The sequence below is a fragment of the Alosa sapidissima genome, chromosome 21 (genome assembly GCF_018492685.1).
Source record: "Alosa sapidissima isolate fAloSap1 chromosome 21, fAloSap1.pri, whole genome shotgun sequence".
NCBI lineage: Eukaryota > Metazoa > Chordata > Actinopteri > Clupeiformes > Clupeidae > Alosa > Alosa sapidissima.
Window position 1 is genome coordinate 28091748 of NC_055977.1, and position 72089 is coordinate 28163836.

Here is a 72089-nt window from a genome sequence, read left to right on the forward strand (position 1 = left end):
AGACAACAAAAGATTAGCATTACTCGCAAATATACAACTGAGTTCAAAGAGCCCCGCACTGGCAGACGGGCTTTCCTCCGTTTTCGTGTGCTCAAAGCAGATTTGGGAGAGGATTGACTTTTCACTCAGAAATGGACGGACCAAATATTTGTGGAAACTGTTTTCACTTAAGCCCAAAGTAAACTCAGCTTCACATAAATCAATTTTAATATAATCATTGAAAGTGTTATAGTCTAGTTAAGACTTCTCCTTAGGCCTATATGGCCTAATGTAAGCCCTATAATTTTAAAATGGTCTCTATTTCCTTGGTATTTTGTCTGGCGTTATCAAACAATTGGGAAAAATAATGGCCATAGATTTCCTCCGCTATATTAGAAGATGAATATGTATATAGTATTATTTAGTAGCACCAAGCTTCCTGTTTGAGGGACCCTTACAAATATGATGATCTTATATACATTTTAAGTGGTGAATATACCCTATTATATTCTCTGAAAGGAAATCCACCACCAAAGTGGCCTAAATAGTCGATACAATGCATCAGTATAAAATTTCCTCTTTGAAGAAACAATATTACGCACTGCTAGGCCGGCATGGGCGTGTCCAGTGTGGTTACCACGCCCACTCACAGCATGTGGTCTTTTGGTGGGCTTTTAAAACCGCGGGGCACCGGCTCTATAGTTAAAAAACCTGGTTGTCTGACAAACATCAAATTGCAAAGGACCGTGGTAGCCTGGTTTGCGATCGGACTTGTGACAGATTATCTTCAGGAACTATGACTTCTTCCAATTCTGACCAGCGTCTTGATCATCTTCTCAGCGCCGTAGAGAGCGAGTTTCAGAAAGGCAGCGAGAAGGGCGACGCTTCCGAGCGGGATATTAAACTGGAGCTAGAAGATGCAGATCTGTGGGGAAAGTTCAAAGAACTAACCAACGAGATGATCGTAACCAAGACTGGAAGGTATGTTGTTGTTTTTTTCCTATAGGACATTAGCACTATGTCCTGCTTGGCTACTTCTTTCTTGGAGATCACATTTTAGGCCTAAATGTCCATAACCCGTTGTCACATCTGTTATCATACTTTTTACAATGTTTTAACCTTCTACCACTAAAGAGGTTTATTTTCCAGATGAAACCTTGTCATTTATTTAGAATAGGTTTGTTGAACAACTTCTGCCACAATTTAGGCCTGAGAGTGATAGAAGTGGTTTGCGCACTAGCCATGAGCAACGGCCTGACACAAGGCTAAACTGAAATTAGCACAAACGCAGTATAATTCAGTTGTTTTTCAAATAAACTAACCTTTTGTTTTGTTATTCAGGCGGATGTTTCCCGTTCTGCGAGCTAACATCGCGGGCCTAGACCCCAACGCCATGTACTCCGTTCTGTTAGACTTCGTCGCTGCGGACAACAACCGTTGGAAGTACGTAAATGGCGAGTGGGTTCCCGGTGGCAAACCCGAGCCGCAAAGCCCTAGCTGCGTCTACATTCACCCAGACTCGCCGAATTTCGGTGCGCACTGGATGAAAGCGCCCGTCTCCTTCAGCAAAGTCAAACTGTCTAACAAACTAAATGGTGGTGGCCAGGTAAAATATTTTTAGTAGCCTACATTTATAAAGATCATTGAGTTTGTCAGCTCTCTTAGGCTCTTTTATTGTTAATCTTTATTTCAGAAGAACAATTTGTAACAATTTGTAACAATTTGTGAAAAACTGTAAAATGAGTATACTTACCAATTTCTGCTTTTGGCACAGGCTAAATTGTTTTCTATAGGCCTGTATTATATGACACTTCTACTGGCCTATTGTTGGTCTAGTATTCAATTTAATAGCTATTTTATTAATCACTGCTTTGTTTTTGTTTTCTAGATTATGCTGAACTCCTTGCACAAGTATGAGCCCAGGATACACATAGTAAAAGTTGGTGGCATTCAGAAAATGATCAGCAGCCAATCCTTCCCTGAAACACAATTCATTGCTGTCACGGCCTATCAGAATGAGGAGGTGAGTGTCTATTCCCCTCACACTGCACAGCAGATCTTGCCTAACTATGTCCCCAAGGAACAAGTGAGGTCTAATGGTTTGCCATTGTTTCTTCTCTCTGTAGATCACAGCTCTGAAGATCAAACACAACCCCTTTGCCAAGGCCTTCCTGGATGCAAAGGAGAGGTAAACAACAAAGCAGTTACTTTGTGTCTTTCACAAAAACAAACACTTTCTGGATGGAATACATCATAGATGCGTAGTGTTCCTTAGACCGTTCAATACCATATGACTACAGTTAATAATTATGCAATATTGTTATTCTGCAAGCAAACCAGATGTTTTAACAGTCTGTCTGTTTTTCTTTTTGAAAAGTAGAAGTGAGCATAAGGATATGCCCGACCACAGCACAGACAACCAACAGGCTGGCTATTCACAGCGTGAGTCTCCATCCTTATTCACCATGATCAGCAGCTATTCAGTGTACTGTCCAACATGGCTGCCACCAGAGGAATGGTTTAAAAGTCTAATAACAATCTCTCTCTCTCTCTCTCTCTCTCTCTCTCTCTCTCTCTCTCTCTCTCTCTCTCTCCCTCCCTTCCCTATGTAGTTGGTGGTTGGTTCTTGCCCAGCAACGGCCCCATTTGCCCCAGCAGCAGCCCTCCCCAGTTCCCCGTTACCCAGGCCCACTCGTCGGGGTCGTACTGCGAGCGCTACTCCAGCCTGAGGAGCCACCGGGCAGCCCCCTACCCCAGCCACTACCCCCACAGAGGCACCACCACAAGTAAGGCCTGAGACTCAGTGCTACAGTTCTGTAGGACAGAGGCCTTATGTTTTTACAGAGGTCTCATACTTACAGCAGGACTTATGTAGTTACACTCAAAATAAACAACTTTTCTGTAGATTGCTTTTGTAAATGTTCCAAAATAAAAAAAATAAAAAAATGAGAAATAATATAACACGCAAACATTTGTCTCGCAATTAGTTCAGAGACATGTAGTTTTTTTTACTAGATAAATTCTGATCAAAATGTTATTTAGCTTTTTCTATGAAAACTAATTCAGTTTCTTTTGTAGACAACTACATGGATAACTCATCGGGAAGCCTTGGCACCCATGACAGCTGGTCGGCCCTGCAGATCCCCAACTCCAGTGGAATGGGCACCTTGGCCCACACCACCAACACCACCTCCAACACCAGGTATGAAGACATCAATATAATCATTCTCAAACTTGACAAATTTAAACGTTTATTTATAGGAATTTTTTTTTTTATAATATACCATAATTTTCTTCAGACTTTTCTTCACCATTTCTTAATGGGGATTTTTTCCCCTAAAGCTCACAAAGTATTCCGTCACCAGGTTTTGTTTAAAGCTCACTTCATGCATAAACAACTTCCTAACTGACTCTTCCTGTTGTCTCCATCTACAGCCAGTATCCCAGCCTGTGGTCGGTTGCTGGGACGACCATCGCTCCATCGGGTTCCACGTCCGGTTCTATCCCAAGCGGCTTGACCTCCCAGTTTCTGCGTGGTTCTTCCGTGTCCTACTCGGGTCTGCCCGTCTCATCCCCGTCCTCCATGTATGACCCGGGCCTGAGTGATGCCAGCGTGGGGGACGCCCAGTTCGAGAGCTCCATCGCCCGTCTCACAGCCTCCTGGGCTCCAGTGGCACAGAGTTACTGAGAGTGACCAACCAACCAACCAACAAACAAACAAACAAACAATGACCCAAACCTTCAGTTGCTTCTGAAGCAGACCGAACCAGAAATACCCATTTCGACCAAACTCAACCAAACTCTTGCTTCCATGAAGATGGGACTCCGAAAAGGGCTTGTGTTTGAACGTGCTGCATCTTGTCTGGCCCTTCTTTGTCACAAAGGTCTGGGAGGTCAACAGGAAGCCGTGAAAACCAGCCAGGCATTAACGTGAAGCCACCTTCTCTTCTAGGCAGATGTTGTTATTTTATTCAGTCAGTGTTCCCGACGGGTGGCGCACTGACAGTCGTGCTCTGGTGAGACAATCAATCGAGACGGAGAAACGGAGACTTGGGGGTCAATAAAGACGCACTCAGAGCAGAGCAGGGGCCCAAGGATGGAATTTAAACTGTCTACTGTTACATCTTTGTTCAATTCAAAAACATTATTATTATTGTTATTAATACTATAATTATTATAACTGAAGATTGATGACATAAGGATCTGTTTGTGTATATGTGTAAATAAATAATTATTATTTCTGTATTCTCTGGTGGTCAAGTGAAGGACTCTTTGAAGGAAATGACTGTCTTTGTCATGGCAATGGGAAGTGTCTTGTATTTTTGAAGCAAGAAGAAAGCACACTGCTTCATGTGTTCTCCCAGAATTTGTTTCTTTTGATTGTGAAAAGATGAAAATGAACAAAAACAAACACATGTACAGACCTATCTATTTGAATTTGTTGTACTCAACATGACTTATTTATATCATTTTTAATAATAAATTAAGAAAACCTTTACCGGAGACTTCTTGATTGTCATTGGCCGTCTAGTTTAATTTGAAAATGAGAAGAAGGGGGTAAGGGCTCACTTGGAAAAGAGACCTCTTTCTCAATGTGACTACCCTGGTTAAACAAAGGATAAACACAAAATAAAATGTAAAAAAAATCCTCAGCACTTTGATAAAAATGTAAATAATGAAGGGAAAGAGATATTTAGTGTGCAGCAGGATGAACACACACTTGGGGAATATCAGAATATGAACACACACATGGGGAATATCAGAATATGAACACACACATGGGGAATATCAGAATAGTACATCTACTGTCATAGTCTCATTCTCGGCATACTGACAGCAGAATAGAGGTGAATTACATGTGCTGTGATGAGACATTATTGTTTTTATGTTTTTGTGATTGGTATTTTATTGGATTTTACATCAGAACATATTCACAATCATAAGTCAGAGTATAAACATTAAGCACACAAAAGCTACAGTAAATGTATGCACATTCATAAGCATTTAAGACATCAAATTAAAATGACAAGATTACAAATGAAAAGAACATGAATTTAAAGGAAAAAACAATGAAACAAAAAAAGGAAAAGGAGTGATGAGACTGTCTCATGATCACTCCCCTTTTTTGTGTTTGTTTGTTTTAAAGACATTATAATGAGGTCAAATGTGATCTATTATCAAAAGTGATGAATGAATAAATAAGACAGACAGAGTTATTCTGGTGGAAGTTTCCTAGAAGCTTTTAGAGCACAGAAATGCTTTTTTGAAACACATTGCAGAGCGATCTGTGTTGTTTGCCCATTAAGATTTTAGTCACAGAGCCGGCAGTCTATTACAAGATAAAATAACTGACAGTCAACTACAGTTTGTTCTTGCACAAAGTGGCACATATAACAAGGTAAAATATAAATCAAAGTTGTCTTTGCTCAGACAAGACTTATTTAGAAACAACAGAAGTCTTCAACAAATTCACTTGAAGGTGAAAGAACATATTTCGACAGAAATGTGCTTTTTAAACACAAAAAGAAACAGTATTTCATTTATCTTTACAATAACAAATGTCTGGACAATGAGACAAAGAGGCAATCATTCAGGCAACCGCCAATCTGCTTTCTTGCTAACAGAAAACAATGAAGAAAAAAGTAATTTGTTTGCAATTGATGTAAATCAATCAAATAGCTGCTTTATCATGGACTGAGTCATTCTTTTTAAAAAACACTAAATCCTTAGACATTTCTTAAGGTTATGAAGAATGAGCAACTGATCAGGGGGAATAATAACAGGCTGTATTGTGGAGTGGATATGAAAATTGAATTCCACCAGCTCACAGAAATAGTTGAAGTCAAACAGGGCACTTTTATTCTGCAGAACACGTATTCTGATAAAGCAACCTACTTTATTACTGAAAAAAGAATGACAAAATGAATGCCTTTGATGTCCTCAGATAATCACCACCTAAAAGCAGCCAAATCAATTTCAGGCATCATTCTTGATACAAAAAGCCAACAGAAATCTTTATATTATTGGAGATCTTTGCCCCTCAGGCATCAAGTCAGTCGCAATTAGTTTTAGTCAGTTTTAAAAGCCCTTGAACTGAACCCTGTGGACTGACTCTTGTCCGTGCGGAGTGCAAGGCCAGTGCGAATCGGTGGCAGCATTGTGTAGCCGATATGAGAAGTGAGCCGTCAGGTAAGCGCATGTGAGGCGTCTCTACCTCTCGCGGCGCTTCGTTAAAATCTGCAGGCCGGTGTGACACAAGGCCAACACGTTTCCAATTCTGTGTCATCCAAAAAAAGGCCAAAGAGGAGACCCAGTATTAAACAGCAGCCGCCGAGGGCAGCATCACACCTGGGAGAGAATTAAAAAGCAGAGGGCCTCATAAAGCGCTCCCGGGCTGAGTACATCACTTACTCCTCTCAGCTCATTTCACACTTAGCATTTCACTCTGTCCCTTCTTGGAGTCCCCTGTCTCTGTTTCAGGACATGCTACTTGTTGCTTCGTATATGGAGAAAAACAATTTCACTTTGATGATTGTGCAACGACAGCCTTTTTTTGGCAAGAGAATGTATACATATTTTTCATTCATGCACTATAATAAATGAATAATCACAAAATGTTGATTCAGCTTCGCTCATTTATTCTTTTATATGTAAATTTTGTTTTACTATTTTCAGTACACGTCTATTGATTCACACACAGAGGGCATAAAATCTCTCTGTGTGCCTCTCCTCTCTGGTATAACCACTTTCCACATTCACCCTCAGTAAAGTGAAATGCCCACACACACACACACACACACACACAAGCTCAAATGTACATATGCTCACCTACTCATCCATACCCACCCACATCCACATCCACACACACACACACACACATCCTGACGTCAGGCTGACAGCGCTGGCAGGCCGTGGTCTCTGGTGTGTGATTGAAGACTCATCACCTGGGCGCAAATGAAGAGTGTGGGGTCGCGGGGGCCGCTGGCAAACAGCAATGAAGGAGCAATGTGACAGCCAGCTGGCAGGGCCAGTGACAGCAGAGCGCCCTCTGTCTGTGTGTGTGTGTGTGTGTGTGTGGCCATGTGCATACAAAATATGTGTGTATGTGTATAAGTATGTGTGTGTGTGTGTGTGTGTGTGTGTGTGTGTGTGTGTGTGTGTGTGTATGTGTGTGGCCATGTGCATACAAAATATGTGTGTGTGTATAAGTATGTGTGTGTGTGTGATTGCGTGTGCTGAACTATGGAGCAAACCCGCAGCATACTCCCCCATTCCCAGCCCCTAAAAATACCTCTAACATACCTCTCCATCTCCACCTTGCTCTGCTCTGCCTGAAACGGAAAGACAGGCCATCTACAGGACATAGACACGCCATAAATGGGGGTCTTGATTTTGGAGTCTAGTAGAGTGGTTTAAAGTATATTCGCACACCGGAGTAGCTCCTGAACTTTTGATTAAAAACAGGCAAATGGCCTGAAGAAGACCCTGTCGGGTCAAACCATTGCTGTTTTCCATTAAAGTTTGGGAGGTTCTCCGGTGTGTGGACATTCTCTTTTCTTTTGTCTCGTCTTTGTCTTTTGACCTGAGCAAAGTCCTCAACGGCTACAAAGCAGGTTGGTGGAGCGCTGTTGAGGCACAAATGTGCTGATCAACCATACGGCAAACAGTGATGATTCAGCATAACCAAATCAACTATACGGCAAACAGTGATGATTCAGCATAACCAAATCAACCATACGGCAAACAGAGATGATTCAGCGTGAATTTGCTTTTACAAGCCCTTGTGAGATGAGTTGGCATCCCAGAAAGACTTGAGGCTTGAAATCTATCCCTGATGGATGAATGTATTATTTATTTGATTCATCGATTAACTGTTACTCTCTTGTTCTATGTGTTACTCTCTTGTTCTATGTCATTAATGGCCTAAATGGCCTCTATCAATTTTCAGAAGTGTAGGTAAATAATTGAAGTTCAGATGCAAAAGCCTCTAAATGCCACCTACGTCAAAAATGAGATAAAGATGGAGAGTGGATGCTCTCCACACATAGTATACGTTAATCAAATAATTTTACTTCAAACCCCACTAAATACCACTATCTTCATGGTATGAAATATCGATTTATAGGCAAAAACCTATAGGAGCCAGATTTTAAATGCTCATTTAAAAGAAAAGTGGTCAGACGGATTTGGAGGGTTTTGCATCTGAACTCTTCAATTGAACAGTGACTGGTCAGTAAAAGTTGTTTTTATCACGAGTTCTTTTGATATCTGCAAAAGACAATATTGTGGACATTTTGAGGATGCTAAATAGGTAATAATAATAATAATAATAATAAAGCTTTATTTGTATAGCACCTTTCATACACAGAATGCAGCTCAAAGTGCTTTACATTTGAAGCATGTAACACAATAATAGTCAGTCAGTCATTATCAATCACTTTTCTTTGCTGTTTATGATATACTCAGCAACATATCAAAAATATAGAAAATGACGTCATAAGACTGGCAGCCTTAACCCTCTTACCCCCCACAAGCACGCCATATGGCAACTGTGGCAAGGAAAAACTCCCATATTCCAGGAAGAAACCTTGAGCAGAACCTGACTTAATAGGGGGAGCCCATCTGCTTCTGGCTGGCTGCGCCCTCCAATAGTAGCAGATGTAGAATAATCTGAAAATGTAGTCTACAGGATAAGATGAGTTAACTAAAAGCTTTCCTGTACAGGTATGTTTTCAGATCTTTTTAAAAAATATTTACTGAACTCGCCTGCTTGATGTACAGAGGCAGGGTGTTCCATAGTTTGGGGGCATAATGGATAAACGCAGCTTCTCCACTTTGTTTGTGGAGCACTTTGGGTACGATTAAAAGATTAGAATTGGATGATCTAAGTTTCCTTTGTGGTTGATAAGATATTAAAAGCTCAGAGATATATGAAGGTGCTATGCCATTCAGAGCTTTGTAAGTAATTAACATAACCTTAAAATCAATTCTATAGGAAATAGGGAGCCAGTGCAGTTCAGCCAACACAGGGGTGATGTGTTCTCTCTTCTTAGTCTTAGTTAAAAGTCTAGCCGCAGAGTTCTGTATGAGTGCCAATTTCTTTAGATGTTTTTTGGGAAGACCAGTGAAAAGTGCATTGCAGTAGTCTAACCTGCTAGTGATAAAGGCGTGAATTAGTTTTTCTGCATCTTGTTGAGTTAAAAAGGGCCGCACTTTGGCAATGTTTCTCAAGTGGAAATAGGCTGTCTGAGTAACTTTACTGATATGGGGCTTAAAACTTAACTCTGCATCTAAGATGACACCGAGGCTTGTTACTTTTGGTTTGACCTGGTGTGCCAAGTTCCCCAGATTACTAAGAATAATATCTCGCTTTAGTTTTTAGGTGTTGTTAATCAAACGAATAGTACACTTTGAGAAAGAGAAAGAGAGAGTGTCTTTATCACTTTGCATTGGTTTGTACGTCTTCGTGGTCTTTATGGACAAAACAAGGATGTTTACCTAAAGGCCTCCTTGGACACTTCTTAAGATCTCTGTTCCTCCTTCTGAAGCAGGCAAACAGCGCCTGCCGAGATGAGAGAGTCTTTGTGCAGTTATGGCCGCTCACTGACTGAAGTCTTTGTCTTAGAGAGCGTTTGTGCACAGAGAAAGAGAGAGAGAGAGAGAGAGAGAGAGTGAGATAGATGTAGACTTTAGAAAAACCCTTTCATTTGTGTTTGATTGTAAATGTCCCATATTAGTGATATACCAACCAAAACCACTGAAAACCAAAGACCCCCAGGTAGAATTACAGTGATGGGGGTGGGAGACAGAGTTTGTACACACCGGGAGGGTAAGAAAGAGAGAGAGAGACTTCATAAAAAAGACTTTGATGGTGACTTTGATTTGAACTGTTTCAATCAGTGATACACCAACCAAAGCAAAACAAAACAAAACAAAATCATTTGACCCCCTAAAGAAAAAGAGAGACAGAGAGAGAGATGGGGAGGCAGAGAGAGAGAGAGAGAGAGGGAAGAGGCATGAGGGCATGAAGGTATGAGGGGCTGTTCCTCCTCCATCAGGCTGTTCAAACAGGTGAGGGGTTGATAGTTTTCTCTCCACACTGTGGTCTGATGTCTGTGTTGGTCCTCGTTAAAGAGATTAGACCCACAGGCCGGCCTCTTTACCGCCCACACAAGTGTGTGTGTGTGTGTGTGTGTGAGAGAGAGAGAGAGAGAGTGAGTGTTTGTGTGTGTGTATGTGATACAAATACGCCCAGGAGAGTGTGCCTGCCATGGTGGTGCCAGGTGTGGAGAGGAAGGCACACACACGCCACACACACACGCCACACACACACACCTCAAAGTAAAGTAAATTATGTTTAATCAGTCCCTGATTGTGCTGGTGTCTGGTGTGCAGATGCCATTGCGTAGAGAGGGTCCAAGTCCTTACAGGAACACTTTCCGTTTTAATTTCAGTCACAATCCCATTCACTCTATAAGCACATGCTGTTACCCACAGCATCTAATTGTGCCAGATTACAGCTTTTCTCAGTTGCTTTGGCCCATTTCTCAAATCATCATTAACATTTGTACATCATCATTAACAGTTAGTGCATTTCTCAAAAACAATTGGTGCAAACTGCACCAAACAGTGGATTACCTGCAAAAGTATGTATCTTACTCAAAATGCTTGGTTTATGTCTCAAAAGCAAGTATTTACACCAATTCAACTGTCAGAGCAATCAAAATAGTCCTTACACTATTGTTTATGTCAAGATAGTCAAACTGCTTTGTCTTGGTGTCAATATGGGGCAGCCGTGGCCTACTGGTTAGCACTTCGGACCTTGCCGGTTTGTGTGTATCCGGAGGCTTGCCGGTTTGAACCCCGACCAGTAGGCATGGCTGAAGTGCCCTTGAGCAAGGCACCAAACCCCTCACTGCTCCCTGAGCGCTGCTGTTGATGCAGGCAGCTCACTGCGCCGGGATTAGTGTGTGCCTAACCTCACTGTGAGTACACTGTGTGCTGTGTGTGTTTCACTAATTCACGGATTGGGATAAATGCAGAGACCAAATTTCCCTCACAGGATCAAAAGAGTATACTTATACTATACTTATATGACTCTGTAAGTATTTTCTAATGAACAATGCACAAGGCAGCACTATTTTCTATGTGGCATATTTAGCTATTTCAAAACTACATTGTGACAGCATAAAGAAAACAAAGGCTTTTACAGCAATGTGCAAATGAAAATTGGCCACTATACAGTAAAACACACCTTGGTCAGAGCTGTGCACCACTGTACATCTTTCTATACACTACCGGTCAAAAGATTGGGGTCACTTAGAAATGTCCATTCCACTCATTTTTCAGATTACATTATGTGCTTACAAAAAACATTGGAGAACCCTTTTGCAATTATGTAAGCACATCATGTAATCTGAGGACTGCTGCCCTGCTTATTAAACAATACAACTGAAGATCTCAGCTGGTATTCTGTCTATAATGGAGTGGAATAGAAATCTCTAAGTGACCCCAAACTTTTGACTGGTAGTGTATCTTTCTATATTTGTTCAATCAGTACACCCAAAAACTCATCTGAAAACGATGACAGTTCAGTGTGTCTAGAAAAGCAAGTATTTGGTTTTCCCTCCTGAGACTAATGGCTGTAGTCTCTCCCACAGGTTCAAACTTTTCCAGGTATCGCTCTTCCCTACCCCTCTCTCTCTCTCTCTCTCTCCCTCTATCTCTCTCTGGCCAGGGTCCTGGAGGGGGGAAGCAGCCGCCCAGGCAAACACAAAACCAAAATTATGACGAGCGAACAGCAAGGGATTGTGGGTGATTTATGAGGAAGAACCCTGCTGCTTCCAAAAAACAAGTCGTCAAGTCTGGACTGGTCCTGTCATCGGGGCAGTGGGAGTGGGGTGGTGGGGTTGGAGTGGGGGCTGTGTTTGCTGACCCCCTCCACCCTCCTCCTCCTCCACCCACCCCCAGCCCGTCTTCTGATGTCTGTTTGTCTTCGTTAATGAACAAATTCTGGTACCTGGGTGAGACATTGCTCTCAGCTGAGTGGACACAGGCTCTTGCCCCTGTCCATCCTCGCCCCAACAGCCAGCTCCAAACACTCGTCTCTCATCCAGACCTCTCTCTTGCACTGCCAGGCACACACACATACACACACACGCACGCACAAAAACACATATGAAGAAACACAAAACCATCTAAGTTCACACATCACAAGTCTATCATAGCATAAACACAAACATAAACAGCAAAAAACATACGTAACTTTATATATAATATGATGACGCACATTTACACATACAGACACAGATACACACACACACACACAGAAACCAAAGTTCTCATCACAAACACATCAAACCATATACACACATACACAAACTATTACATGACTACACACACACACACGCACGCACACACACATAGCGAAACCAAAATTCTCATCACAAACACATCAAACCATATACACACATATACACCACAAAAAATATTACACGACTACACACATAGTTCATAATTGTACAATTATCATTATTGTGTTATTTGTGTGTTTCCCCCTCCTCCCCTCCCCATTTGATGTATTTGACCCAAATGCTTTGGCAATACTGTACAACGTTATGGTCATGCAAAAACAGCAAAGCCTATAATATGAAATATATCTGAACCAAAGACTGTTTAAGGTGGGGTGTTTGAGGGTACATATTTATTGTCTCAACATAATGGTCACATCACTTGCCTTTTCATAGTTCTTACTGCCCAAGGACTTCTACTCTGAAAAACAAATCTAATCATTCACAAGACTGAGTTCTTTCAGTTCTTGCTTTTCATAGCTATTTAGAGAAAAGGACTCTCGGGTCTCTCTCTCGGCCTTCTCTTTTCTCAACATCACACTGAGTGTCTTGGTGTTGCTAAGCCAGTTAAAGATACATACAGGCCATTTCACACATCCAGAAAGCCTTGCTAGCTGCCATAAGCTAATGTCCGTCATAAACATCAGTGAGATGGGAACCCGCTCTCTCACTCTCCTGACAGGGCCCAGCAAGCGAGCTGCAGAAAGTTGCAAGATGTTGAAAAGCACTGTAAACAAACTCGCCGCTCTGCTCCAAACCGTTGTTGCGATGTTGCAAAATGCTGCATACAGCCTCAGTGAAGACTCACACAACAACTAGACATCTTGCAGGCCACTCAGAAGCAAGGCAATCAGCGGACTCCCCAGGAAGCATCACAAGCACAACTGATGTTGAACTGGACCGCGTGCAGCATTTGCTGTCTTTTTGTTTCATGGACATGATGGGAGGCCTTCGAATGCAATTAAACATTCATAATAGCTATCTGAAACACTGTCCTTTAAGATATGAAAGCATTATTATTATTATTATTGTGACAACTTTATTGCCAGAGGCTGATCTGTATTAGAAAAGTGAAAATAAAATGAAAGACCCCTGTTCACTAAGGTGGCCGCCTAAATTCATGGTTAGATAAACCCAACAGCGCCCTCATGTGGGCAACAATACACAGTACAACAAGCAAGCTTTTAAAACAAAGCATGTGCCTTACAAGAGAGGTCTGGCTGGGGGGACGTCTGGGTTATGCAGATGACTGTTGGTATTTGCAACAGTAAAATAGGTTTTAATTAAAAGCTTACTGGATTACCTTGAACTGCCTGAATGCTTCTATATTTGTGTCTGGATTTACCCACATCTCTCTATGGCTGCACAGGACTATGGGTACAAATACAGTAACCTGAACCTTGATTGCACTGACCTACTGTACTGCCGACATGATAAGCAGCTTCATTTAACCTCAGAGCTACTTGTATAGTCTTTCTCAATACCTTCAGACTTTTTGTTCGCTTGTGTAGCATTTGCATGTTTCATCATAATGCTTATATTACCGCTGATGTCTCTACATAATTATATGGAAGAATCATTCCGTACAGGTAAAAACATCCATAATCACAACAGTCCTCGCTCTCTGTATCCAACTCATCTTATTCACTACTCTGACACAACACTAAAAGAAACATCCCATGATTGCACAAAAGCACTCTGTATTCCCTCATTGATGTAATGACTGAATGAATCCTGCATTACCTGACCTTTAAACTTTCATCCCAAGTTAGCGATATGTGAACAGACGAGGCGCAGCGATGAAAACACATTACGTAAACACCTGGCCCGTGTTCACAGGTCATTCATAAACGGTGTCAGCAGCCTTTGGGCTCTGTGTCCATCCAAAAACAACAGCAGAGAGCAATGACCTAGAGAACTACCCCAAGCCAAGTCCATTCACTGGCCTTCACCTCAGTCCAACCGCTGTAAAGTACCAATGCCACAGCTAGTAAAAAACAGGATATATGGGCAAATAAAACACCTGTGTATTTAAAGCTAGTTTCATTGGTGGCACAGGAGCCCGTCTCGTACACTAGATGATATGTTGAAATATTTATAATGTGAAAATAGCCTGTCGCTTCCTCTCTCGATTTTCCCCTTTGATATGGACAGACCCATTCCAACATGTAGGCAAGGTTTGACTTATTTATTTTAAAAAAGGAACAAACACAACAAAAATGCACAGATCCAAACAGGATGTTTTAAATATTCCAGACACATTTCTCCATGCAACAGACCATGAGATGTTTTGGTTAGTAGTTTTTTTTTTTCTTTGCTGTTGTGACCGTTAACAAGATGAACCGAACAAAAACAGAACATCAGTCCAACGAGTCCGTTGTAGACACCAAGACTGATACAAAGAGAGATAGATAGATAGATGGTGAGAGGGAAAGAAGGAAAGAGATACGAGTGTGAGAAAGAAAAGGAGAGGGAGAAATCAAGAGAGAGTGGGAGTGAGAGAAAGAGAGAGGGTGTAGTAAACAGGCCAGGTCTGTGTGTGTCATCGTGAAGCAGCCTAAGTTGCAGCTGAAGTGGGTAGTGACTGACTGACTTGAGGCACAGCAGGCGGTCGGTCAGCCGGTCAGTCAGAGACCACCAGGCACCAGCCATGAGCCTCCGCTGCTCTTAACTGAACTTGGCTTTAGAGAAGTCCATCTCCGGGTGCTGCTCCATAAACCTGAGGAGGGAGGGGGAGAGAGAGAGAAGAGAGAGAAGAGAGAGAAGAGAGAGAGAGAGAGAGAGAGAGAGAGAGAGAGAGAGAGAGAGAGAGAGAGAGAGAGAGAAAGAAAGAAAGAAAGAAAGAAAGAAAGAAAGAAAGAAAGAAAGAAAGGAGAGAGAGAGAGAGAGAGGTTAAGGAAACAAATTGGTAACAGTACAGGTGCATCTCATCAAATTTCAATATTGTGGAAAAGGAAACTTTCATATATTCTAGATTCATTACACATAAGAAGTAAAATATTGAGCCTTTTTCAGTTTAATCTTGACAATTACAGCTTCCAGATCCAGTATCTCAAAGAGGCGATGAGGTAAATATGAAATAAGAAGTGTAAAAAAGGCCTCATCCTCATAATCACAAGAGCCATTTTCACCTTCACTTCACGTCATAGTAAACTGGAGAATGGGCCTATAAAAATAAAAATAATAATAAAAAAAAAAACCGATGCTTTAATCGCAGGCCAAATTAATATTTTGGGGCTAGTTTAGTAAAGAACCTCGCCTATGACTTGTAGTGCTCCATCTGAATCCTAAAAAGGAAAGGAAACGAACAATCCCAAAAAAGGGCAAAGCATCATCTGACAGCAGCCACCAGGATGACATCAGTCTCAGTGCAGCTCACAGCGGAGACCCTTCTGTGTCCCTGGCTTACGTGAGAGGGGAGTCTGCATAGGTTTGAGTCGGACACAGGAGAGGGGTCAATGACTCGCTATGCTGATAACCCCATGTGTGATGGCCTCCAATAACGACCCAATTCCATCCCTCCTCAACACCCCACACACACCCACACACAATGTGAGACCTCCGCGACCTGAATATGACTAACTAATAAATAACCTGCTGTCACATAAATTAGCCACCATTCTGAGCTAATACACACTTTCCCATCCCCCAGCTATAACCTATGGCCCACTGGTCACTTCCTCCTGACTGCCTAACACACATTAACATTACGCACAGGCTGAGGCGCTGCATCTATCAGCAGGAGTAGTGATATGACTCATGCGAGAGAGAGAGAGAGAGAGAGAGAGAGAGAGAGAGAGAGAGAGAGAGAGAGAGAGAGAGAGAGAGAGAGAGAGAGAGAGAGGGTATTGGAGGAGGAGAGAAAGGGAGGTAGATGAGGGGAAAAAGAATAGAATGGAGAAGGAGGAAGAGGAGGAGAGCGAAAGAAGGTATATTGGAGGTGGAGAGGAGAAAGGGAGGATGGAGGAGATGTGGTAGAGGTGTAGAAGGAGTCGAGGTATGGGAGGTGGGAGAGGAGAGGAGAAAGGGAGGAGGGGGAGGAGAGGAGTTTGAGGAGTTCAGGGAGAGAGGGTATAGCAGCTGGAGGGGAGAAAGGGAGAATGGAGGAGACGTGATAGAGGAGTAGAAAGAGTGGGAGTATAGGAGCGTTGAGAGGAAGAGTGGATATAGGAGGGTAGAGGGTAGAGCGGGGCAGGAGGAGGAGGAGAGGTGGAGGAGGAGGAGGTGGTGGAGGTGGAAGAGGAGGGTGAAGGGGACAGTGACCGTGGCAGTTCAAGCGGGCAGGCAAGGTCACTCCCGCAGCCAAGGTGAGCTGACACAGACGTCTCTGGGCGGCTTTATGGCTCCTATTAAAAAGCCTGGCCTGGCCTTGACAGGCGCACAGTAGGAACCAGCCGGCGGACCGACCGCACATTTCACTTTCAGCCTCTTACCACTGTTTTTATGAGCACTTCCACCCCTGCTATAAACCCAACACTGTGAGAATCAACCTATCAGGAAGCACTATGATGCAAGATGGGGAGCTAGATAGCAGGTTTGAAGATGGCTTGAGGGGAGCATCCTTGTCAGAGCACTTAAGGACTCGGTTAAACGCCAAGGGGAAATGTACAGTTGTTAACTATGGTTCTGTATGTTTGCAGGTCCACAAAGCTAACTGAATAAACATAAAATTCTGCCAGAAATGTAATGACATAATTTGCAGACATTAACCTTTTTCTGTACTAATATTCAGGTCTGACTGGAGAATGTGAGAACTCCTAATATGCCAGACTCTGCTTTGCCTTACCAGCATTCCTCAAACTTTTACAGACCAAGGACCACAACATTTTACCACATCTGCCTGCAGACTACTAAGGATAGCTTTAAAACAATGAGGAACAATGTACTACACCAATAAAAAAAAAAAAACCCAGCCTGATCTGCCAGTGATTTCTTTTTCGCCCTGCAGCTCAGGCTGGAAACCTGTGCATCTAGGCCAATCACACGAGAGGCCAATCACATGGACACTTAAACGTCCCACATACTCGACGCACCCGACCAGTAGCGCGACAATGTGACGTCACAGAAGCGCCGTAACCATTTATACTCGCGCGTGGTGGTCGCAACACTAGTTGCAATATTCTCCTGAACAGAGGTGTCGCTGTTGTGAAAAGACTAACATTAACTACTTACACAGCAGAAGAAACTGCAGTAAGAAACACCAGTAGCTAGCCTCTGTGATGGTACTTCAGACTTTGGTTGCTACTATTCACAACTACCATCATCATTATCATGTAGTTTCCAAGGTGTGTGCACAGGTAGATAGATAGATGGATATATAGATAGGTACTTTAGTCATCCCGAGGGAAATTTTAATAATTTAAACAGTTTAGTTAGCTAGCTAGCTAGCTAGCAGCTGGCTGAGTTTGTGTAATTTCCTGAAGTGGAAAGAGATTTTGTTCAGGCCTTAATAGATATCCTTTGTTTGAAAATAAATCATTTCTATTCTTTCCTCTTAATTCCATGTGTTGCAACTCTCACTGGTAACTTTGTTAACTTATCCAGCAAACTATTAAAAATTCACGACTGTAACAAAACACTGCAACTCGCTTGCCCTCGAACTAGTCCATCTTCCTGTTTCCGCCTTGTCGCGCTCGTCTGAAAAAAAATGAGTGGTGCGCTACCTCGCGCTACACGGCCAAAACCCTGGCGCGCCAGAGAGATCTACGTCATTTTGACGTCACATTGTCGCGCTACCGGTTGGGTGCGTCAGGTATGTAGAAGCCTTTAGCTCTCTTACTTTTTCAGGATATCCTGCTTCTTCTGCTCCTCTGAGGTGGGCAGACCCATGGACTTCTGTCTCTGGTCGTACATCATCTTCTCCACCATGCTACGCGTCTCCCCGTCCAGATCAGACAGCTGGTCAAGTCAGGAAGAAACAAAAATCAAAATGTTATCAAACGTTATTCTTCAGTCCTGCAGTAGAAGGTGCTCAACAGGAGAGCAGAAGTAGAGATGTAATCATATCCAAAAGAGAAGGGTGGGAGAAATTGACACAAAAAAAAACATGTTGATAGTTACAGTGAAGGTTTTCTTTAATAACAAAAAAAAAAACCCATTACAGAGACATTTATCTAAAATTAGAAAGCTGATGAGTTAACAACCTACAGACGTGGCCTTGAAACCACCACAATAGCACCAGCTGGCACTAATAAAATGAAGTCAACTTGCAAACCGATTTATGTGAGCGATGTACTTGTCCACTCCATACTGTAAAAACTGTTTTGCAGGTTTATTGACCCCGACCAAAAGAAACCCCTATGTGCTGTAGTGAAGAGCCTGGGTTACTAGAGGGAATGGCAGACGCCATGTTCATATCTCTTTTACAAGATCATATAGCAACAAAACGAACATAAGGGTGTAATAAAAACTACAACTAGTGCAGCAGCTACTGATGAAAAGCTGCATAAAGGCGCTTCTACCAAAGTCCTTACAGGCAGCTCTCCCTACTCGGTGGCCAGCTTGCAACACACTCTTTTTGCCATCAAGTGAATGTGGAGGCATAGAGGAAGGAGCGGGATGTGTATAGAGACTACTGCCATATTAGTGCTACAAACTAAGCCCATGCATTTCTATGGAGGATTCTTTGAGTGCTGGGTCTCCTCATTAGAAAGTCTCTGCTTATACGGGCTGTCTGTGAATATGCCAGGTGGACTAATACTCATTACCTTGGAGTTTTCGGGGCAGATTTTCTTTGTGTTCATCTCTGGGTCTGTGGTCACCAACTTATTCCACCACTCCATTTTATTGATCTGTTGCAGGAAATGAAAATAAGCATTTAAATCAGATGAATCAGACAGCAACAGGGAACAGTGAGCTAAATTACATGCTGACAGACACTACAGACATTTAGATTTAATAATTTAGCAGACAATTATATTACAAGGGTCATTCTCCCCAGAGCAACTTGGTTAAGTGCCTTGCTCAAGGGCACAATGGTGGAAGCCGGGAATTGAACCTACAACTTTTCAGGCTACTGCATGCTAACTAGCTCCTTAGCCACTACCAGACAGCATACGGCCTGAGCCTAAAGGCTGTTTTATGGTTCTGCATTGAGTCCACACAGTGACTACACCGTTGCCTCAATGCCGACGCGATCCTTTTAAAGTTATGCATCTCCTGTCTACGTCACTCACCTAAACAAATGGTGCAATGAAATATTTACGTTAGACCTATTTGTTTGGCCTTTTCTGGCTTAGATTTTGTAAAAGTTAATGAGAAATAGACACAGTTCATTCAAATAACCTAGTTGCTGTAACCAGAAAATAAGTCCGAGGTTATTTGCGAGGTGTCTGCATGCCAGTTTATGTTATTTTAGCAAGCAAACTTTCAACAACTACCCACAATGTACCGCCAATCGCATAACCTTGTTATTGTAACCAAAATATGTCTGAGTTTATTAGCAAAGCTTATGTCAGCGAACTAGCATGTTCCTACTCTCCACAGTAGGCTGCTTGAAGCACACACAGGGCGAGTTGACCAATCACAGTTCTTGTTTGGTCTGCGTTGCCTTGACGCAAGATTACAGTTTTTTGGAGGTGCATGTCAGGCAGAAGGCTTGGGGGGGGGTGCACGGTGACGCTGAGGGCTCTGCAGAGCTACGCTGTTGATTTGACGCAGAAGCATAAAACAGCCTTAAGAAAACACAAGTGATTTCCACATATCTTGGTTTGATAGCATAAGTACAAGAGATAAGTCATTTTTGGTGAATCGTTTAAAGACTAAAGTTGCAGGAAAGTGATTCAGAAAGTGTTCACAGAATGAGGAGAGGTTGAGGGGGTGACACAGAGGGAAAGAGAGACAGAAAGAGAGAGAGAAGAACAGAAGCAGAAAGATGTGTATGTAGTTGGTCACCATCATGTAATCTTCTCTATGTGGATGGTGTGGTGACCATGACGTCTAATGATTCACACCTATTCTTAGTGAATGATAACAACCATGTCACACCATAGTCAAGTGTCAAGTGACCACCTTGTCTAATTATCCATACCCTCTGCAAGTGAATGGTGACCACCTAATTTAATTATCCATACCTTCTCTAAGTGGATGGTGACCACTTTGCCGTCGTCAATAAGCCAGGAGCTCTCTTCCACCTTGACCTCGTTGCAGAGTTGTGCGTCGATGACGGGCGGGTGACCCTTCAGCCCCACCTTAAGAGTACGTCTCTGCATGTCCACAACCACGTCCCTTCCCTTTATGCGAAACTTTACATCAAAAGGCACCACGATCTGGAAGGAAGAATTAAAGCGCAACACACATTTAGAGAATGCAATTGAGCATACATGCATACAACATTTGAAGATGAAACATTTTTATAACTCCCTTTAAAACTATATTTATAACCGAATACAGTGATAAAATGGATAAACACATCAACGACTATGAAGCACTCATCCTTAATATGACTCAAAGCCAGTGTTTAGCAACTCACGTCTACTTCCGATAATGACTGCGTCCACCTGTAGTTGGGCAAGTCTGCACCATTACCAGCGTTTGGCTTCATCTTTCCTTTGTCCTTCTCATCTTCCTCTTCCTCAGAGTCCGCCTAAAGGAGGACAAAACATTTTCAAGATCAGGTTTACACAGGTTTGCAGTAGCCCAAGTTGCTCCAAGGACAATGGCCCTTGTAATATAATTGACATATGTAAGTCACTTTGGATAAAAGCATCTGCTAAATGAATACATGTAAATGTACAAAATCTCAGCTTATGCCATCCTTACACCAGAAGACTTTGACAAGATTTGGGAAAGATTCTTGAAAGATTGTAGTCTGTTGAGTAAAGCTTGAATGGGGGGCATTAGTTAAAACACTACAATCTTTCAAGAATCTTTCCCAAATCTTGTCAAAGTCTTCTGGTGTAAGGATGGCTTTAAAGAAAAGCAGCAGCGTCTCACCCCTTTATCGGCTTTCTCCTCTGGTTTTCCAGATTTGTCCGTTGGAGGTTTTGGGGCTTCCTTCTCCTTATTGTCACCATTCTTTTTCTGAAGACAAATAACGTCTTAGTAAGTAAATCAAATCTGTTACACAAGGTGTCTATAAAAGTCTTGGATAAAAGTGCCTGTTCTGTATTTTTGCCTGTTATTATATTTTTGCCATTTTTGTCGGTTGGATTTCTTCATTGTGTAAGGGCTTTTAACAGTCATTGAGCGATTCTGATTGAAACTACTGCTCAAAATATGTGTGACAGGTTTGACAGTTCACCAAGGGTGCACTGAGGTGTGGGCTGTCCTAGTCCATTTCATGTGGGTTACCTTAGCTCAAAGACTTTTGTGTACGTTCTCAAGCCTGGTCTATTTTGTGCAAGTGGTAGTACAAGGTCTATTTTGTGACCTGTCCTACCATCTCTATTTTCTTGCTACTCTGCCTCATCTGCATTCTGTGATGGTGTAACGCGTAGCATGACGGCATAGCAAAGTAATCATAGTTGTGTAGGGGTGTCAATTCTGCAAAGCCTCGATTTGATTTAATTTTCGATTTTAAAAGTGATGATTCAATTAGATTTTCGATCTTTTTTAAAATATTACTATTAATGCATTTCTTATTTGTTATTTGCTTTTTTTGGCCTTTTCCTATTCTGTTTCGGGGGGCTTTTATTTTGAAACCGTTCCAACCGCGAGGATGTAAACAGAACAAACATTAAACAGAGACGTGAACATAGTGAAATGAAACAACACAGAATGATAATTTCATTGTTTCAGCACACTCCGACGAGACCCAGGGTTAATGTTCATGGAATATGTACTTATCAATGTGCATTTTAAGCCTTAAAGTAATTTTGGACTGTAACTAGATCATCTTTTCACTTGCTAAGTTGAGTCGCCTAAGTTAGTGTTAATTGACGTGAATGAAGGACAAAATACTTCCACACCGGTGATTTCAGGGTAAGAAAGAGGGGCTTCAATTTCGGTCGGTTGATGTGTATTTTTTTAACTGGCAGCAGCCTAAAATTAGAGGAGTGTTGACGCCGCAGTTCAGCAGGTGTGTGTGTTTGCATCTTGGCATACATGCTGAACGTGACATTGGGGGTGTGGTTACATCGTCGATTCTACCTTTGAGTTTGAAGTTCGAGATTGAGATGTAATTTTGATCGATTTCGAAATCGTGACACTTCTAGTTGTCTGTGTTCTCAGGTTTGCTTCCCACACAAAGCATTTACATAGCTTATCACCTTAATGACATTACTCTTTAATGAAAGACATGTCCTACTATTGATAAAGTATAAGTATATAGTTCTTATATAATAAGTATATAGATATATCCTCTTTTCAATCTACTCCCCTTAATTTTACGACATATATCCTTTTTTCAATCTACTGTTTTGGTCTACTTTTCTACCTCCTGCACGAGCAAACATGAAGCTGACCTGAGCCTAACTTCAGTTAATGGAACGGCTTCACCCTGTAACGGGTTGTCCTGCTTGGTCTAGTTTGTAACGGGTTGTCCTACCTGGTCTATTCTGTAATGCATTGTCCTACCTGGTCTATGTTGTAACAGGTTGTCCTACCTGGTCTATGTTGTGATGCATTGTCCTACCTGCCTGGTCTGTTTTGTAAAGGACTGCCCTACCTGGTCTATGTTGTAACGGGTTGTCCTACCTGGTCTATGTTGTAACGAGTTGTCCTACCTGGTCTATTTCATTCTGCAGCCTCTCGGCCTCCTCGTCCGTCAGCTCTTTGATCCTGGGCTCGTCGGCGGCGACCACCTTCCTCTTCTTAGCCTCCTCCTCGGCAAGTTTTGCCGCCCGCTCCGCCTTCGCCTTCTTCTCCTTCTCCTCCTTGGACTGTTTGTCTTTGTGGGCCTTGAGGGCCAACCGACTGTGATGAGCGAAAGAGTCTTTTACCAACTACAGGAGAGAAGTGAGACATGGAGTGAGGGTGAGAACAAGGAGTTATACATGCAAATAGATATGATAATTAAGTGAATTAACTAATAATCATGGTGACAGGCATTTCAAATGTATCTTTCAGTCAGCAGACTTAACCATAAAAATAATGGTAGTCTATAGAATACACAGTGATTTTTTTTAATTTTGCAAGTGCCAATTTTCTCCTTTTTTGACGCAACCTTTTCTGCTGAGGTGGACAACAGATGATGCAAGTGCAACCAGTCTGAATTATAAAGGTAGCGCAACAGAGAAGGGATTTGGCAGTGATGTGTCAAACTGTTCTGCTCACCTGCTCTGGTGCCCCAGCGTCTCCTCCTGTGAAGAAATCGGTTTTTCGTCGCAAAAAGCTGAAAAATGTGTTCACCAACTGGGGAGAGATAATTTTGTAAGTTGAATAACATTCGGGGGAAGCACAAAGCATTGATCGGCTGTCTATCTATGTTCCTCTACAAAGTAACCGATGTTGCTCTGTAATTAAACACCCGTCAGCCATCTTCTCCGCCCTTATTCACTGCTGATGTAGCTAAGTAACAGTAACCTAACGATACACAAACGGTGTTTGGACAAGGAATGGCCAAGCTCGTTGCTGGCTAGATGCTACCTGACGTTAACTGACGTAGCACATAGCATTGGTTTACGCTAAAGCTAACTATGTGATCATCTAGAAATCGAATTTCGATAACGTTAACCTTGCAACTAGAAGCTAAGTCAATACCACAATGGTATATGACAAATATGGAGACGACTGATCTCCTGTACAGAAAAGATACCTTGTCATCATGTCAAGCTAGCGATAGTTGGCTATCCATAGAGCTAAAGATTCACACTAACATTACCTACTTCAACTGCCCGGCTAACGTTAGCTTCCGGAGGATGCTTGGCCAAACAACAAGATGTTATAGTTACCTCTTGTACTCCTCCTTCATGCTGTTGCGCCATTACCAACAGCATCCCGTCGTACTTCTCCTCATCATCCCCCATATTCAGCTTCCAACCCAATTTAACAAGAAGTAAAATATGAATCTACTGTTCCTCCGGTTAACAAGTCACGTTCTTCAGATGCAGCTAAGGAGCAAGACTTCCTGGAAACAATACCAACCCTGAAGTACAAACATCCAATTGGGATCGTAATTTAAAATAGACAGATTCAACGACCAATGGACAGAAGCGGATAGAGAGGGAGCCTGAGCGGATATCTCATGGGTGCGTTGACGAACTCCGGTGGGAAACCTGTGCCCTACAGGAACAGAATATTCTAGAAAGTTAATTGTGAAATAAAAACACTTCGGCGACCAGTTAACGTGTGTGGTCGAAGTATGCCTCCGATTTTGCACAGAAATATCAAACAAATCAAAGGTTCTGAATATTAACATAAAAATGGAAGAGTTTATGATGAAACAACTTATGACTAGGTTAGGCTACACTGTGACTTTTGTCTTACAAACATACAAATATATTATTTCATTCAGAATGTACTACTTTTGTACAGAAGCACAGGTGATTAGGCCTATATTTGAATATGTATTCTTATAATGACTTACATGACTAGCCTAATCACTATTTATTATTTCATTAATCAAACAAATAATAGGCCTGTTTTTTTCAATGGATTATATTTGGGGGCCAAGCAGCGAAGCTGCGAAGGCACCCATTGTGTTTCTATTTGTTCTTATTATTATTGGGGGCCAAGCAGCGAAGCTGCGAGGCAACCCATAGTGATTCTATGTTTTCTTCCCTATTATTGGGGGCCAAGCAGCGAAGCTGCGAAGGCACCCATTGTGTTTCTATCTTTTCTTATTATTATTATACCTTCTTCTGCCATGGGAGTCTATGGCAGCCCATAGAACCGTCTGGTAAAAAGTTGTGAAATTTGGCACACTGATTGGGGACAGGCCAATAATTAATTGCACCAAGTTTCATGCCGGCACCTCCAGCGCTCTAGCGCCACCAACAGGCCAAAGTTGGACGTGCGTTCACGCACGTAACTTTTGACCCGTTTGTCCGATTGTCAAAAATGAGGTATCGTTGGAATCTTTGGACCAAGCCGAGTTCAACGCACCCTATGACGTCATTTTCCGCCATGATGGATTTTCCGCCATATTGGATTTTATCGAAAGTGAAACTAAAGTTTCACGCCTCACATAGTTTGTCCGATTTTAACGAAACTTAATACATATGATCTTCAGACCAATCCGCACAAAAGTTATCAATTTTTGTCTTCGGAACTAAAACCGTTCGCCCGTAACAACCAATCGAAATATGCGGCGAAGCCGCCAAACAGGAAGTGAGCTCATATCTCAGCAACCCTTTCATCTATCATAACCAAACTAAGTACATGGACTCAGGACCCAATCAGAGGGATGCTCAATAAATTTGGTGACCTTTGACCTCTAGGGGGCGCTGTAATTAAGAAACATGGCTTTTGACCTGTAGCAGCAGTTGTGCTTAGAATTAAAACACACTAGTGGTGCCTGGTACTACTGTTGAAGGTCCTTAGGTCAACATAAGCCAACTTGTGATGTCATCGTAATTGATTCGGCCGCCATATTGAATTTAATCAAAAACACGTACAAGTTTTCGCAGGTCACAAATTTCATCTGTTCTTCACCAAAATTGGTACAGACCATCTTCAGACCATGCCTGATGAGTGCATTGCTTTCTGGAACAATTGACTGAAGCATTGACCTGTACCAGCCAATCGAAATTTGCGGCGAAGCCGCCAAACAGGAAGTGATTTCATATCTCAGCAACGCTTTCATGTATCAAAACCAAATTTAGTACATGTACCTCAGACCCCATCGGGAGGACGCTCAAGAAATTTGGTGACATTTGACCTCTAGGGGGCACCGTAATTGACAAAAATGCATTTTGGCCAGTAGTTGCTGATGCGCATTATTTTGCAATGGAAGTCAATGGCAGCCCATAGAACCGTCTGGTAAAAAGTTATACAATTTTGCACACTAATTGGGGACAGTCCAATAATTCATTTCACCAAGTTTCATGCCGGCACCTCAAGCGCTCTAGCGCCACCAACAGGCCAAAGTTGGACTTGTGTTTACGGACGTAACTTTTGACCTGTTGACCCGAATGGCAAAATGAGGTATCATTGGAATCCTTGGGCCAAGCCGAGTTCAACACACCCTATGACGTCAATTGTTGACCTCTATGTTTAAATCACAGCAAGTGTGATCATATCTCAGTCAATCTTTTATTTTTGAAGTGAAACTGATGACAGCGAGTTCCATCCAGTTAATTCTAATGCGTGCGTGCAAGGGTGGGGCGGGGTGGGACGGGACGGGCAGGGGCGGTTGCGGCGGTGGGCTGGCTGGGTGAGGGGGCGGCGACACTCAGCCCTGGTTCAGCCACACAAAATCAGTTATGTTTTGATGTGAAACTTGACCTTGTAACTCAGCCAATCTTGGGTTGTTTGACATGGAACTTGTTGTGACTGCTTAATGCTATATGCCTGATGCCACGGCATTGAGTTGCATGGCAAATCTGGACTTCTGGACTGCTGAACTGCCTGCTTGGCCCCCTCATTGCTGCTTGCAGCTATATTTATTATTACGCTTCCGCCATGGGAGTCTATGGCAGCCCATAGAACCGTATGGTAAAAAGTTGTGAAATTTGGCACACCGATTGTGGACAGGCCCATGATTAATTTCACCAAGTTTCATGTCGGCTCCTCGAGGGCTCTAGCGCCACCAACAGGCCAAAGTTGGACGTGCGTTCACGCACGTAACTTTTGACCTGTTTATCCGATTTTGAAAAATGAGGTACCGTTGGAATCCTTGGACCAAGCAGAGTTCAACGCACCCTATGACGTCATTTTCCGCCATGATGGATTTTCCGCCATTTTGAATTTCATCAAAATCACTTAAAACGTATCAGAGGTCACACATTTTGTCCGATCGACACCAAACTTCATAGATATCATCTACAGACCATGCCTCATTAATGCATTGCTTTTTGTCTTCGGAACTAAAACCGTTCGCGCGTAACAGCCAATCGAAATTTGCGGCGAAGCCGCCAAACAGGAAGTGAGCTCATATCTCAGCAACCCATTGATCTATCATAACCAAACTTATTCCATGGACTCAAGACCCAATCAGGGGGACGCTCAAGAAATTTGGTGACCTTTGACCTCTAGGGGGCGCTGTAATTAAGAAACATGCCTTTTGGCCTGTAGCAGCAGTTGTGCTTAGAATTAAAACCCACTAGTGGTGTCTGGTACTACTGTTGAAGGTCCTTAGGCCGACCCAAGCCAACTTGTGATGTCATCCTAATTGATTCGGCCGCCATATTGGATTAAATCAAAAACACAAAAAAGTTTTGGCAGGTCACAAATTTCATCTGTTCCTCACCAAAATTGGCAGAGACCATCTTCAGACCATGCCTGATGAGTGCATTGCTTTCTGGAACAATTGACAGAAGCTTTGGCCTGTACCAGCCAATCAAAATTTGCGGCGAAGCCGCCAAACAGGAAGTGATTTCATATCTCCGCAACGCTTTCATGTATCAAAACCAAACTTAGTACATGTACCTCAGACCACATCGGGAGGACGCTCAAGAAATTTGGTGACATTTGACCTCTAGGGGGCTCCGTAATTGACAAAAATGCATTTTGGCCAGTAGTTGCTGATGCGCATTATTTTGCAATAGAAGTCAATGGCAGCCCATAGAACCGTCTGGTAAAAAGTTATACAATTTGGCACACTAATTAGGGACAGTCCAATAATTCATTTCACCAAGTTTCATGCCGGCACCTCCAGCGCTCTAGCGCCACCAACAGGCCAAAGTTGGACGTGCGTTCACACACGTAACTTTTGACCTGTTGATCCGATTTTGAAAAATGAGGTACCGTTGGAATCCTTGGACCAAGCCGAGTTCAACGCACCCTATGACGTCATTTTCCGCCATGATGTATTTTCCGCCATTTTGGATTTCATCAAAATCACTTAAAACGTATCAGAGGTCACACATTTTGTCCGATCGACACCAAACTTCATAGATATCATCTACAGACCATGCCTCATTAATGCATTGCTTTTTGTCTTCGGAACTAAAACCGTTCGTGCGTAACAGCCAATCGAAATTTGCGGCGAAGCCGCCAAACAGGAAGTGAGCTCATATCTCAGCAACCCTGCCATGTATCATAACCAAACTTACTACATGGATTCATCACCCCAATAGGAGGACACTCAAAAACTTTGGTGATCTATGATTTGTAGGGGGTGCTGCAATTAGCAATATTGCATTTTGATCTATAGTTGCTGATGTGTTTTATCGATCTTTTATTTTTTGATGTGAAACTGATGACAACATGTTCCATCCAGTTCATTCTAATGCGTGCGTGCAAGGGCGGGGCGTGCCAGGACGGGGTGGGACGGGCAGGGATGATTAGGTGGGGGGCTGGCTGGCGGAGGCAGTGACAATACTCAGCCCTGTTTCAGCCCTACAAAATCAAGTATGTTTTCATATTAAACTTGTTGAAAGTGTTGATGGCGGGTATCTGCTGAATTCAATCTTGTCACCGTGGCTACTCCGGCCTATACTGCTTGGCCCCCTCATTGCTGCTTGCAGCTATATTTGGGGGCCAAGCAGCGAAGCTGCGAAGGCACCCATTGTGTTTGTTAGTTTTCTTATTATTATTGGGGGCCAAGCAGCGAAGCTGCGAAGCCCCATTGTTTTTCTATGATTTCTTATTATTATTATTATTTAACATCTTTCTTCCGCCATGGGAGTCTATGGCAGCCCATAGAACCGTCTGGTAAAAAGTTGTGAAATTTGGCACACCGATTGGGGACAGGCCCATGATTAATTTCACCAAGTTTCATGCCGGCACCTCGAGGGCTCTAGCGCCACCAACAGGCCAAAGTTGGACGTGCGTTCACGCACATAACTTTTGACCTGTTGATCCGATTTTGAAAAATGAGGTACCGTTGGAATCCTTGGACCAAGCTGAGTTCAACGCACCCTATGACGTCATTTTCCGCCATGATGGATTTTCCGCCATTTTGGATTTCATCAAAATCGCTTAAAACGTATCAGAGGTCACAAATTTTGTCCGATCGACACCAAACTTCACAGATATCATCTACAGTCCATGCCTCATTAATGCATTGCTTTTTGTCTCCGGAAATAAAACCGTTCGCGCGTAACAGCCAATCGAAATTTGCGGCGAAGCCGCCAAACAGGAAGTGAGCTCATATCTCAGCAACCCATTGAACTATCATAACCAAACTTAGTCCATGGTCTCAGGACCCAATCAGGGGGACGCTCAAGAAATTTGGTGACCTTTGACCTCTAGGGGGCGCTGTAATTAAGAAACATGCCTTTTGGCCTGTAGCAGCAGTTGTGCTTAGAATTGAAACCCACTAGTGGTGTCTGCTACTACTGTTGAAGGTCCTTAGGCCGACCCAAGCCAACTTGTGATGTCATCGTAATTGATTCGGCCGCCATATTGGATTTAATCAAAAACACGAACAAGTTTTCACAGTTCACAAATTTCATCTGATTTTCACCAAAATTGGCACAGACCATCCTCAGACCATGCCTTATCACTGCCTTATCACTGCCAATTTTCTGGAATTATTGACAAAAGCATCCGCCCGTAACAGCCAATTGAAATCGGTGGCGAAGCCGCCAAACAGGAAGTGAGCTCATATCTCAGCAACCCTTTCATGTATCATATCCAAACTTAGTAGATAGACTCATGATCCCATTAGGGAAATGCTCAAAAAATGTGGTGACCTTTGAACACTAGGGGGCATTTTGGCCTGTAGCTGCAATGTGTATTATTTCGCCATGGAAGTCTATGGCAGCCCATAGGACCGTCTGGTACAAAGTTGTAAAATTTGGCACACTGTTTGGGCATAGCTCCATGATTAATTTCACCAAGTTTTATGTTGACACCTTGAACGCTCTAGCGCCACCATCAGGTCAAAGTTGGACACGCGTTCACGCACTTAACTTTTGACCTATCCTTTCCGCCATATTCGATTTTAGCAGAAGTGAAACTAAACTGTCACAGGTCACACATTTGAAGCATTTGACCATTGAAATCAGCGGTAAAACCGCCAAACAGTAAGTGAGCTCATATCTCTGCAACACTTTAATGCATCAATACCAAACTTACTACGCAGACTCGGGATCCCATTTTGAGGTGGCACATGACATTTGGTGACCTTTGACCTCAAGGGTGCGCTACAAGTAGCAAAAATACACACATACATTTTGGCTTGTAATTGTTGATGTGTTTGTATTTAAAACTCACTAGCTGTGTAATAATATTGAACAACACGTGACAATGTTTGACATCAATGTCATTTTTATTCATAACAGTTCATGTATAAGGATGTAAAAATTGACATGTTTAAGTTCATTAATTTAAAAAAGTCACTGAATAATCAAAGTCTTTTTTTACTAAAGAAAGATAAGGCACAAAGTATGTGTACTTTATTAATAACACTTTGATTATAGCATAACTAGTGGTATGTAATTAAATCCTTCACATTTAGCTTAGTTAATCTCTAAGTGTGGTTATTCGGTTACATTTCAGGCTATTTATGGACTGAAAGTCATTATTGCAGTCATTGATAATCTGCTACAACTCTGGTAGACAGAACAACTAACCTCCTGGATAGTATGATATGATGAATTATTGTATCAAATGTATTGTAAGAAAAAGAAAGTTCCATACAAAACAATGACAAAACAAAAAACAAACATGCCCAAAATAGTAAAAAATAAAACTGACAAAATGCAAAAACATATATAAATACTTGACCACACAAGTGCAAAACATGAAGTCGTTAAATCCCCAACTATTTCTAATTCACTTGTATTACTAAATGGGCCTATACCAATCTACAGGACAAAGTCAATCTTTTAACCGGTAGTCAGTAGATGGCCACATCTACAGCTCATTGCCCTTTATAATACTGTCTGGTAGTGCTGTTGTAGATGGCCAAGATCAGCTACATGAACCTCAGCAGGTCCCAAGGCTGATGAGGGTTCATGAGCCTAAACAGGCTCTGACTGTTACAAGTAACCGCTATTAGTCGCAAGGCTGGTGGAGGTCCATGACCCTGAACAGGCTCTTTGACAAGTACAAGTCCCTCTGCACCACCACAACCACCAATGAAAAAGGAGGGGTCTCAACAGGCTCTCCGTCTGGTAGTTCGATAGGTTGTGTGGCTGGCAGATGAGCGGATGAGCCTCAGCAGTCCTCGCCATTGGTGTGTCCCAGGGAACAGACGCATGGACAATCTCTGTGCATACCTGTGGCAGTGGCCACACCTCAGCTCTGAAGTCTCTCAGCAGGTATTCTTTGAGACTTGGTAAACATTATCTGTAAAGTAGTTTTAGAGCACATGTAAATTTACAGTAAAAGTATACATTATTTTGTTGCACAGGTGTTAGAAAGCAAAATGTCTATTCATTAATAGTGTATAAAATGTACATCCTACTAAATATGCATAAACATTTAGATTGCATCTTTTGGCAAAAGAAAAACACGGATACTTACATAACCTTAATATAAGATCTTGATAGGCTGCATTGCTAGAGGATGTCTGTGATTCTCAGCAGGCCCTGTGATTGGTGCAGGTCCCTTGCAAGGCTGCATTCCTGGACAATGTCCATTGTCCTCAGCAGGCCCTGTGTCTGGTGCAGTTCACTCGGAAGGCTGCATGGCTGGCAGATGTCTGCCATCCGCAGCAGGCTCTGTGACTGGTGCAGGTCCCTTGCAAGGCTACATTCCTGGACAATGTCCATTGTCCTCAGCAGGCCCTATGTCTGGTGCAGTTCACTCGGAAGGCTGCATGGCTGGCAGATGTCTGCCATCCGCAGCAGGCTCTGTGACTGGTGCAGTTCTTTGGGAAGGCTACGTTGCTGGCGGATGTCCGTGGTCCGCAGCAGGCCCTGTGTCTGGTGCAGGTCACTCGAAAGGCTGTGTTGCTGGCGGTTGTTTGTCATTCGCAGCAGGCTCTGTGACTGGTGCAGTTTATTGGGAAGGCTGCGTTGCTGGCGGATATCTGTGATCCGCAGCAGGACTGGTGCAGGTCACTCGGAAGGCTGTGGGGCTGGCTGATGTCCGTGATCCTCGGTAGAACTGGTGTAGGACACTCGGAAGGCTCTGAGGCTGGTGGATGGTTGTGATCCTCAGCAGGCTCTTTGACTGGTGCAGGTGACGCAAAAGGCTGCATTGCTGGTGAATGTCCGTGATTCGCAGCTGGACTGGTGCAGGTCACTCGGAAGGCTCTGAGGCTGATGGATGTCCGTGATCCTCAGCAGTACTGGTGCAGGTCACTCGGAAGGCTGTGTTACTGTTACTGTGTCCGTAATCCTCAGCATGCCCTGTGTCTGGTGCAGGTCACTCGAAAGGCTACGTTGCTGGGCCTTGGCCAACATTTTCTGTATGGTTATTTGACAGCAGATGTACATTTACAATAAAAGTCACCATGCTATTGTTACACAGGTAAAATAAACCAACATGTCTTTTAAAGTTTACATCCTGTCAAAAGTGCATGAATCAGAATTAGGATGTCTGTCTTGGAAAAAATGTACAGTTATATATATCATAAAATGGATACTCACATAATGTCAATATGTCAGGAGAGCATGACGGCATTTCCGACTCCAAACCTCTGTAGTGGTTGGTTCAGTTTTGTCTTACAAAATAGGACTTCTTGCACTCCATATTCAGTCTATTGTTTTGTGGTGGTTAATTGTACAGATCCAGCAGTGAAATTTAGCAATATGTTAGTGAACAGATTCCATATGCCAATATGAAATGAAATTCATAGAGCATAAGTAACTTTTCTGATATAATATCAATAACTCTTCCTACTTTTTCCTTCTTTGTAATTATCCATGCCAAAACATACTTCACAATAATTGATAATAACATAACAAAACAAAACAAAATAAAAATAGTTCATTCAATGTATCAACAAGTAAAGTAGGCCTAACATGTTACACACCATCTAAATTAGTCTGTGGTGTGATAACAAAATACTTATAGTACAGTCGCAGCTAAAACAAATCAGTCCCACACAACAGAACAGAACACAAAAGAACAGCCTAATACAAAATCAGGCCCAAATGGAAAACGAACAACGCATCACACAGGCAGAAAAAATAAAACTTAAACCATTAAATATGTCTTATTTCAAGTAGTTGTACAGGACTAATGGCTGAAAATTGTCCTGGGTTGATTAAGTAGCCAACTGAATTGTCCTCACCCAATCTAAAACTTAGAAACAAAAATAAACTTTCTTCTCTGAATTCTTCATGTCAAAACATAGCATTTTTACATAAACAAAATATTTATCTAGTCTGTCAATATTTGAAACAGATTTGTAAATAAAATAATCAACTGATACATATTTTAACTACTTTAACAATGCAATTTACTTTGATTCACCATGTGTATTAGACCCTGTTTACAGAACTGCATACCAAGTGGACAGTGCTGAATATGTAAATGACTGCTAACATGTATTTTCATCACTCAGACAAAAATGGTAAGGTGTTTTCCTTCTACTATGTAAAGCGACCTTGGATTTGAGAAAGGCGCTATATACAGTAAAATAAACATATTATTATTATTATTATTATTATTATTATTATTATTCAGTTCAATTGGTATGAAAGATACACAGTGCTAAGACGCCACTTGTCAGTCTCGTAGACATAGAAATCATTGCTGAAAATGGCTGTATAGTCCGACACAGGAATAATGGCTGTTGCTGCTGGGTTTTTTTTTTTTTAATCCAAATGGTATTCTTCTGACTGTGTCCTCTGAATTTCCCCCTTTACACATCACCTATCTACTCACATGCTTGTCTCAGCAGACTGCATTGCTGTCCATGGCTTTCATGTCCTTCAACTGCCCTGGTGCTGGTGGCAACTTCACCAAACAGAATGTCCTTGGAGATTCTGCCCTTTTCCAAGAAATAGTGGTGTTGCAGCGAGATGAGGCTGGGCCTCTGACCTGTGTCAGCTTAAAAGGAACAGAACTGATCCCACAGTAAATGACAAGAGTTTGTCTGTAATCAGCACTATCTCAAGTGATCTTCATGGTATCATGATTTTACTGTACCAAAGCATTTGTCAGCATGACCCCAATAAGGGTGAACCAGGTACACTTTTTGTGTCACACAACTGTTGAAAACTGTAGCTTAGCTGCAAATTGGTGGTGATTTGGACACCTTCGATATGCATGATAAACAGCAATGGCATGACTGTCCACTTGGTATAATTCATAAAAATGTTGAACAAAAAAGTTCCCTGTATGGGGGCCATTTTCCAAAAGAAGTTGCACTTAAGATTTGTTTTCTTTGTTTGTTTTCACCATTCTTACATAATCTCAAGACAATTCATTCATACATATGAATACATTTATTCTTTCACTTCATTGAAGATTTCAGGTATTGTTGTCCTTTAACTCAGTGTTGCAATAATAATACCAGTCTTCAACTGACTGTGATAACTGTGGCAAATAATATGGTTAATTTTATTTTACTGTTATCCTTTTTTTTGTACACTAAAATTGAACTGCTGTGTTTGCTGTTATTGACTGTTATCGTCTTAACTGTAATTCACTGATAATGTTAAGGTTTTACAATAACGGTAAAGATAAAATCATTCAATAGAGTGATATGTCTGTCCATTAATTAAAACTTTAATTTGAACTCTTTTTAGCATTTAAAGCATTACGCATAACTTGGTGTAATGGTGGTGTAATGTAACCAAAATGAAATAATTTGACAAACATTGACAAGACATAGTCTAAAATGCTTTAGACAATTAAGGAATGAAAAATTAGTTGCCTAGATAATAAATCAACTGTATAGCTTCCTGATATTTACATATTCATCTGTATATCTTTACCGTTATTTGCAACTTCTTTTGGAAAATGGCCCCCATACCCCTCCCATCCCTTGCAAGGACCGTCCAGTGTTATGCTCTCTCCTTGCCACCACCCACCCACCCAAACCCCACTTAGCGGACGGAATATGAAGTGAACTCATAATGACGTCATGTGTAACATAGCCAGAACATAAATGCCTACCTATTCAAAGACAAATATTATTAATCACAGAAAACATTACAACAGTGAGATCAGTATCGCTTCATGAAAACTGTAGTATGTCTGCACAACTTCAACAACAACATCTTCTGTGCCTTTAATGTAGACATGATCTATTAATGTACCTTTTTCAGTTGTAGCTGCTTGCACATGTTGAGTGTACCCATGCTGTTCCAGTAACTTGAGAATTGTAGACGATACAAAGATATCCTCATTGAAGTCTCCCATGATGAGTTTCCTCCCTGGATGCTTCTCAAGTTCAAAGATGACCTGTAATATCTGTTCTCGAAACATGTCAATCTTATACGAGCTGGGCCTGTACAACACAGCAGCAATCAAATTTGCATGAGGTATTTCAAAATACAGACATTCCAAATTGCATCTTTCTGGAATTGACACCTGCACATCAATGTTTTCTGAACAATACACACCAACTCCACCTCTTTGTTGTTGTTTCAGCGCTGCAAAGGCTGGCTCGGATTCATCGTAACAGTTTCCTCTCGGATTGTGTTTGAAGACGTATCCTGGAAGTTGTGGCTCTTCTTCAGTGTCTACATTGAGCCACGTCTCTGTTAAGCAAATACAGTCAGCATTCATGAGGGCTTTATGGGATTGAACATCCTGAATGTGAGCATTCAAACTCTGCACATTGTGAAGTGCTACTGTGCACACAGGGTTCATGTTGGATGAAACAGACATTCCAAAGTTAAACTCAGGCAAGCTTTTCATAGCCGAATCTACTTTGTTATCACAAAATATGGCAGATTCTTTGAAGTCCTTAATTATCAGCCCACCAAGAGTTCTCACACGACTCAATGCAACATATGCTTGCCCTGGAGCAAAGATCTTCTTGAGTGATACAACAGCCCTTTCAACAGTAAGCCCTTGACATTTATGTACAGTTACTGACCAGGCCAGGCTAATCGGCAGTTGCCTTCGTACTCCACCATTATTAGCCACTTGTTCCTCTTGCACTTCCACTATTGTTGAATGTTCGGAAACCCTTTTTGCTTTTGACCTCTGGATCTTTCCTACATTAGGGTCTTCAAACTCCACGTGGATAGCTGCAGGCATGTCATCCTCTTGTTGACTCTGAATGATTTCCACGACTGTGCCACATGCTCCGTTGACAAGGCCATCAGACACATCTATGTTTTTCTTCAACATGACCCTTGCTCCAACACCCAACGAAACACATTTAGGCAAGCAAGAGTTGAAAACTTTTGTGTGAAAGCCAACTTTCCGTTCCATTCTTCCAGTTTTGGGATTTCGGACAAAGTCTTGAGCACGTATGCTGATTGCGTCTGGGCAGGTCTCTTGCAGTCTCTTCACGTTATATTCATCAACCTCTGCATTTGTAGCATACACATGAATGTCTGTAGATTCCTCACCAGTTTCACGCTGCCTCAGTGTGAGAACATCACAGTCGGTGAGAGGTTCGTTCTTTTTACGGACTCTGAGACGATTAAGCATTTCCGCAAATGCTGCATTTTCTTGTCTAACAACTTTAGTCAGTTCTGCAACCTCAAAGTTGTTGTCCCACAGGTTGGCTCCTTTGTTTTCAGCAAAAAGAGGCGTGCCTTTCACGGGCTTGAGTTGGAAAAAATCACCCACACAAATCAGGGAAACTTTTGCAAACAAGGAATAATCCCCAGTCTGCTTGATTTGACGCAGTCTACCATGAATGTAGGCCAAAAGACGGTGGTCGACCATGGACACTTCATCAATGATCAGAATTTGCAAGCTGCCCATTTTGGTTCGCAAAGAATTGACTTTCTCATCACCTAGTGGTTGATATGGCAGTTTGACATTTGCACCGATGGAGAATGTATTGTGAATTGTTGCAGCGCCAATGTTATATGCAGCCACTCCTGTAGGTGCTGTTAGAAGCACAGTGAGGTCCTCAGGATTTTCAGCAATCTGTGACAACAGCCGTGTAGATTCGTAATGTATCGCTTTGATTAAATGGCTTTTCCCCGTTCCTGCTCCACCAGTAATGAATAATCGCAACGGTTCAGGATTTTGTCCAAACAGTTTCTGCAAACACCACTTACGAACAGCATAGAATATGGCAGACTGTTCTTCATTTAATGATCGCAATAAATGCAATGCATCCTGTCTGGGCATTGACACATGATTTGTTTCCAAAGTGCATGTAGTCTGTGGGTTTGCTGTCAGGTCAGGAATGAGTTTGTCATCATCATCACCTTCATCATCTACAACTTTTTCTTTCATCAGATCCAAACAACGAAGACGCTCCCTTTCTGTTTCAGGACATATTTGAGCCCAGGCATCTTCCAAATCAATTTTGTCTTCCAGCAGCTGTTTAGCTCTGTCAATCTCATCACTTTCTTTTTCAAATAAAGCTTTGTTGGTATCCACAATCGACTGCACTCTTTGAACATCAACACCACATTTCACTGCACCATTTTTATAGAAATGTTCATATGTATCAAACTGGGGCGGTTTGAGGTGACAGTCTTCATAGTAAGGCAGAAACAGTTGCAGCAACGAATGGAAGTACTTTTCAGGGTTTTTTGTGGGAGAAAATCTGGGATACCTCACGACAGCAGGTTCAGTTCGGGTCCTTCGTTTCACAAAACCACAATTGTTGTTGAGCTGTATAATGTCATGTGAATCTTTTTCAGTCGGAACCTGTGACTTTGATAGAACTCTGTATTCAGAACAAAAACTGGCCAGGCATATATCCTCAAATTGTTCATTCTGGGGTCTGCTCTTATATCTCTCAATCACATTGCGCATCCAAATGCTGCTTTCATCATTACACTGTTGGAATTGGGCTTTATTTTGAAGTACATGCAGAGGTAAACTCATCCTAACAGGATTATCACCAACTGGAATGAACTGTACGTCACGAGAGCATTCTTTCAAGTGCATGTGTGTTAATCGATACACTGCCTCTTGGGCTGAAACTTCTCTGTTGTGTAGGTATACACTTCCAAGCTGTTTGAATGCTGCTTTTGCATCAAGGTTGCCATTCATTGACTCGTCTTGGGCACGTTGTAAGAGCAAACCCATTTCTTGTTCTGCTTTTGTGATGTACGACAGTATGTAGACCACAACTGAAAAGGCATCTGTGACATACTGGATATCCATATTGCCTTGCCAAGCACGGAGTAAGTCTTTGTTGTACTGGTTCACCCAAATGTCTCCAGGATTTCGTTTAAGGACAATGCTTTTCTTTTTGGAACATATGTTGTACGCCTTTTCAAACAAACCTTGATCTATCCCAAGAGACTCAAAAAATGCATCAGCTGTATCAAAATTCATGTCAGGCATGGTCAACGCAGTTTTAACATTCTTTATTATTGCACTAGCACTTGCATTGTCATCATTGCCATTCAAGTCCTCACAGTTACCGCCTCTTGTGATGAAAGTACAGCTTGATGGTGGCCGTGGGAAGTTGAACCTGCACACTGTGTTTTTCTTGCGGCAAGTCTTAGAGTGTCTTGTGCTGTGCCTCTGTACGCTGCTCACAACCTCATAAAGCTCTGCATCTGTTTCTGGTGGAATCTCACAAGTGATATATGTATCTATGAACTGTGCCACTTCATCATCACTCTCTTTATCAATCTTGGGAGCATTTTCAACCCAAAAGAGACAGTGGACATGAGGAGAACCACGTTGTTGAAATTCAACACGATAAAAGTAGTCCTTTATTTTCCCTATGGGTTCTGCTGGCGACATGATTACATCACGGAGAAAGCAATGCCATCTGTGATCAAACATTCTTGCCGCTGTCACAGGGTTTCGACGTATGAGTCCACATTTGTCAGACCAGTCAAGATCGTCAACAGACATTTGTTTACCTTCTATTCTTAGAATAGAGTTTAGCATTTCAGGCCATCTCAAATCTGCAGAGCTAAAAGATGCAAAGAACGTGGGTATGGAGAGTTGTCTTATCATGGCAAATAAATCTTTCTGAACTGACATCCAGTATGGAGGTGTGCCACGAATTCCTCGTAAGAACTTGTATCCTTCGTCATTGCGCAATATTTTACCCAACGACTCTGAGTTCAACAACATGTCTGGTGATGCGTCTTTCAGAGAGGAGTTGCCGCCACCTTTGCGTAATGCCACTGATACACCAGATACAACTTGATGCACCTCTGATATGTATTGTGCGTAAAAAATGAAGTCTGTGTTCTGTGCAAAACGCCCATCTGCATTCAGAATGCGTGTATTCAGGTACCGTGACAGAGTTATTTTGGACTCTCTTTCATCATGGAATGTAGGTCCACCAGATGGATACAAAACAGGGAAACATTTTGCCTCGTTGGTTTTATCGGACAGCAACCTCACTGGACTGTTACCTTCACCTGGTGCCACATTAAGTATATCCTGAAAATTCTGATCAATGATCTCTGAACCCAGATCGACAGGTTGTAATGATGTATCTGACAAAAGCCCATTCTGGTCTTTGATATAAGTCACATCTTCCTCTGCTTGCTCTTCAGGAACATTGTCATCATCACTGTTAGCAGGTGTTTCCTGTTTGGTACTTTCCTCATGCTGGTCAGTGCCATTCAGAGAGTTTACCCATTCGTCATTCATAGTCACATCACCGTACCATTTATTGTTTGCCATCAAATACCTCAGTGCATTTCTGACACGATCAGTGTGGACATACATGTACTCGTAATGACCTTTATACGTCAACTTGCGTTTCAGTTTCACTCTTATCATCTTGTCATCACATTCATTTCTTGGGAGTATATTTGTCACACCTGCGTTATTAACTGGAACAGAGACGCAAGGACCATGGCAAGCTCTCTGGCGGCCTCGAGGTAAACACAACAGCTTCATGAAGGGAATGTGACGTGCAACGAGATGTTGTTCCAAAGAGTTCAGACATTTAAGTTCCGCTGGAATATCATCCAAATGCATGTTGTTGGTAACACTCTCTTCGGGAAGTTTTCCTCCAAGTATTTTACGATGACATGTATGGCAAATCCATAATTTGCTTGATGGACTATCAGACAAATGACATTTCTGATCACATTCAACATCACACACATGTAAATATTGCAATGTCATGCATCTATTAGCCAATGCAGCCACTTCTGCTCCTTTTCTTTCATAGCAATGTCTTTTACACTCAACCACTTGCTTCCTGAAGAGTAAACGGTGACATACTGAGCATACATATTCAGGACCACAGCTGACCTCCTGACGAAAATGATCAATAGCTAGGCCAATGTCTTCCTGTTTCTTCTGCCATATTAAACAACTCTCACGACTTCTTTTGATTTTATTTATACGGATGTTTTCATTTTCTTGATACTTCCTCTTGTTATGCTCTTTAATTTTGTTCTGGAATCCAATGTTTTTCTTGTATTTCATATGACTGTAATCACGGACAAGTCTCTGAAATTTGATGTTTGTTTTATATTTAACTTTAGAATAATCACGGACAGCATTCTGATGTTTCTGGTTTCTCCTGTATTTGTCCTTAGAATAAGCACGGACAGCATTCTGATGTTTCTGGTTTCTCCTGTATTTGTCCTTAGAATAAGCACGGACAGCATTCTGATGTTTCTGATTTCTCCTGTATTTGTCTTTGGAATACTCTCGTACATTTGCTTGAAAATCTGTATTTTCCTTATATTTCTTTTGAAAATAAACACTTCGGAATTTCTGAAATTTTGGATTAGTTTGATATTTTCTCTGAAAACGCTGAAGCACGAATTTCCTAAAGTCCAGATTTGTTCTGTATTTCTTTAGAAAATAGTCACGAGAGCACTGGCGCTTAGTCTGTTTGGCAAGCTCATCTTTCTGGTACTTATCTTTGACATATTGAACTTTTCTCTGTCTGTAATCATTATCATTTTGATATCGTTGGCGGTCTTTCTTTGCTTTCACATTTTCTGATTCATCGTTCAACTTTCTCTTTCGTGTTGACCTCAAGTTGTCATCAATCTTGACTGGCTGGCATGTTCCTGCACAAGGCCTTCCTGCATCATTGTGTTGTACACATTCAACAACTTCATAATGATTGCCAGTGTGATTTAAATAGATGCAATTATCTCTACATGTCTGAGAGTCTATAGGTCTGTGCATATTCCATCTTCCATCATTGAAAGTAAATATAGTTGTTTGCAATAAGTCAGCAGCAGCAAAAATATCAATCTCTTTTGCCCATGAACCACAGTAGTAGATTCTTGATTTACTCACATAGTCCTGCACAGATGTGTATTCTTCCCTCAGATATGTTTCAAATTTGGCGCTGTTTCTCTGAAGGTGTTTCACGACAGCCCGTCTTATTTTCAAATGCTTGTCTTCATTGTGACAAATGCTTAAGGCTAGGCTACGGTAAAAGCAATTCCCGTCAGGTTTTATGCTTCTTATCTTACAGGGACATCCCATGTCATCGAGATCAGTGGTTGCCATTAGGCCTAAATCAACATTTTCATTTTGAAGATCTAAACATGTGCACAGTGCATCCTGGTCATGACGAGTTAAAGGTTTAAAAACCTGTTTGTGAAATCTTACATCACTTATAATGACATCATCAGTTGCCTGCAGATTACGCTTTAAAGACTGTTTGTGTGTTTCTACATTGACAAGAATGACATCGTCTGTTGTACTTTCATTGAATGACTGCTTATCCTGTTTGGTCTCTGGTTTCTTTACATTACACTCACAGCTTCTGTTTTCGTCCTTTGATGCACGATCTCTGTTCAGAGTTACGCCAAATTCATGTACATACAGAGGTCTGCAAACGTTTTGTTTAACATCCTTACCGGGCACTCCTTTCAAAACATCACTGTAGTGTGTTCTGTTGCTTACATTGGAACGGGCATTTGAGTCTCGTTTTGTCTGCAACTGTTCTGTGCAATTTGTGGCATTTCCTACAACCTTTGGTGGCTTATGCAACCCACTTACAAATTCCTGCCGTTGGTACACTTTAGGCCTACCTTTCACAGCATCACTGTAGAGCGGACAGCAGTTAGCAGAGCTCGTTGTGCAGCTGGATGAGTCAGTCATCTGGGTGGTAGCATGAGTTACTGCTGTGACTCCAGTTACCTCAAACCGTGGTGTGCTTACGCCAAAAGATCGCGCAAAGTCGTAAACAAATGTGACCAGGGAGTGTATAGAGCTGAAGTATGCAACACAACTTGTCCTCTCACCTTTCTGGTTGACGTTCCTGTTTGCATGTGAATCAACAAAGGCAAACCTTGCTCCTGCATTCACTACAGCACACGTGTTAGCACAAATAGTTAACAAACAAGCATCATTGCTAAACAGTGCCCGCTGCAGTGCTACATCAAAAGGCATGGCAACATCACGCAAAGCATGGTCATAGTCATCAACGTGAATAAATCCAGTGTAAGATTCAGCAAAGTTTATTGCAAAATCACAATTCCACACTTCATATTGCCTAGGTAATTCAGACACAGCAATGTAACCCCTTCCATGGTCTCTTATTTTACCCTGTGCGCTCATTGACCTGTATAGAACAGTTCCCTTAATCAAAACATCATCAAGATCTCCAGTTTCCCAGCTCCACACGTTCTTCATCTTGGACTTCAAAACAGCAGTCAAGCTGATGGCACCACACTGCTTGTTGCGCACATTTCCAAACCGTAGATGGCCTTGATGAAAAGACCCCATCAGCACAGATCTCTCTGGGAAGTCAACAGATTCATTCAAAGAACAACAATCAGTAGCATTATTGTCATGGCACATATTCAGAGAGTTGGTAGAGTTTGTTTGAGAGTTGGTAGAGTTTGCTTGTATTGCGTCCGAAGACTGTAACTGGCATTGTAACTGGCATTGTAACTGGCATTGTAACTGGCAGTCCGAAGACTGTATAGCGTCCGAAGACTGTGTGTGGGCTTTTTTACGAGGACGCCCAACCTCGTCACAGGAGACCAAGTCAACCTGCGCCACCGGGGACCTCTTGCTCGGCACCTGTAACACAGAAAACCCATCATAAGGTTACCAAGTCTAACATATCATACTACTTTAATAATTTCATCATTAAAGCAACTAATATACTCATACTTTCAGAACAGTAATGTATATATATTTAGATCATAAATATTCAGCAACTTCTTAAAAGGAAATATGGCGAGTTTTCACATAGGTCTCCGTTTCTCATGGGTCACTGAGTACTGTTGGTATGAAACAAAGTCAAAACAATCAGTTTTTCCTAGCTCGAGTTGCTACAATCAGCAGCTACCGGTAAAAACAAACGTTTTCATTTCTTGTACCGACAATACTTGGTCACCTTGAGAAACGTAGATCTATGTAAGAACTCGCTGGATTTCTCCTTTAAATTAGACATGCAGCACATCCTTCATTAAAATCAAATACATTCAAAATGTAAGCGGCATATTTCAAGCAAACATAAAAACTACTGTAAATAAGAATTGGGAGAAACATATCAAATGTGTCCAACATTACATGTTTCCTATTAAACACACAATCATAATACATCAGGACAGATAGTTAAGCTCAACAGCCTGACCTCAGTGGACCTCAAGTCAGCCTGTCTCTTCTTGGCCGCCCTGGACCGCTTGCTAGGAGGCGCCATCTGAAAAACACACAGAAAACACATCAGAAATCTCATACAGTTACACTGAAATATTTTTATCAGTTCTGTTGAACGCAGGCTTGTGCACAATTTCGAATTTTAGAATGGGCCTACATTCAATTAATGAATTGGAATTTGAATTGAATTGGCCCCACCCCACAGGATGTTGAATTTGAATTGGAATGACAGGAAGTGGAATTCAATTCATGGCAACACACAACAGGACAAATGTGTTGAATCTCACATACATTCAGTTTTGGGAAGGTTAGTTTGGAAATGTAATTGGTTACTGTTGTCAATTATAAGTTGTGTGTTTGTTGCGATCATATCTGACATATATTGTGAAACTTCATTGTTAAACACTACCTTTAAATTATGCATATGAATTTCTTTGAATTTCAATTCTACTTCCTAATTTAGGAGTCATTCTCAATTCAATTCTGAATTTTGCACAAGCCTGGTCGAACAGGCAATAACAATGTACATATTTACATCATAAGGACTCTAAATTCTCAACTTAAGACATGGTTTAAATTAAGTAGAATAGAAGACTAAGTACATTCAAAAGTTCAACTATACAACAATTAAAAACATGAGCAAAGCATACTGAAAGCAAAAAATACAAAATATTTTCTCAGATAAAGAATCAAGCTTAGAATCAGATGTTTAACATGTCTCACAATAAAATCCTACACACAATAATTACTACTTACATAGTCTGCAAAACACTGACCAGATGTTCAAACATTTTAAATAGTTGACAAGTGATTCGACACCTTGTTTTTCAATTATGTCACAAGTGCAAATTACAGTCACCTCACACAGCCTTGAACTGTCGTTGACACCTTGGTGGCAATGCCTAAGAGCCAGTGCTGTGTCAAATTAGCCTGCCCTGCAAGTTCTACTACGGCGCAAGTAGTTTCAGTAGAAGTACTCTAGATTTTGCTTTCTCAATGTACAATATTTCATATCTAATATTTATCAATCAAAACGCTAACCTAAAAACAAACAAACAAAATAAAAATAAACATTCAGGTGTCAACCTATCCCACCTCAGTGCTGTTCCTGAACATGAACATTGAATAGTGGTGGCTCAGTAACACCATTTAGCTTACATCCTTAAACAGAACAGCGCCAAATTTATCAGAAATACTATCAATTTGTGCTACAGCATCTCTCCACAACCTACAATTTTGCTTCTTTGACTTCATGTGCAAGGGTAGCCCACACTGCATTCATCAAAAGGGGTGATATGTCACTTTATAGCTATTATTAATCTGCAAAACGAATTGACATCTGGAGGATTGCTACATACCACTAGGCACATACACACAAGTACCATGAAATGGAACCTGTTGCACACATTTACAGCTACAGAGTTAGGCATGCACATTCTTGACCTAAAGTACAAGGCATATGAGACATAAATAAAACTAATGTATCAGTCAATGCAGCATAAAAGTTTCTAAATTTCCCTAGAAGTTGTACTGTTTATGTGATAGTATGCAACATAAAAGCCCTGAAACTTTTAACACTTACCTTTAGTATGTCAAAAAGCAATCCAAAATCTGGAAAACATTTAATATATATATAGGTTATGAAAGATACAAACTTAGCATTTACAATGACAGATAATGTACTTTAAACTTACAAACGTGTGGTTTGGCTTGTAACCTTTCTTAAAATCTACCAATGAATTCTTCCAATGTATACATAAACAGGCTTGACACATTCAGTTAACATGAAAACTAGCAGAATTGTTAAATTGGTATTCACCCCTTGCAGACACGTGACTTAAGTCACGTGACGGCTCCATGCTGGACGGCAAAAAGATGGGAGACGGACGGCAAATTACATTATGTCATAAAGATTATGATGAACTGAACACCATTACTATAACATCTTTGTAGTTCAATGTATTGCTGTTTGGGGTCTGATAGTCAAAGAAGATGCCAGTGGTGTTGTTAGATGAAATGGGTCATGATCGCAAATGTAAAGTTATTAAAAGTGGTGGTAACAGCAAGGGGAGATAACGTTACGTTAGGCTACTGTAATTGGCAATATGGTAAATGAACACCCATAAGTATTTCTGGACTAAAATATTGCAAAGCGATTTGGTTACTTTATTTGTCTTGCTTTTATCAGTTGTAACATAGTCAAAACGTTAAGAATGTCATATCAGAACATGAAATAATAACTAGCTGCCACACTTAGAAGCTAGCTATTCTAGCTAACGTTTATCGTAGCTCATAGTGCTAGGGCTAATGTAACTCGTCAGTTTGTACGTTGCCCAGCGAATAAACTTACTTCTTACATGTCTTAAGTTAAAGAATTGAAAGAAATAGGAAATAAAAAAAAAACTTGAACGGTATTATCTGTTTACATTCAGATCTTGCCAAAGACTTTGCCTAAGTGCTATCTGCCGTCCTGTTCAGAGTCTATGGTTGCTATAGCAACCGCTGCTGTGCTTTATACACTGAGGAGATAAGCATGCAATTGTGGTTGAAATACTCCCGAAACACAAAGAAAACAAACCAAAATATATCTATGCAAGAACATGGGATGTTGTTGTATTCCAAACAATAAGCCAACAGTCGTGGAAGGGCATTACTATGGTTAAATCTCACTATAATCTCATAGCTGTGCGATATGTCCCATTACAACCCGTTGATTTGATTCGTGTTCTTGCCGTCCACTAGGCTATTTTGCTGTGGCGCGAACAAAACGTGACGTCACTTGCAAGGGGTGAATAAAACTAGCAAATTAGCTACCTAAAAGGCATGCAGGACCTGCCACATTCTGTATTGAGCCAGGATGAAATCTGTATACTATGCCTTCAACATTTACTGACAGCCTCATAACTCATAGATATGTTTTATTATAAAACATGCATATTTTCATTGTAAACACACAAACTTCTTATCATACAGGACTATGACATTGCATTCAAGAGTATTAACACCAAAGTATACATCTAGTCCCATATCTAAACCCAAACGAGACACCTCATAATAGTCATGGCATTGGTGGTCAGAGAAAAAAAACGTCATACATTTAATTAAACCATCAAAAATACAACACAGGCCGTTCGACAACTGAATATAGCCTCCAGAAAACAATAATTTAGACCAGGTCGCGTGCAACGAAATTGCTTGTCGCCTTGTGTGACCTTTTGCAATAGCAGCTACGCCAGTTCAAGAGTCTTTTAGCCATAACTTACCCTCATAGCAATATATTTAGCCGCCAGAAACATTCCCCCCTCGCGTTTGAATGCTTGCTGCCAAACCACACCAATTTAACCTAGGTTACATCACCTGTTTAAGATTAATTAAATAACTGTATTTCTTAAGAATTACACATGCTTGCCTGCCTTCGCAAGCGGTCTTGCTGAGCCAACATCCAACATCAACTCATCTTAGCTCGCTAACGTTATGTTCTCCTGTTAGCTGCAAACACTGCTAGGAGTCTGCCTCTGATTTTCAATAGCAAGTAAACAACGTGAACTTGCATTCCTAACGGAGATGACTCAAAAACAACCAACTTCACAGTAATGTACCACGTTTTCTAACACACTGCTATTCAAGAAGCAGATGTGAGTTCAATTACAATACAAGGTTGATTGCTATCCAACAACGCTAGCCTACAGCATGGCTGAAGCATCGTCCCAGTAATAATAACCTTTGACTGTATTTGACTATACAACGTTGTTCATGAGATAAGTCAGTTCTCAAGACACTGCCTGCTTCAATCTGATTAACATGATTTGATTTATTAATGTTACGAATTCACATTTACACAACCGCTACCTTTCCTGCCTGCCCTGTAGAGTTTATCGTTCATAGTGTGACACGAACACGTTAACAAATGTAACAAAGGTGGCTATCTAGAGGCACATCAGCTAAACATATTTTAACATTTTCGTGAGTTTATTCTGTTATAAATACCTCAAAACCAAATATACCGACATATCAATTAATTTTCACGAGACATTACACACACGTCTTACCTTCAGCCAGCAATCACCGAAAAGGAAGAAGGTTCGTGATCAAGGGCGAACTATTCGATGTTAATCGTCATAATAAAAGTCCCTAAACTTTTTCAACTTAATTTGCCATCCCCTGATATCAAAATATTCAAAAGATAACCAAATGTACCATCCACACAGTGGATGAAATGAAATTGTAACATTCAATGTTTTTTTTACTCCTTTTTTTGGTTCTTTTTTTTTTGGTAATGAAATCAGTTTGTAGCCGTTTCATTAAAACCCCAAAGAGCAATTGAATATCGGAGCGTCTGACAATAGCCGATTTGATTTAGTAATGAAATGACTAAAAATGAACATTTCAGTTACCAGCTAAATGAAAGCACCAGATTTTACATTAGACTTCTATTCTTTAGCCTACACCCTACCGCGAATAAGGACATAGGTCTAGTACAAAACGCTGACCATTTGAAATAACAATGCTACAGACATCACGCAAACAAAAAAAAAGAAACACATTTTCCAAGTGCTTTTTCGCCCTGTATTTTTCTCTTTTGCCCATTAAAAGTCAGGCTGTTAAAACAAGTCAGTTTACAACCCCGAAGGCTATCACTTCTGTGTCACTGGTCACGTTCAAACACGCAGTCAGGGTTGATATTAGCCTATGCTTCATGAAACTTACTTCAATAAGGCAAGGGTGACCTAAGTTTATCAGTTCTATTGAGGCTATAGTTATCGAGATCGCAATCACCACAAAAGCGGGCCAGGTCTAGCCTACTTCAAGACAATATTAGACTAAAAGCACAACCAGACTACAACCACAGCAATAAAGCCTAAGGATATAAAAAGCTATTCAATTTCTGCCTAGAAGCCATCACCCAAACTATCCCCTCCCCAATTCCATCAACCCCAAAACAAGACATGATTGAGAAAAGATCGAAAGAAATCGTAAACTTTATTTTAAACAACCAAATGCAAGCAAGAATTTTTTAACAAAGTCAAGGCAAACGGAAAAATAATCAAAACACCACAACATAACACATCAACACCCGTAACAGCCAATCGAAATTGGTGGCGAAGCCGCCAAACAGGAAGTGAGCTCATCTCAGCAACCCTGCCATGTATCATAACCAAACTTACTACATGGATTCATGACCCCATTAGGAGGACGCTGAAAAACTTTGGTGACCTTTGACCTGTAGGGGGTGCTGCAATTAGCAATATTGCATTTTGATCTGTAGTTGCTGATGTGTTTTATCAATCTTTTATTTTTTGATGTGAAACTCATGACAACATGTTACATCCAGTTAATTCTAATGCGTGCGTGCAAGGGCAGGGCAGGGCAGGACGGGGTGGGACGGGCTGGGGTGATTAAGTGGGGGGGGCTGGCTGGCGGAGGCGGTGGCAATAACTCAGCCCTGTTTCAGCCCTACAAAATCAGCTATGTTTTGATGTGACACTTGTTGCAAGTGTTGCTCGCGGGTGTCTGCCGAGTTCTATCTTGTCGCCGTGGCTACTCCAGCCCATACTGCTTGGCCCCCTCATTGCTGCTTGCAGCTATATTTGGGGGCCAAGCAGCGAAGCTGCGAAGGCACCCATTGTGTTTCTATGATTTCTTATTATTATTATTTAACATCTTTCCTCTGCCATTGAAGTCTATGGCAGCCCATAGAACCGTCTGGTAAAAAGTTGTGAAATTTGGCACACTGATTGGGGATAGTACATTGATTAATTTCACCAAGTTTCATGTCGGCACCTCGAGGGCTCTAGCGCCACCAACAGGCCAAAGTTTGACGTGCGTTCACGCACGTAACTTTTGACCTGTTGACCCGATTTTGAAAAATGAGGTATCGTTGGAATCCTTGGACCAAGCCGAGTTCAACGCACCCTATGACGTCATTTTCCGCCATGATGGATTTTCCGCCATATTGGATTTTAGTGAAAGTGAAACTAAAACTTCACAGGTCACAAATTTTGTCCGATCGTCACCAAACTTGACACACATGCTCTTCAGACCAAGCCGCACAAAAGTTATCACTTTTCGTCTTCGGAACTCAAACCGTTTGACCGTAACAGCCAATCGAAATATGCGGCGAAGCCGCCAAACAGGAAGTGAGCTCATATCTCAGCAACCCATTCATCTATCATAACCAAACTTAGTATATGGACTCAGGACCCAATCAGGGGGACGCTCAAAAAATCTGGTGACCTTTGACCTCTAGGGGGCGCTGTAATTAAGAAACATGCCTTTTGGCCTGTAGCTGCTGTTTTGCTTAGAATTAAAATGCACTAGTGGTGTCTGGTAATACTGTTGGAGGTCCTTAGGCCGACCCAAGCCGACTTGTGATGTCATCGTAATTGATTCGGCCGCCATATTGGATTTAATCAAAAACACGTACACGTTTTTGCAGGTCACAAATTTCAGCGGATCCTCACCAAAATTGGCAGAGACCATCAACAGACCATGCCTGATGAGTGCATTGCTTTCTGGAACAATTGACAGAAGCATTGACCTGTACCAGCCAATCGAAATTTGCGGCGAAGCCACCAAACAGGAAGTGATTTCATATCTCAGCAACGCTTTCATGTATCAAAACCAAATTTAGTACATGTACCTCAGACCCCATCGGGAGGACGCTCATGAAATTTGGTGACATTTGACCTCTAGGGGGCTCCGTAATTGACAAAAATGCATTTTGGCCAGTAGTTGCTGATGTGTATTATTTTGCAATGGAAGTCAATGGCAGCCCATAGAACCGTCTTGTAAAAAGTTATACAATTTTGCACACTAATTGGGGACAGTCCAATAATTCATTTCACCAAGTTTCATGCCGGCACCTCAAGCGCTCTAGCGCCACCAACAGGCCAAAGTTGGACTTGCGTTCATGCACGTAACTTCTGACCCGTTGACCCGATTGTCAAAAATGAGGTATCGCTGGAATCCTTGGACCAAGCCGAGTTCAATGCACCCTATGACATCAATTTCCGCCATGATGGATTTTCCGCCATATTGGATTTCATCAAAAACACTAATAAGTCTTCACAGGTCACAAATTTGGTCCAATCGACACCAAACTGCATAGATATCATCTACAGTCCATGCCCCATTAATATATTGCTTTTTGTCTTCGGAACTAAAACCGCTCGCGCGTTACAGCCAATCGAAGTTTGCGGCGATGCCGCCAAACAGGAAGTGAGCTCATATCTTAGCAACCCATTAATCTATCATAACCAAACTTAGTACATGGACTCAGGACCCAATCAGGCGGATGCTCAAGAAATCTGGTGACCATTGACCTCTAGGGGGCGCTGCAATTGAGAAACAGGCCTTTTGGCCTGTAGCTACTGTTGTGCTTAGAATTAAAACGCACTACTGGTGTCTGATAATACTGTTGGAGGTCCTTAGGTCGACCCAAGCCAATTTGTGATATCATCGTAATTGATTCGGCCGCCATATTGGATTTAATCAAAAACACGTAAAACTTTTCGCAGGTCACAAATTTCAGTGGATCCTCACCAAAATTGGCAGAGATCAACTTCAGACCATGCCTTATCAGTGCTTTGCTTTCTGGAACAATTGACAGAAGCATTCGGCTGTAACAGCCAATCAAAATTTGCGGCGAAGCCGCCAAACAGGAAGTGAGCTCATATCTCAGCAATCCTGCCATGTATCATAACCAAACTTACAACATAGATTCATGACCCCATTAGGAGGACGCTCAAAAAATGTGGTGACCTTTGACCTGTAGGGGGTGCTGCAATTAGCAATATTGCATTTTGATCTGTATTTGCTGATGTGTTTTATTGATCTTTTATTTTTGGATGTGAAACAGATGACAACATATTCCATCCAGTTCATTCTAATGCGTGCGTGGTAGGGCGGGGCGGGACGGGGTGGGACGTGCAGGGGTGATTAGGTGGGGGGGCTGGCTGGCGGAGGCGGTGGCAATACTCAGCCCTGTTTCAGCCCTACAAAATGAGTTATGTTTGATGTGACACTTGTTGAAAGTGTTGATCGCGACTGTCTGCTGAGTTCTATCTTGTCACCGTGGCTACTCCGGCCTATACTGCTTGGCCCCCTCATTGCTGCTTGCAGCTATATTTGGGGGCCAAGCAGCGAAGCTGCGAAGCCCCATTGTTTTTCTATGATTTCTTATTATTATTATTATTTAACATCTTTCTTCCGCCATGGGAGTCTATGGCAGCCCATAGAACCGTCTGGTAAAAAGTTGTGAAATTTGGCACACCGATTGGGGACAGTCCCATGATTAATTTCACCAAGTTTCATGTCGGCTCCTCGAGGGCTCTAGCGCCACCAACAGGCCAAAGTTGGACGTGCGTTCACGCACGTAACTTTTGACCTGTTGATCCGATTTTGAAAAATGAAGTACCGTTGGCATCCTTAGACCAAGCCGAGTTCAACGCACCCTATGACGTCATTTTCCGCCATGATGGATTTTCCGCCATATTGGATTTTAGTGAAAGTGAAACTAAAACTTCACAGGTCACAAATTTTATCCGATCGTCACCAAACTTGACACACATGCTCTTCAGACCAAGCCGCACAAAAGTTATCACTTTTCGTCTTCGGAACTCAAACCGTTTGACCGTAACAGCCAATCGAAATATGCGGCGAAGCCGCCAAACAGGAAGTGAGCTCATATCTCAGCAACCCATTCATCTATCATAACCAAACTTAGTATATGGACTCAGGACCCAATCAGGGGGACGCTCAAGAAATCTGGTGACCTTTGACCTCTAGGGGGCGCTGTAATTAAGAAACATGCCTTTTGGCCTGTAGCAGCAGTTGTGCTTAGAATTAAAACACACTAGTGGTGTCTGATAATACTGTTGGAGGTCCTTAGGCCAACCCAGGCCAACTTGTGATGTCATCGTTATTGATTCGGCCGCCATATTGGATTTAATCAAAAACACATATAAGTTTTGGCAGGTCACAAATTTCAGCGGATCCTCACCAAAATTGGCAGAGACCATCTTCAGACCATGCCTGATGAGTGCATTGCTTTCTGGAACAATTGACAGAAGCATTGACCTGTACCAGCCAATCGAAATTTGCGGCGAAGCCGCCAAACAGGAAGTGATTTCATATCTCAGCAACGCTTTCATGTATCAAAACCAAATTTAGTACATGTACCTCAGACCCCATCGGGAGGACGCTCAAGAAATTTGGTGACATTTGACCTCTAGGGGGCACCGTAATTGACAAAAATGCATTTTGGCCAGTAGTTGCTGATGCGCATTATTTTGCAATGGAAGTCAATGGCAGCCCATAGAACCGTCTGGTAAAAAGTTATACAATTTTGCACACTAATTGGGGACAGTCCAATAATTCATTTCACCAAGTTTCATGCCGGCACCTCAAGCGCTCTAGCGCCACCAACAGGCCAAAGTTGGACTTGTGTTTACGGACGTAACTTTTGACCTGTTGACCCGAATGGCAAAATGAGGTATCATTGGAATCCTTGGGCCAAGCCGAGTTCAACACACCCTATGACGTCAATTGTTGACCTCTATGTTTAAATCACAGCAAGTGTGATCATATCTCAGTCAATCTTTTATTTTTGATGTGAAACTGATGACAGCGAGTTCCATCCAGTTAATTCTAATGCGTGCGTGCAAGGGTGGGGCGGGGTGGGATGGGCAGGGGCGGTTGCGGCGGTGGGCTGGCTGGGGTAGGGGGCGGCGACACTCAGCCCTGGTTCAGCCCCACAAAATCAGTTATGTTTTGATGTGAAACTTGACCTTGTAACTCAGCCAATCTTGGGTTGTATGGCATGGAACTTGCTGTGACTGCTTAAGGCTATATGTCTGATGCAACGGCATTGACTTACATGGCAAATCTGGCCTGCTGATCTCACTGCTTGGCCCCCTCATTGCTGCTTGCAGCTATATTTATTATTATTATTATTATTACGCTTCCGTCATTGAAGTCAATGGCAGCCCATAGAACCGTCTGGTGAAAAGTTCTGAAATTTGGCACACTGATTGGGGACAGTCTCATGATTAATTTCACCAAGTTTCATACCGGCACCTTGAGCGCTCTAGCGCCACCAACAGGCCAAAGTTGGATGTGCGTTCACGCACGTAACTTTTGACCCGTTGATCCGATTGTCAAAAATTAGGTATTGTTAGAATCCTTGGACCAAGCCGAGTTCAACGCACCCTATGACGTCAATTTCCGCCATGATGGATTTTCCGCCATTTTGGATTTCATCAAAAACACTAAAAAGTCTTCAAAGGTCACAAATTTTGTCCGATCGACACCAAATCTGACACACTTGATCTTCAGACCAAGCCTCACAAAAGTTATTCATTTTCGTCTTCGGAACTCAAACCGTTCGCCCGTAACAGCCAATCGAAATATGCGGCGAAGCCGCCAAACAGGAAGTGAGCTCATATCTCAGCAACCCTTGCATGTATCAAAGCCAAACTTGGTGCATGGACTCAGGACCCAATCAGGGGGATGCTCAAGAAATCTGGTGACCTTTGACCTCTAGGGGGCGCTGTAATTAAGAAACATGCCTTTTGGCCTGTAGCTGCTGTTGTGCTTAGAATTAAAACGCACTAGTGGTGTCTGGTAATACTGTTGGAGGTCCTTAGGCCGACCCAGGCCAACTTGTGATGTCATCGTAATTGATTCGGCCGCCATATTGGATTTAATCAAAAACACGTACGAATTTTCGCAGGTCACAAATTTCAGCGGATCCTCACCAAAATTGGCACAGAACATCTTCAGACCATGCGTTATCAGTGCATCGCTTTTTGGAACGATTGACAGTAGCATTCGGCTGTAACAGCCAATCGAAACTTGCGGCGAAGCCGCCAAACAGGAAGTGAGCTCATATCTCAGCAACCCTGCCATGTATCATCACCAAACTTACTACATATATTCATGACCCCATTAGGAGGACGCTCAAGAAATTTGGTGACCTTTGACCTGTAGGGGGTGCTGCAATTAGCAATGTTGCATTTTGATCTGTAGTTGCGATGTGTTTTATCGATCTTTTATTTTTGGATGTGAAACAGATGACAACATATTCCATCCAGTCATTCTAATGCGTGCGTGGTAGGGCGGGGCGGGACGGGGTGGGATGGGCAGGGGTGATTAGGTGGGGGGGCTGGCTGGCGGAGGCGGTGGCAGTACTCAGCCCTGTTTCAGCCCTACAAAATCAGTTATGTTTGATGTGACACTTGTTGAAAGTGTTGATCGCGAGTGTCTGCTGAGTTCTATCTTGTCGCCGTGGCTACTCCGGCCTATACTGCTTGGCCCCCTCATTGCTGCTTGCAGCTATATTTGGGGGCCAAGCAGCGAAGCTGCGAAGGCACCCATTGTGTTTCTATTTGTTCTTATTGGGGGCCAAGCAGCGAAGCTGCGAGGACCTCATTGTGTTTCTATGTTTTCTTCCCTATTATTATTATTATTCCGCCATGGAAGTCTATGGCAGCCCATAGAACCGTCTGGTGAAAAGTTTTGAAATTTGGCACACTGATTAGGGACAGTCCCATGATTAATGTCACCAAGTTTCATGATGGCACCTAGAGCACTCTAGCGCCACCAACAGGCCAAAGTTGGACGTGCGTTCATGCACGTAACTTTTGACCCGTATGGCCGATTGTCAAAAATGAGGTATCGATGGAATCCTTGGACCAAGCCGAGTTCAATGCACCCTATGACGTCATTTTCCGCCATGATGGATTTTCCGCCATATTGGATTTTAGTGAAAGTGAAACTAAAACTTCACAGGTCACAAATTTTGTCCGATCGTCACCAAACTTGACACACATGCTCTTCAGACCAAGCCGCACAAAAGTTATTCCTTTTCGTCTTCAGAACTAAAACCGTTCGCGCGTAACAGCCAATCGAAATTTGCGGCGAAGCCGCCAAACAGGAAGTGAGCTCATATCTCAGCAACCCATTCATCTATCATAACCAAACTTAGTCCATGGACTCAGGACCCAATCAGGGGGATGCTCAAGAAATCTGGTGACCTTTGACCTCTAGGGGGCGCTGTAATTAAGAAACATGCCTTTTGGCCTGTAGCAGCAGTTGTGCTTAGAATTAAAACCCATTAGTGGTGTCTGGTACTACTGTTGAAGGTCCTTAGGCCGACCCAAGCCAACTTGTGATGTCATCGTAATTGATTCGGCCGCCATATTGGATTAAATCAAAAACACAAAAAAGTTTTGGCAGGTCACAAATTTCATCTGTTCCTCACCAAAATTGGCAGAGACCATCTTCAGACCATGCCTGATGAGTGCATTGCTTTCTGGAACAATTGACAGAAGCTTTGGCCTGTACCAGCCAATCAAAATTTGCGGCGAAGCCGCCAAACAGGAAGTGATTTCATATCTCAGGAACGCTTTCATGTATCAAAACCAAATTTAGTACATGTACCTCAGACCCCATCGGGAGGACGCTCAAGAAATTTGGTGACATTTGACCTCTAGGGGGCACCGTAATTGACAAAAATGCATTTTGGCCAGTAGTTGCTGATGCACATTATTTTGCAATGGAAGTCAATGGCAGCCCATAGAACCGTCTGGTAAAAAGTTATACAATTTTGCACACTAATTGGGGACAGTCCAATAATTCATTTCACCAAGTTTCATGCCGGCACCTCAAGCGCTCTAGCGCCACCAACAGGCCAAAGTTGGACTTGTGTTTACGGACGTAACTTTTGACCTGTTGACCCGAATGGCAAAATGAGGCATCATTGGAATCCTTGGGCCAAGCCGAGTTCAACACACCCTATGACGTCAATTGTTGACCTCTATGTTTAAATCACGGCAAGTGTGATCATATCTCAGTCAATCTTTTATTTTTGATGTGAAACTGATGACAGCGAGTTCCATCCAGTTAATTCTAATGCGTGCGTGCAAGGGTGGGGCGGGGTGGGATGGGCAGGGGCAGTTGCGGCGGTGGGCTGGCTGGGGGAGGGGGCGGCGACACTCAGCCCTGGTTCAGCCCCACAAAATCAGTTATGTTTTGATGTGAAACTTGACCTTGTAACTCAGCCAATCTTGGGTTGTATGGCATGGAACTTGCTGTGACTGCTTAAGGCTATATGTCTGATGCAACGGCATTGACTTACATGGCAAATCTGGCCTGCTGATCTCACTGCTTGGCCCCCTCATTGCTGCTTGCAGCTATATTTATTATTATTATTATTATTATTCCGCCATTGAAGTCAATGGCAGCCCATAGAACCGTCTGGTGAAAAGTTGTGAAATTTGGCACACTGATTAGGGATAGTCCCATAATTAATTTCACCAAGTTTCATACCGGCACCTTGAGCGCTCTAGCGCCACCAACAGGCCAAAGTTGGACTTGCGTTCACGCACGTAACTTCTGACCTGTTGACCCGATTGTCAAAAATGAGGTATCGTTGGAATCCTTGGACCAAGCCGAGTTCAACGCACCCTATGACGTCATTTTCCGCCATGATGGATTTTCCGCCATATTGGATTTTAGTGAAAGTGAAACTAAAACTTCACAGGTCACAAATTTTGTCCGATCGTCACCAAACTTGAAACACATGCTCTTCAGACCAAGCCGCACAAAAGTTATTCTTTTTCGTCTTCGGAACTAAAACCGTTCGCGCGTAACAGCCAATCGAAATTTGCGGCGAAGCCGCCAAACAGGAAGTGAGCTCATATCTCAGCAACCCATTCATCTATCATAACCAAACTTAGTCCATGGACTCAGGACCCAATCAGGGGGACGCTCAAGAAATCTGGTGACCTTTGACCTCTAGGGGGCGCTGTAATTAAGAAACATGCCTTTTGGCCTGTAGCAGCAGTTGTGCTTAGAATTGAAACCCACTAGTGGTGTCTGGTACTACTGTTGAAGGTCCTTAGGCCGACCCAAGCCAACTTGTGATGTCATCGTAATTGATTCGGCCGCCATATTGAATTTAATCAAAAACACGTACAAGTTTTCGCAGGTCACAAATTTCATCTGTTCTTCACCAAAATAGGTAGAGACCATCTTCAGACCATGCCTGATGAGTGCATTGCTTTCTGGAACAATTGACAGAAGCATTGACCTGTACCAGCCAATCGAAATTTGCGGCGAAGCCGCCAAACAGGAAGTGATTTCATATCTCAGCAACGCTTTCATGTATCAAAACCAAATTTAGTACATGTACCTCAGACCCCATCGGGAGGACGCTCAAGAAATTTGGTGACATTTGACCTCTAGGGGGCACCGTAATTGACAAAAATGCATTTTGGCCAGTAGTTGCTGATGCGCATTATTTTGCAATGGAAGTCAATGGCAGCCCATAGAACCGTCTGGTGAAAAGTTGTGAAATTTGGCACACTGATAAGGGACAGTCCCATGATTAATGTCACCAAGTTTCATGCCGGCACCTCAAGCGCTCTAGCGCCACCAACAGGCCAAAGTTGGACTTGTGTTCACGGACGTAACTTTTGACCTGTTGACCCGAATGGCAAAATGAGGTATCATTGGAATCCTTGGGCCAAGCCGAGTTCAACACACCCTATGACGTCAATTTTTGACCTCTGTGTTTAAATCACAGCAAGTGTGATCATATCTCAGTCAATCTTTTATTTTTGATGTGAAACTGATGACAGCAAGTTCCATCTAGTTCATTCTAATGTGTGCGTGCAAGGGTGGGACGGGGTGGGATGGGCAGGGGCGGTTGCGGCGGTGGGCTGGCTGGGGGAGGGGGCGGCGACACTCAGCCCTGGTTCAGCCCCACAAAATCAGTTATGTTTTGATGTGAAACTTGACCTTGTAACTCAGCCAATCTTGGGTTGTATGGCATGGAACTTGCTGTGACTGCTTAAGGCTATATGTCTGATGCAACGGCATTGACTTACATGGCAAATCTGGCCTGCTGATTTCACTGCTTGGCCCCCTCATTGCTGCTTGCAGCTATATTTGGGGGCCAAGCAGCGAAGCTGCGAAGGCACCCATTGTTTTTCTATTTGTTCTTATTATTATTATTATTATTATTATTATTATTCCGCCATTGAAGTCAATGGCAGCCCATAGAACCGTCTGGCGAAAAGTTCTGAAATTTGGCACACTGATTGTAGACAGTCCAATGATTCATGTCAACAAGTTTCATGTCAGCACCTTGAGCACTCTAGCGCCACCAACAGGCCAAAGTTGGACGTGCGTTCACGCACGTAACTTTTGACCCGTATGGCCGATTGTCAAAAATGAGGTATCGTTGGAATCCTTGGACCAAGCCGAGTTCAACGCACCCTATGACGTCAATTTCCGCCATGATGGATTTTCCGCCATATTGGATTTCATCAAAAACACTAAAAAGTCTTCAAAGGTCACAAATTTTGTCCGATCGACACCAAATCTGACACACTTGATCTTCAGACCAAGCCTCACAAAAGTTATTCGTTTTCGTCTTCGGAACTCAAACCGTTCGCCCGTAACAGCCAATCGAAATATGCGGCGAAGCCGCCAAACAGGAAGTGAGCTCATATCTCAGCAACCCATTCACCTATCATAACCAAACTTAGTCCATGGACTCAGGATCCAATCAGGGGGACGCTCAAGAAATCTGGTGACCTTTGACCTCTAGGGGGCGCTGTAATTAAGAAACATGCCTATTGGCCTGTAGCAGCAGTTGTGCTTAGAATTAAAACGCACTAGTGGTGTCTGGTAATACTGTTGGAGGTCCTTAGGCCAACCCAAGCCAACTTGTGATGTCATCGTAATTGATTCGGCCGCCATATTGGATTTAATCAAAAACACGTACGAATTTTCGCAGGTCACAAATTTCAGTGGATCCTCAACAAAATTGGCAGAGATCATCTTCAGACCATGCCTTATCAGTGCATTGCTTTCTGGAACAATTGACAGAAGCATTCGGCTGTAACAGCCAATCGAAATTTGCAGCGAAGCCGCCAAACAGGAAGTGAGCTCATATCTCAGCAACCCTTGCATGTATCAAAGCCAAACTGGGTGCATAGACTCAGGACCCAATCAGGGGGACACTCAATAAATCTGGTGACCTTTGACCTCTAGGGGGCGCTGTAATTAAGAAACATGCCTTTTGGCCTGTAGCTGCTGTTGTGTTTGGAATTAAAATGCACTAGTGGTGTCTGGTAACACTGTTGGAGGTCCTTAGGCCGACCCAAGCGAACTTGTGATGTCATCGTAATTGATTCGGCCGCCATATTGGATTTAATCAAAAACACGTAGAAGTTTTCACAGGTCACAAATTTCAGCTGATTCTCACCAAAATTGGCAGAGACCATCTTCAGACCATAATCTATCAATATATTGCTTTTTGGAACAATTGGCAAAAGCATTCGCTTGTAACAGTCAATCAAAATTGGTGGCGAAGCCGCCAAACAGGAAGTGAGCTCATATCTCAACAACCCTGCCATGTATCATAACCAAACTTACTATATGGATTCATGACCCCATTAGGAGGACGCTCAAAACATTTGGTGACCTTTGACCTGTAGGAGGTGCTGCAATTAGCAATATTGCATTTTGATGTGTAGTTGCTGATGTGTTTTATCAATCTTTTATTTTTTGATGTGAAACTGATGACATCATGTTCCATCCAGTTAATTCTAATGCGTGCGTGCAAGGGCATGGCAGGACGGGGTGGGACGGGCTGGGGTGATTAGGTGGGGGGGGCTGGTTGGCGGAGGCGTGGCAATACTCAGCCCTGTTTCAGCCCTGTTGATCGCGGGTGTCTGCTGAGTTCTATCTTGTCGCCGTAGCTACTCTGGCCTATTCTGCTTGGCCCCCTCATTGCTGCTTGCAGCTATATTTATTATTATTATTATTGGGGGCCAAGCAGCGAAGCTGCGAGGCAACCTATAGTGATTCTATGTTTTCTTCCCTATTATTATTATTACGCTTCCGCCATGGGAGTCTATGGCAGCCCATAGAACCGTATGGTAAAAAGTTGTGAAATTTGGCACACCGATTGGGGACAGGCCCATGATTAATTTCACCAAGTTTCATGTCGGCTCCTCGAGGGCTCTAGCGCCACCAACAGGCCAAAGTTGGACGTGCGTTCACGCACGTAACTTTTGACCTGTTTATCCGATTTTGAAAAATGAGGTACCGTTGGAATCCTTGGACCAAGCAGAGTTCAACGCACCCTATGACGTCATTTTCCGCCATGATGGATTTTCCGCCATTTTGAATTTCATCAAAATCACTTAAAACGTATCAGAGGTCACACATTTTGTCCGATCGACACCAAACTTCATAGATATCATCTACAGACCATGCCTCATTAATGCATTGCTTTTTGTCTTCGGAACTAAAACCGTTCGCGCGTAACAGCCAATCGAAATTTGCTGCGAAGCCGCCAAACAGGAAGTGAGCTCATATCTCAGCAACCCATTGATCTATCATAACCAAACTTATTCCATGGACTCAAGACCCAATCAGGGGGACGCTCAAGAAATTTGGTGACCTTTGACCTCTAGGGGGCGCTGTAATTAAGAAACATGCCTTTTGGCCTGTAGCAGCAGTTGTGCTTAGAATTAAAACCCACTAGTGGTGTCTGGTACTACTGTTGAAGGTCCTTAGGCCGACCCAAGCCAACTTGTGATGTCATCCTAATTGATTCGGCCGCCATATTGGATTAAATCAAAAACACAAAAAAGTTTTGGCAGGTCACAAATTTCATCTGTTCCTCACCAAAATTGGCAGAGACCATCTTCAGACCATGCCTGATGAGTGCATTGCTTTCTGGAACAATTGACAGAAGCTTTGGCCTGTACCAGCCAATCAAAATTTGCGGCGAAGCCGCCAAACAGGAAGTGATTTCATATCTCAGCAACGCTTTCATGTATCAAAACCAAACTTAGTACATGTACCTCAGACCACATCGGGAGGACGCTCAAGAAATTTGGTGACATTTGACCTCTAGGGGGCTCCGTAATTGACAAAAATGCATTTTGGCCAGTAGTTGCTGATGCGCATTATTTTGCAATGGAAGTCAATGGCAGCCCATAGAACCGTCTGGTAAGAAGTTATACAATTTGGCACACTAATTAGGGACAGTCCAATAATTCATTTCACCAAGTGTCATGCCGGCACCTCCAGCGCTCTAGCGCCACCAACAGGCCAAATTTGGACGTGCGTTCACACACGTAACTTTTGACCTGTTGATCCGATTTTGAAAAATGAGGTACCGTTGGAATCCTTGGACCAAGCCGAGTTCAACGCACCCTATGACGTCATTTTCCGCCATGATGTATTTTCCGCCATTTTGGATTTCATCAAAATCACTTAAAACGTATCAGAGGTCACACATTTTGTCCGATCGACACCAAACTTCATAGATATCATCTACAGACCATGCCTCATTAATGCATTGCTTTTTGTCTTCGGAACTAAAACCGTTCGTGCGTAACAGCCAATCGAAATTTGCGGCGAAGCCGCCAAACAGGAAGTGAGCTCATATCTCAGCAACCCTGCCATGTATCATAACCAAACTTACTACATGGATTCATCACCCCAATAGGAGGACACTCAAAAACTTTGGTGATCTATGATTTGTAGGGGGTGCTGCAATTAGCAATATTGCATTTTGATCTATAGTTGCTGATGTGTTTTATCGATCTTTTATTTTTTGATGTGAAACTGATGACAACATGTTCCATCCAGTTCATTCTAATGCGTGCGTGCAAGGGCGGGGCGGGGCGTGCCAGGACGGGGTGGGACGGGCAGGGATGATTAGGTGGGGGGCTGGCTGGCGGAGGCAGTGACAATACTCAGCCCTGTTTCAGCCCTACAAAATCAAGTATGTTTTCATATTAAACTTGTTGAAAGTGTTGATGGCGGGTATCTGCTGAATTCAATCTTGTCACCGTGGCTACTCCGGCCTATACTGCTTGGCCCCCTCATTGCTGCTTGCAGCTATATTTGGGGGCCAAGCAGCGAAGCTGCGAGGCAACCCATAGTGATTCTATGTTTTCTTCCCTATTATTATTATTACGCTTCCGCCATGGGAGTCTATGGCAGCCCATAGAACCGTATGGTAAAAAGTTGTGAAATTTGGCACACCGATTGTGGACAGGCCCATGATTAATTTCACCAAGTTTCATGTCGGCTCCTCGAGGGCTCTAGCGCCACCAACAGGCCAAAGTTGGACGTGCGTTCACGCACGTAACTTTTGACCTGTTTATCCGATTTTGAAAAATGAGGTACCGTTGGAATCCTTGGACCAAGCAGAGTTCAACGCACCCTATGACGTCATTTTCCGCCATGATGGATTTTCCGCCATTTTGAATTTCATCAAAATCACTTAAAACGTATCAGAGGTCACACATTTTGTCCGATCGACACCAAACTTCATAGATATCATCTACAGACCATGCCTCATTAATGCATTGCTTTTTGTCTTCGGAACTAAAACCGTTCGCGCGTAACAGCCAATCGAAATTTGCGGCGAAGCCGCCAAACAGGAAGTGAGCTCATATCTCAGCAACCCATTGATCTATCATAACCAAACTTATTCCATGGACTCAAGACCCAATCAGGGGGACGCTCAAGAAATTTGGTGACCTTTGACCTCTAGGGGGCGCTGTAATTAAGAAACATGCCTTTTGGCCTGTAGCAGCAGTTGTGCTTAGAATTAAAACCCACTAGTGGTGTCTGGTACTACTGTTGAAGGTCCTTAGGCCGACCCAAGCCAACTTGTGATGTCATCCTAATTGATTCGGCCGCCATATTGGATTAAATCAAAAACACAAAAAAGTTTTGGCAGGTCACAAATTTCATCTGTTCCTCACCAAAATTGGCAGAGACCATCTTCAGACCATGCCTGATGAGTGCATTGCTTTCTGGAACAATTGACAGAAGCTTTGGCCTGTACCAGCCAATCAAAATTTGCGGCGAAGCCGCCAAACAGGAAGTGATTTCATATCTCCGCAACGCTTTCATGTATCAAAACCAAACTTAGTACATGTACCTCAGACCACATCGGGAGGACGCTCAAGAAATTTGGTGACATTTGACCTCTAGGGGGCTCCGTAATTGACAAAAATGCATTTTGGCCAGTAGTTGCTGATGCGCATTATTTTGCAATAGAAGTCAATGGCAGCCCATAGAACCGTCTGGTAAAAAGTTATACAATTTGGCACACTAATTAGGGACAGTCCAATAATTCATTTCACCAAGTTTCATGCCGGCACCTCCAGCGCTCTAGCGCCACCAACAGGCCAAAGTTGGACGTGCGTTCACACACGTAACTTTTGACCTGTTGATCCGATTTTGAAAAATGAGGTACCGTTGGAATCCTTGGACCAAGCCGAGTTCAACGCACCCTATGACGTCATTTTCCGCCATGATGTATTTTCCGCCATTTTGGATTTCATCAAAATCACTTAAAACGTATCAGAGGTCACACATTTTGTCCGATCGACACCAAACTTCATAGATATCATCTACAGACCATGCCTCATTAATGCATTGCTTTTTGTCTTCGGAACTAAAACCGTTCGTGCGTAACAGCCAATCGAAATTTGCGGCGAAGCCGCCAAACAGGAAGTGAGCTCATATCTCAGCAACCCTGCCATGTATCATAACCAAACTTACTACATGGATTCATCACCCCAATAGGAGGACACTCAAAAACTTTGGTGATCTATGATTTGTAGGGGGTGCTGCAATTAGCAATATTGCATTTTGATCTATAGTTGCTGATGTGTTTTATCGATCTTTTATTTTTTGATGTGAAACTGATGACAACATGTTCCATCCAGTTCATTCTAATGCGTGCGTGCAAGGGCGGGGCGTGCCAGGACGGGGTGGGACGGGCAGGGATGATTAGGTGGGGGGCTGGCTGGCGGAGGCAGTGACAATACTCAGCCCTGTTTCAGCCCTACAAAATCAAGTATGTTTTCATATTAAACTTGTTGAAAGTGTTGATGGCGGGTATCTGCTGAATTCAATCTTGTCACCGTGGCTACTCCGGCCTATACTGCTTGGCCCCCTCATTGCTGCTTGCAGCTATATTTGGGGGCCAAGCAGCGAAGCTGCGAAGGCACCCATTGTGTTTGTTAGTTTTCTTATTATTATTATTATTATTATTATTATTACGCTTCCGTCATTGAAGTCAATGGCAGCCCATAGAACCGTCTGGTGAAAAGTTCTGAAATTTGGCACACTGATTGGGGACAGTCTCATGATTAATTTCACCAAGTTTCATACCGGCACCTTGAGCGCTCTAGCGCCACCAACAGGCCAAAGTTGGATGTGCGTTCACGCACGTAACTTTTGACCCGTTGATCCGATTGTCAAAAATTAGGTATTGTTAGAATCCTTGGACCAAGCCGAGTTCAACGCACCCTATGACGTCAATTTCCGCCATGATGGATTTTCCGCCATTTTGGATTTCATCAAAAACACTAAAAAGTCTTCAAAGGTCACAAATTTTGTCCGATCGACACCAAATCTGACACACTTGATCTTCAGACCAAGCCTCACAAAAGTTATTCATTTTCGTCTTCGGAACTCAAACCGTTCGCCCGTAACAGCCAATCGAAATATGCGGCGAAGCCGCCAAACAGGAAGTGAGCTCATATCTCAGCAACCCTTGCATGTATCAAAGCCAAACTTGGTGCATGGACTCAGGACCCAATCAGGGGGATGCTCAAGAAATCTGGTGACCTTTGACCTCTAGGGGGCGCTGTAATTAAGAAACATGCCTTTTGGCCTGTAGCTGCTGTTGTGCTTAGAATTAAAACGCACTAGTGGTGTCTGGTAATACTGTTGGAGGTCCTTAGGCCGACCCAGGCCAACTTGTGATGTCATCGTAATTGATTCGGCCGCCATATTGGATTTAATCAAAAACACGTACGAATTTTCGCAGGTCACAAATTTCAGCGGATCCTCACCAAAATTGGCACAGAACATCTTCAGACCATGCGTTATCAGTGCATCGCTTTTTGGAACGATTGACAGTAGCATTCGGCTGTAACAGCCAATCGAAACTTGCGGCGAAGCCGCCAAACAGGAAGTGAGCTCATATCTCAGCAACCCTGCCATGTATCATCACCAAACTTACTACATATATTCATGACCCCATTAGGAGGACGCTCAAGAAATTTGGTGACCTTTGACCTGTAGGGGGTGCTGCAATTAGCAATGTTGCATTTTGATCTGTAGTTGCGATGTGTTTTATCGATCTTTTATTTTTGGATGTGAAACAGATGACAACATATTCCATCCAGTCATTCTAATGCGTGCGTGGTAGGGCGGGGCGGGACGGGGTGGGATGGGCAGGGGTGATTAGGTGGGGGGGCTGGCTGGCGGAGGCGGTGGCAGTACTCAGCCCTGTTTCAGCCCTACAAAATCAGTTATGTTTGATGTGACACTTGTTGAAAGTGTTGATCGCGAGTGTCTGCTGAGTTCTATCTTGTCGCCGTGGCTACTCCGGCCTATACTGCTTGGCCCCCTCATTGCTGCTTGCAGCTATATTTATTATTATTATTATTATTATTCCGCCATTAAAGTCAATGGCAGCCCATAGAACCGTCTGGTGAAAAGTTGTGAAATTTGGCACACTGATTAGGGACAGTCCCATGATTAATGTCACCAAGTTTCATGATGGCACCTCAAGCACTCTAGCGCCACCAACAGGCCAAAGTTGGACTTGTGTTCACGCACGTAACTTTTGACCCGTATGGCCGATTGTCAAAAATGAGGTATCGTTGGAATCCTTGGACCAAGCCGAGTTCAACGCAGCCTATGACGTCAATTTCCGCCATGATGGATTTTCCGCCATATTGGATTTCATCAAAAACACTAATAAGTCTTCACAGGTCACAAATTTGGTCCAATCGACACCAAACTTCACAGATATCATCTACAGTCCATGCCCCATTAATGTATTGCTTTTTGTATTCAGAACTAAAACCGCTCGCGCGTTACAGCCAATCGAAGTTTGCGGCGAAGCCGCCAAACAGGAAGTGAGCTCATATCTCAGCAACCCATTCATCTATCATAACCAAACTTAGTACATGGACTCAGGACCCAATCAGGGGGACGCTCAAGAAATCTGGTGACCTTTGACCTCTAGGGGGCGCTGTAATTGAGAAACAGGCCTTTTGGCCTGTAGCTGCTGTTGTGCTTAGAATTAAAACGCACTACTGGTGTCTGGTAATACTGTTGGAGGTCCTTAGGCCGTCCCAAGCCAATTTGTGATGTCATCGTAATTGATTTGGCCGCCATATTGGATTTAATCAAAAACACGTAAAAATTTTCGCAGGTCACAAATTTCAGTGGATCCTCACCAAAATTGGCAGAGATCATCTTCAGACCATGCCTTATCAGTGCATTGCTTTCTGGAACAATTTACAGAAGCATTCGGCTGTAACAGCCAATCGAAATTTGCGGCGAAGCCGCCAAACAGGAAGTGAGCTCATATCTCAGCAACCCTTGCATGTATCAAAGCCAAACTGGGTGCATAGACTCAGGACCCAATCAGGGGGACACTCAATAAATCTGGTGACCTTTGACCTCTAGGGGGCGCTGTAATTAAGAAACATGCCTTTTGGCCTGTAGCTGCTGTTGTGTTTGGAATTAAAATGCACTAGTGGTGTCTGGTAATACTGTTGGAGGTCCTTAGGCCGACCCAAGCGAATTTGTGATGTCATAGTAATTGATTCGGCCGCCATATTGGATTTAATCAAAAACACGTACAAGTTTTCACAGGTCACAAATTTCAGCGGATTCTCACCAAAATTGGCAGAGACCATCTTCAGACCATAATCTATCAATATATTGCTTTTTGGAACAATTGGCAAAAGCATTCGCTTGTAACAGTCAATCAAAATTGGTGGCGAAGCCGCCAAACAGGAAGTGAGCTCATATCTCAACAACCCTGCCATGTATCATAACCAAACTTACTATATGGATTCATGACCCCATTAGGAGGACGCTCAAAACATTTGGTGACCTTTGACCTGTAGGAGGTGCTGCAATTAGCAATATTGCATTTTGATGTGTAGTTGCTGATGTGTTTTATCAATCTTTTATTTTTTGATGTGAAACTGATGACATCATGTTCCATCCAGTTAATTCTAATGCGTGCGTGCAAGGGCATGGCAGGACGGGGTGGGACGGGCTGGGGTGATTAGGTGGGGGGGGCTGGATGGCGGAGGCGTGGCAATACTCAGCCCTGTTTCAGCCCTGTTGATCGCGGGTGTCTGCTGAGTTCTATCTTGTCGCCGTAGCTACTCCGGCCTATTCTGCTTGGCCCCCTCATTGCTGCTTGCAGCTATATTTGGGGGCCAAGCAGCGAAGCTGCGAAGGCACCCATTGTGTTTGTTAGTTTTCTTATTGGGGGCCAAGCAGCGAAGCTGCGAAGCCCCATTGTGTTTCTATGATTTCTTATTATTATTATTTAACATCTTTCTTCCGCCATGGGAGTCTATGGCAGCCCATAGAACCGTCTGGTAAAAAGTTGTGAAATTTGGCACACCGATTGGGGACAGGCCCATGATTAATTTCACCAAGTTTCATGTCGGCTCCTCGAGGGCTCTAGCGCCACCAACAGGCCAAAGTTGGACGTGCATTCATGCACGTAACTTTTGACCTGTTGATCCGATTTTGAAAAATGAGGTACCGTTGGAATCCTTGGACCAAGCCGAGTTCAACGCACTCAATGACGTCATTTTCCGCCATGATGGATTTTCCGCCATATTGGATTTTAGTGAAAGTGAAACTAATTTTTCACAGGTCACAAATTTTGTCCGATCGTCACCAAACTTGACATACATGATCTTCAGACCAAGCCTCACAAAAGTTGTGGTGTTTTGTCTTCGGAACTATGACCGTTCACCCGTAATATCCAATCGAAATTTGCGGCGAAGCCGCCAAACAGGAAGTGAGCTCATATCTCAGCAACCCATTGATCCATCATAACCAACCTTAGTCCATGGCCTCAGGACCCAATCAGGGGGACGCTCAAGAAATCTGGTGACCTTTGACCTCTAGGGGGCGCTGTAATTAAGAAACATGCCTTTTGGCCTGTAGCAGCAGTTGTGCTTAGAATTAAAACCCACTAGTGGTGTCTGGTACTACTGTTGAAGGTCCTTAGGCCGACCCAAGCCAACTTGTGATGTCATCGTAATTGATTCGGCCGCCATATTGGATTTAATCAAAAATACGTACAAGTTTTCGCAGGTCACAAATTTCAGCGGATCCTCACCAAAATTGGCAGAGACCATCTTCAGACTATGCCTGATGAGTGCATTGCTTTCTGGAACAATTGACAGAAGCTTTGGCCTGTACCAGCCAATCAAAATTTGCGGCGAAGCCGCCAAACAGGAAGTGATTTCATATCTCAGCAACGCTTTCATGTATCAAAACCAAACGTAGTTCATGCAATTTTGAGCCCATCGGGAGGACGCTCAAGAAATTTGGTGACATTTGACCTCTAGGGGGCTCCGTAATTGACAAAAATGCATTTTGGCCAGTAGTTGCTGATGCGCATTATTTTGCAATGGAAGTCAATGGCAGCCCATAGAACCGTCTGGTGAAAAGTTGTGAAATTTGGCACACTGATAAGGGACAGTCCCATGATTAATGTCACCAAGTTTAATGCCCGCACCTCAAGCGCTCTAGCGCCACCAACAGGCCAAAGTTGGACTTGTGTTCACGGACGTAACTTTTGACCTGTTGACCCGAATGGCAAAATGAGGTATCATTGGAATCCTTGGGCCAAGCCGAGTTCACACCCCCACTCACCCTATGACGTCAATTTTTGACCTCTGTGTTTAAATCACAGCAAGTGTGATCATATCTCAGTCAATCTTTTATTTTTGATGTGAAACTGATGACAGCGAGTTCCATCTAGTTCATTCTAATGTGTGCGTGCAAGGGTGGGACGGGGTGGGATGGGCAGGGGCGGTTGCGGCGGTGGGCTGGCTGGGGGAGGGGGCGGCGACACTCAGCCCTGGTTCAGCCCCACAAAATCAGTTATGTTTTTATGTGAAACTTGACCTTGTATCTCAGCCAATCTTGGGTTGTATGGCATGGAACTTGCTGTGACTGCTTAAGGCTGATGCAACGGCATTGATTTACATGGTTAATCTGGCCTGCTGATCTCACTGCTTGGCCCCCTCATTGCTGCTTGCAGCTATATTTATTATTATTGGGGGCCAAGCAGCGAAGCTGCGAAGCCCCATTGTGTTTCTATGATTTCTTACTATTATTATTATTTAACATCTTTCTTCCGCCATGGGAGTCTATGGCAGCCCATAGAACCGTCTGGTAAAAAGTTGTGAAATTTGGCACACCGATTGGGGACAGTCCCATGATTAATTTCACCAAGTTTCATGTCGGCTCCTCGAGCGCTCTAGCGCCACCAACAGGCCAAAGTTGGACGTGCGTTCACGCACGTAACTTTTGACCTGTTGATCCGATTTTGAAAAATGAGGTACCGTTGGAATCCTTGGACCAAGCCGAGTTCAACGCACCCTATGACGTCATTTTCCGCCATGATGGATTTTCCGCCATATTGGATTTTAGTGAAAGTGAAACTAAAACTTCACAGGTCACAAATTTTGTCCGATCGTCACCAAACTTGACACACATGCTCTTCAGACCAAGCCGCACAAAAGTTATCACTTTTCGTCTTCGGAACTAAAACCGTTCGCGCGTAACAGCCAATCGAAATTTGCGGCGAAGCCGCCAAACAGGAAGTGAGCTCATATCTCAGCAACCCATTGATCTATCATAACCAAACTTATTCCCTGGACTCAAGACCCAATCAGGGGGACGCTCAAGAAATTTGGTGACCTTTGACCTCTAGGGGGCGCTGTAATTAAGAAACATGCCTTTTGGCCTGTAGCAGCAGTTGTGCTTAGAATTAAAACCCACTAGTGGTGTCTGGTACTTCTGTTGAAGGTCCTTAGGCCGACCCAAGCCAACTTGTGATGTCATCCTAATTGATTCGGCCGCCATATTGGATTAAATCAAAAACACAAAAAAGTTTTGGCAGGTCACAAATTTCATCTGTTCCTCACCAAAATTGGCAGAGACCATCTTCAGACCATGCCTGATGAGTGCATTGCTTTCTGGAACAATTGACAGAAGCTTTGGCCTGTACCAGCCAATCAAAATTTGCGGCGAAGCCGCCAAACAGGAAGTGATTTCATATCTCAGCAACGCTTTCATGTATCAAAACCAAACTTAGTACATGTACCTCAGACCACATCGGGAGGACGCTCAAGAAATTTGGTGACATTTCACCTCTAGGGGGCTCCGTAATTGACAAAAATGCATTTTGGCCAGTAGTTGCTGATGCGCATTATTTTGCAATGGAAGTCAATGACAGCCCATAGAACCGTCTGGTAAAAAGTTATACAATTTGGCACACTAATTAGGGACAGTCCAATAATTCATTTCACCAAGTTTCATGCCGGCACCTCCAGCGCTCTAGCGCCACCAACAGGCCAAATTTGGACGTGCGTTCACACACGTAACTTTTGACCTGTTGATCCGATTTTGAAAAATGAGGTACCGTTGGAATCCTTGGACCAAGCCGAGTTCAACGCACCCTATGACGTCATTTTCCGCCATGATGTATTTTCCGCCATTTTGGATTTCATCAAAATCACTTAAAACGTATCAGAGGTCACACATTTTGTCCGTTCGACACCAAACTTCATAGATATCATCTACAGACCATGCCTCATTAATGCATTGCTTTTTGTCTTCGGAACTAAAACCGTTCGTGCGTAACAGCCAATCGAAATTAGCGGCGAAGCCGCCAAACAGGAAGTGAGCTCATATCTCAGCAACCCTGCCATGTATCATAACCAAACTTACTACATGGATTCATCACCCCAATAGGAGGACACTCAAAAACTTTGGTGATCTATGATTTGTAGGGGGTGCTGCAATTAGCAATATTGCATTTTGATCTATAGTTGCTGATGTGTTTTATCGATCTTTTATTTTTTGATGTGAAACTGATGACAACATGTTCCATCCAGTTCATTCTAATGTGTGCGTGCAAGGGCGGGGCGGGGCGTGCCAGGACGGGGTGGGACGGGCAGGGATGATTAGGTGGGGGGCTGGCTGGCGGAGGCAGTGACAATACTCAGCCCTGTTTCAGCCCTACAAAATCAAGTATGTTTTCATATTAAACTTGTTGAAAGTGTTGATGGCGGGTATCTGCTGAATTCAATCTTGTCA

The 72089-nt window shown here is 42.8% G+C and overlaps 3 protein-coding genes and 2 long non-coding RNA genes across 6 annotated transcripts; 2 read left to right on the forward strand and 3 right to left on the reverse strand.

Annotated features, from left to right (window-relative positions):
* The first annotated feature begins 671 nt into the window (after nucleotides 1–671).
* tbxta (T-box transcription factor Ta) lies at nucleotides 672–4477 on the forward strand. Of its 2 annotated transcripts, none has more exons than XM_042077672.1 (8): nucleotides 672–960; nucleotides 1321–1585; nucleotides 1868–2002; nucleotides 2106–2167; nucleotides 2357–2421; nucleotides 2592–2765; nucleotides 3058–3181; nucleotides 3415–4477. In XM_042077672.1, the coding sequence occupies exons 1-8, from the start codon at nucleotides 776–778 to the stop codon at nucleotides 3665–3667; spliced, it is 1263 nt and encodes a 420-aa protein (XP_041933606.1). In that variant the 5' UTR covers nucleotides 672–775; the 3' UTR covers nucleotides 3668–4477. The 2 variants fall into 2 exon arrangements, with proteins under 2 accessions (XP_041933606.1, XP_041933607.1); XM_042077673.1 differs by having other exon boundaries at nucleotides 2360–2421.
* A 10025-nt stretch (nucleotides 4478–14502) lies between these two features.
* nudc (nudC nuclear distribution protein) lies at nucleotides 14503–24447 on the reverse strand. Its single transcript, XM_042077263.1, has 9 exons — nucleotides 24161–24447; nucleotides 23544–23621; nucleotides 22994–23212; nucleotides 21264–21350; nucleotides 20800–20913; nucleotides 20402–20596; nucleotides 19037–19120; nucleotides 18109–18227; nucleotides 14503–15048 (listed from the first exon to the last, which is right to left on the reverse strand). Exons 1-9 carry the CDS (start codon nucleotides 24233–24235, stop codon nucleotides 14997–14999), a joined length of 1023 nt encoding a protein of 340 aa, XP_041933197.1. The 5' UTR covers nucleotides 24236–24447; the 3' UTR covers nucleotides 14503–14996.
* Nucleotides 24448–30910: 6463 nt separating this feature from the next.
* On the reverse strand, nucleotides 30911–31919 carry LOC121696063. Its single transcript, XR_006026231.1, has 2 exons — nucleotides 31785–31919; nucleotides 30911–31607 (listed from the first exon to the last, which is right to left on the reverse strand). It is a non-coding gene; the product is annotated as an uncharacterized LOC121696063 (long non-coding RNA).
* On the forward strand, nucleotides 31464–32383 carry LOC121696064. The gene is made up of 3 exons (XR_006026232.1): nucleotides 31464–31579; nucleotides 31844–31996; nucleotides 32261–32383. It is a non-coding gene; the product is annotated as an uncharacterized LOC121696064 (long non-coding RNA).
* A 2946-nt stretch (nucleotides 32384–35329) lies between these two features.
* LOC121696194 lies at nucleotides 35330–45470 on the reverse strand. Its single transcript, XM_042077540.1, has 6 exons — nucleotides 45451–45470; nucleotides 43846–43911; nucleotides 42624–43286; nucleotides 36743–38945; nucleotides 35515–35920; nucleotides 35330–35333 (listed from the first exon to the last, which is right to left on the reverse strand). Exons 2-6 carry the CDS (start codon nucleotides 43909–43911, stop codon nucleotides 35330–35332), a joined length of 3342 nt encoding a protein of 1113 aa, XP_041933474.1. The 5' UTR covers nucleotides 45451–45470.
* Nucleotides 45471–72089: the final 26619 nt, after the last annotated feature.

Coding starts and splice junctions, on each gene's coding strand:
- LOC121696194 (XM_042077540.1), bottom strand. CDS start 43,911: ATGGCGCCTCCTAGCAAGCGGTCCAGGGCGGCCAAGAAGAGACAGGCT. Junction 43,287..43,845: donor CTGACTTGAGGTCCACTGAG/GTCAGGCTGTTG, acceptor TCTGTGTTACAG/GTGCCGAGCAAGAGGTCCCC. Junction 35,921..36,742: donor ACTGAGGCAGCGTGAAACTG/GTGAGGAATCTA, acceptor TTTGCTTAACAG/AGACGTGGCTCAATGTAGAC.
- tbxta (XM_042077672.1), top strand. CDS start 776: ATGACTTCTTCCAATTCTGACCAGCGTCTTGATCATCTTCTCAGCGCC. Junction 961..1,320: donor ATCGTAACCAAGACTGGAAG/GTATGTTGTTGT, acceptor TTTGTTATTCAG/GCGGATGTTTCCCGTTCTGC. Junction 1,586..1,867: donor AACTAAATGGTGGTGGCCAG/GTAAAATATTTT, acceptor TTTGTTTTCTAG/ATTATGCTGAACTCCTTGCA.
- nudc (XM_042077263.1), bottom strand. CDS start 24,235: ATGGGGGATGATGAGGAGAAGTACGACGGGATGCTGTTGGTAATGGCG. Junction 20,914..21,263: donor AGGAGAAAGCCGATAAAGGG/GTGAGACGCTGC, acceptor GTCCTCCTTTAG/GCGGACTCTGAGGAAGAGGA. Junction 19,121..20,401: donor TCACCATCCACTTAGAGAAG/GTATGGATAATT, acceptor TTCCTGCAACAG/ATCAATAAAATGGAGTGGTG.